Source organism: Schistocerca gregaria, chromosome 2 (assembly GCF_023897955.1).
Source record: "Schistocerca gregaria isolate iqSchGreg1 chromosome 2, iqSchGreg1.2, whole genome shotgun sequence".
NCBI classification, from domain to species: domain Eukaryota; kingdom Metazoa; phylum Arthropoda; class Insecta; order Orthoptera; family Acrididae; genus Schistocerca; species Schistocerca gregaria.
This window is the reverse complement of record NC_064921.1, coordinates 217630870-217702958: the sequence shown is the minus strand read 5'-3', so window position 1 is coordinate 217702958 and position 72089 is coordinate 217630870. Positions and strand designations below refer to the sequence as shown.

At 40.1% G+C, this 72089-nt stretch overlaps 1 protein-coding gene across 1 annotated transcript; it reads right to left on the bottom strand.

Moving 5' to 3' along the window:
- Nucleotides 1-15064: 15064 nt before the first annotated feature.
- On the bottom strand, nt 15065-41226 carry LOC126336713 (glutathione S-transferase 1-like). Its single transcript, XM_050000687.1, has 6 exons — nt 41142-41226; nt 30909-31071; nt 25029-25087; nt 22711-22849; nt 20185-20349; nt 15065-15336 (listed from the first exon to the last, which is right to left on the bottom strand). The coding sequence occupies exons 2-6, from the start codon at nt 31050-31052 to the stop codon at nt 15187-15189; spliced, it is 657 nt and encodes a 218-aa protein (XP_049856644.1). The 5' UTR covers nt 31053-31071; nt 41142-41226; the 3' UTR covers nt 15065-15186.
- Nucleotides 41227-72089: the final 30863 nt, after the last annotated feature.

Genomic DNA, 72089 nt, shown 5'->3' with positions numbered 1-72089 from the left:
AATGCTTATATGAAAGTACTTAAATAAAATATCCTCGTAGCTAATCCAAGTCAGTTTATCGTAGAAGGTGCTAACAAAGAACAACGTTTTGTGTTAGTAAAGTATTTTCAGGTCAGATAAGGTAAGTCACTTTGAGAACTTTGAGACGGCAGCTGCTAAATATTTTATTTACCTCCTTTGTGATAATGTGGTGTTGCGAGGTCGTTTCGACGGAATAAAGTAACTTTACATATAAATGCATAAATCTGAGTTTCTTCCCTACTAATCTGGAAGATACTAAATGATACATAATGTTATGTTTCGCTAATTAAGAATGGGAGTCTGTAGAAACACAACTGAGATAGAATTTTTGCACTTCATAAATTTTTATAGAAACTGTATGAATTTGGCTGTTCTGCCTACACTATGTCTGTGTGTATTAATGAGTAATAAAACTACTTAGGGAGGGGATGCCCAAGCACAAATGAAAGTATAAAACAGATACTTTTGGTAGCTCCACTCCCTCCACATCCATACCTGAATAAGAACTGCTGCGTGAGCTCAGACAGTTCTAAAACAGATCTCGGTGCAAAGCTATTTCATTAATTTGAGATAGGTAGAGTGGTAAAACATCGTACTATCGCTTTTATGATATGGGTGGTCACAAAGTGTGAGCACCACTATTCAGTAATTGAACTTGAGGATTTGTATGAGGCACTGTGAAATTCAGACTCTACTTACTCGGGCAGACAAGCAAGGTTTATAGCAACTACAGATCACTGGAATTTTTAATGACTGCAAAACTGACTCATGTTCATTTAACGAAATGGGCACTGTATCTTATAGAATTAAATTTCACGACTTCCTATATTCCCACTCAGAATACAGTTCTTACTGATGCGCTTTCAAGGTCTCCTCTAGGGCTGAATCATGGGACTGAGGAGGATCTCAGAGAAAACTATTTTAGTATCAAGTATCTGCAGAAAGTCACATTTAAGAATGTCTCTACAACCTCCTTTGAGAACACTGCCTACGAGCAATGTAAGGGTCCAACATGGAAGGAGATAACAACAACATTCCCATTCGACAATATTGTTCTTAGAAATATTGTTCGCGAAGAGAGGTGAAGATAATTTGCAGTAGTGATGGTAATTTCCAGAATTCTTGATGAATGGGTCAACAAAATGATGTGGTACACTCATTTAAGCCATGCGCACTTTGGTGACAGGGATTGTTTTCACACTCTATGTGAAACATGCTACTTTTCGAATATGGAGAAATGCGTTTCTAATGGTTTGCTTTCGTCGAAACCTGGTCAAAAGATGATACCATTGACAGGTTTCATCATCCATCATCGTTTCTGATAATTCCATCGAGATTAAAAGTTCTTGCAGCAGCAGACGTGTTCAGTTCCCTTCGAAGAACTAATGAAAGGCATTCCTGTATTGTCGCTGCTATCGTATAATTTCAAAATTTGTGTAACTAACGCCATTAAGGGGAGCTATTAGTCAGTCTGTTGTAAGCACACTCTTTAATCAATTTTTGCATAAAGTTGTACAGCTGGAGACAATGGTCCAAAATTCAGATCAGTAATCTGGAAGTGTGCTTTACATTGTCACAAAAAACTTTACGTCTTACTACATCATCCCGTTTTAACATGTAATGGAATAACTAGGAAAACGTTACAGAATTTACTATGAAACATGCCATAACTCATGGGATTCGTATATTCGAGGGATTCTTTAATGAAATACCAAATCATTCGAACTCCCTACGAAGAATTCAGATGCACATAGTATCAGCTCCAATGGGATAAAATTCATGAGGTCGTATCGTTTTGGACATTCATCAAGTTAAGACATATCGATGTTGTCCAACTAATATTAAGGAGTGTCCGAAGGGCTGGTGAGCTACAGTAGAGAAATCCTAAGTGCAGGAGAGTAGCAAAATCAATAGTCATAAGGCAAACGGTGTTGAAAACCACATAAATTATCTAGTAAATGACATTCATTGAGGCCGGCCGAGGTGGCCGAGCGGTTCTAGGCGTTGCAGTCTGGAACCGCGCGACCACTACGGTCGCAGGTTCGAATCCTGCCTTGGGCATGGATGTGTATGATGTCCTTAGGTTAGTTAGGTATTAGTAGTTCTAAGTTCTAGTGGACTGATGACCTCAGAAGTTAAGTCCCATAATGCTCAGAGCCATTTGAACCATTTTGAACATTCATTGATATACATGTGTTTCCCTGTATATTTAGAACACTTCCAACTGCAAATGCCAAATGATTCGACCTCCCTACGACCAATTCATGTGCCCATACATTCATCTCCATTGGGTTAAAATTCGAGTATCAGTGTTGTTATGGACATTCATCAAGTTGAGATATAGCGATGTTGTCCAACCAAACTTATGGAGTTCACTATAATAATAATTAAAGTAATTATACACGAACTGCTGAAGGAACAACTGTAGACACGAAAGGAATAATTAAAGAATGGTCAGGAGATAGGTAATTCAATAATTTTATTTTATTTATTCAATAATTTTATTCATGAATAAAATGTTAATACTTTTATTTTCCATCACTGTATCGTGCAAAATAAACATAACCTATTTAACCTAAGGTATAATACTATGGTAAACCATTGGTGAGAATTAACTTGAAGAGTTTTGGATGACTTTTTTTTGTTTCCACAAGTATCCATCTTTTCGGCATATGAACCAGCACGTAAGTCTCTGTGTGTATGTGATTTTGGAATGACTTGAAGGTGCTTATTCTTCTTGTATCCTTGGAATCATGTTTGCATTATAACGTTTCTTGTTTGAAGTCTTGAGTTTCGCAGTCATCTTATCGTTATGCATATTGCTGTTTTTTACGAGGTTCCACTTTTCAGTGCAGATGATTTCCAGTTGCGATAATAAGTTGTTACTTATAATACAGATCGCCATGTGTCTGTGCTTTTCTACTGTTATATACATAGGGATCTCTTTATAAACATTTAAGGAACGATATGTTCTTAAGAACTACTTATTTCCAGATATGTTTGTAATGGGCTTTTGTTAATGAATCGTTTATTCTTGTAGACTGCAGATTTTTGGAAACAGACCTTGTCGTGTCCGTTGTCTATCGTTTACTAAATTTTATTTTGTTTGTTGTTACTGTCGTTTTCCACGCGAAGAAAGCGTGTTATCAGGTGGTTCGACCCTGACTGGATAAATGATTTTACTCCTTAAATTTTCTAGTCTTATCTGCCTTGTACTTACTAGTGGTACATTTTCCTATATACTGTTCTGACGAAGGGAGCAGGGTACCTAAAACCAGTAAGGAAATAAAATTTCGTTTGCAGCACTGGTTGCTGATTTTTTTCATCGAATATACTTACAGTCGCTGATAACTGATAACGTTCTAAATAATGACGCTCGCTAAAAATGCGGTAATTCTAAGAATGTATCATCTCTTTGTTTTTAAATTTTTTAACTTTTGCTTCTTACATTTTCTAATATTCTTATTTTGAATATGGAAATGTCTGTATATGATAGTTACGAGCTGTTGATAGTTCAGTGCTCCTATAATTAAACTGAGGATGAGCGGAGATTTTTTAAAAAAAGCGGAGTAGAGAAATGGTAATTGGTTCCGGTTAATTGCTGTAGTCAGTGTAGTGGGAGATAGACTGGTGTGGTAGATTTGCCAAACGTTTAAAAGACAGGATGGCAATCGTAGTCATCCTCATAGGAAGAGTGCACTCAGTGAGTCTTACATATGATATCTGGGTAAATACATGAAATGAAAATATAACTTTGTGTAATTTAGTTCAGATGGAGGGTCTTGACACTGTGCATGGCAAGACCAGAGGCATAATTTAAATTATTTACTTTTTTTCAGCATTTCGGTTTCATAACTTTATCTACCTTTGTGCATGGCATGTACTGTGCTGTAACAACATGGCCATAGTGAGGCCATTTTGTAAGATTATGTGTAATGGTCTTCTATTTGTGAAGAACCTCCTATCAAATGAATCTATCAAGTACAATTTTCTTTAATTTATTTATCGTCAGACCATACCACGGTTTCAACTCCAAGGTGTATGTCTCTTTTCACTATAGCCGTACGGATACATTGTTCCAAAATAATGAGTTATGTACATGTTTCATTTTACTGTGAGATATTCAGGGCATGTCAAGTCATTTATCACTTACAGTTATCTAAAGGGAATTAATGTACTAATGGGTTGTCATTTATCTGAGCTCTGTATCCTAAAGTGTCTGTTATACTTAATGAATTTTGATATAGTTTAGATCTTATTCATTTTCTTGATGAGAGAAATGTTGATCAACTCTGAATGTGTTGTGCTGATGACCCTGCAGAAAACATTCCAAGCCAACTCTCCTACTCCAGGGGAATCTGATGAAAGACGTCTGGTTTAGTGATCTTTGTCTTCTTTCATATGTTATATTTAATTACATATCGAATGATGGGACGCACTTACGGTTTTGTATCCGTAACCCACCGATGGATTTACGCATTTTTTTCTCCTGCATTGCGTCCAATCAGGTCCTCCGACCGAGTTTTAACTGAGCCAATGAGTAGCAAGGTCGTGGTAGCCTCACTTGGGCAAGCTAGTAATCTAAACAAGGAAGATGCAGTTGGAGGAAACTGGCCACTCTAAGTTGCACGTGATGGGCGCTGGTCTGTTGTATCCTGTTTTGGCAGTGCTGTGGATAGAAGGCGTGACATTGGTATGACGTGGTAATGAAGGTCGGTAAAATACGACCTACTGAAACGCAGAGATCCAGAGAGCTATGCATGAGCTCGTGTTGAGGACTTGAGAAGAATAGAGATGTACCCTTCCTCTCAATTTGTCTGCTCAGCAACATAATATTATATGCACTTTTTCTTTAAGAGTTGGACTCGGTCTTTGTATGACTATGATGAGAGCAACAGGTGTTTATACACCAGTCGGTTGAACTGGGTAATTATTTTTTCAAAGTCTGAAGTGTAGTAGTAATTATAATGTTTGAGAAAATCTCATACCCTTATTTCAGATTTGTACCTTCCATTAATTTTGTAAACAGAAGCATCAATTTTATCAGATTGTAAAAGAGAGCACGTTCGAGGTGTAGCCCATTGCCTACGTAGAAGTACTCAAATTAAATATTATAGTACCTAATCCAAGTCAGTTCATCAGTTAAAAATCATTTCTGCTCTTGGAAGGTGCTCACAAAGATCGACTTCTTGCATCAGTCAGTTATTTTCAGGTCCGATGAGGAAAATCACTTCGAGAGCTGCGAGACTGTGACTACCTGTTTTGTGGTGTTGTGGCGTTGCGAAGTCATGCCGAGGAAAGCGAAAATTTGAGTTTCTGTCTTGCTAATGTAGGAGATATTATATAGAACTAAACGTTACGTTGCGCTGTATAATTATGAGTATCTTCAGTAGCGACGGTAGTGAGACTGCATTTTGTTAATTTGGACATTATTCATTTTTGGAAGAAGTTTAATATATACATCCTTACAATGTAAGAGACGCCATAATACGTCCTTCCAGTTTCTCACAGACCAACAAAGTGACACCGATCAACTGGTTTGTGCTGTTCAACAGGAGAACGTACTCATCATCTGGGCATGATTGTACCCTAGAATGAATGTTACAAACACTGTTCAACTCTAATCTCAGCCAAGTTTCTACCTGCAGAATCAAAATAGTGAGCGCACAAACAGACCATCAGAGCGCCATCTATCACGAATACCTGTGACAAATGAATCAGTAACACTACAGTCCCTCAGCGTGTTCTGATACCAGTGAACACATTCCTTTAGGTTGCTGCATTTTTTTTCCGGCGGTGTACATAGAACAGTAGATGGTAATTCGCCGAAATATTAACATTAGAGATTGATTACAAATGGTTAGTGGAATTTATACAAAACATTCGGATATTCCGGTTACGAACGTCTAGGACTTGTAGAGGGGAGTGAGTACATAATATCTTCGATATTACCGTTTCCGTTCTACGACGGCTTCAGTTGAGATGTTCAACTCATCCACTTCCATTTGAGGAACTGAACTAGGCGTGACGTAGTTCAACTGCCAGGTAACAGTTCTAAATGGTAAATATACCTAGAAAGGCGTAGCGTTCCAAAGGATTGGAAAAGGGCACAGGTCATCCCCGTTTTCAAGAAGGGATGTTTGACAGATGTGCAGAACTAGAGACCTATATCATATCTCTAACGTCTATCAGTTGTAGAATTTTGGAACACGTATTATGTTCGAGTATAATGACTTTTCTGGAGACTAGAAATCTACACTGCAGGAATCAGCATGGGTTTCGAAAAAGATCGTGTGAAACCCAGCTCGCGCTATTCGTCCACGAGACTCAGAGGGCCATAGGCACGGTTTCCCAGGTAGATGCCGTGTTGCTTGACTTCCACAAGGTTCCCTACAGTCGTTTAAAGAACAAAGTAAGAGCATATGGACTATCAGACCAATTGTGTGATTGGATTGAAGAGTTCCTAGATAACAGAACGCAGCATACCATTCTCAATGGAGTGAAGTCTTCCGAAGTAAGAGTGATTTCAGGTGTGCCCCAGGGGAGTGTCGTAGGACCGTTGCTATTCACAATATACATAAATGACCTTGTGGATGACATCGGAAGTTCACTGAGGCTTTTTGCGGATGATGCTGTGGTATATCGAGAGGTTGTAACAATGGAAAATTGTACCGAAATGCAGGAGGATCTGCAGCAAATTGACGCATGGTGCAGGGAATGGCAAGTGAATCTCAATGCAGACAAGTGTAATGTGCTGCGAATACTTAGAAAGACCCTTACCATTTAGCTACAATACAGCAGGTCAGCAACTGGAAGCAGTTAATTCCATAAATTATTTGGGAGTACGCATTAGGAGGGATTTAAAATGGAATGATCATATAGAGTTGATAGTCGGTAAAGCAGATGCCATACTGAGAGTCATTGGAAGAATCTTAAGGAAATGCAATCCGAAAACAGAGGAATTAGGTTACAGTACGTTTGTTCGCCCACTGCTTGAATTCTGCTCAGCAGTGTGGGATCCGTATCAGGTAGGGTTGATAGAAGAGATAAAGAAGATCCAACGGAGGGCAGCGCGCTTCGTTACAAGATCATTTAGTAATCCCGAAGGCGTTACGGAGATGGTAGATAAACTCCAGTGAAAGAGTCTGCAGGAGAGACGCTCAGTACGCCGGTACGGGCTATTGTTGAAGTTTCGAGAACATACCTTTACCAACGAGACAAGCAGTATATTCCTCCCTCCTACTTATATCTCGTGAAGAGACCATGAGGAAAAATTCGAGAGATTAGAGCCCACACAGAGGCATACCGACAATCCTTCTTTCCACCAACAATACGAGATTGGAATAGAAAGGAGAACCGATAGAGGTACTCAAGGTACCCACCGCCACACACCGCCAGGTGGCTTGCGGAGTATGGATGTAGATGTAGATGTAAAGGAAACAGAACGAAACAGCCGTTTATCACTTAAGCACATTTGTTTGTATTAGCACCTGAATATTACGTCATTTACGTACAGTTGTTGGGTTCTTTATGGGTTTGGAATAATGTAATAAACGTTGTGTTTACGGGTTATACAAATATATGCTTAAATGATAAATGGATTTTTCTTTATCTCTCCTTTCGAAATGTTGCCTAGTAATTATACTGTGTCATGCCTCATTCTTTTCCTCAAGCAGATGTGGATGAGTGATCTGATTTGAAACCGTAGCACAACGGAAACCGGACATATCCAAACATGGGTTGCTACTCAAAATATTATGTACAAGTCTTAGAAGTTTGTAACGGTAATTTGCGAATATCCTCTATGAAAAAGTTTTCAAGTTAATGATCTTCTTTCAGTAGGATAAATGATCAGTTATCTATTGAAATGTGAAATTTAAAGCTGGCCGGTGTGGCCGTACGGTTCTAAGCGCTTGAATCTAGAACAGCGTGACCGCTACGGTCGGAGGTTCGAATCCTGCCTCGGGCATGGACGTGTGTGATGTCCTTAGGTTAGTTAGGTTTAAGTAGTTCTAAGTTGGGGACTGATGACCACAGATGTTAAGTCCCATAGTGCTCAGAGCCATTTGAACCATTTTTTGAGAAATTTAAAACTAGCATTCGATTGAAATTCTCTTAACACAAGAAAAAATGATTACATTAGTTTAAGTTATAATATATTTCCTTCAGAAACTGTGACAGAATGCTGAAGTGCTTCCGAACATACAGCTTCAAACTACGAGTTGTTATGGCAGAATGTAGGCAAAGTGTACGGAAAGGAACCTCACTTATATCTTGCATCAGTATTAATTGCATCTAACACAGCTAAAAACCAAGCAAAGATTGCTAAAATTTGTCCTCTGTTTATCTTCTTCTTCCAAAGTGCTCCTCTGCAGATATAATGACACATAACGATTTGCCGAAATTTTGCAATCTGATATCTGTTTAATATCAGTGTATATTGTCCTTCACAACTGTTACGATTTTTAGTGGAGGTTACTCCTGACAGTTATCGCCTGCATTATGTACAGGGCTGCCTCCCGCACTCTCTAACTAAAGGTAACTCGGTATATGTCGTACAACGTATCCAGTCTCTACTAAAGAAAGTGTTAGGTTCCTTCTTCTGTCTGTTAGGCAACAACTGTGGAAGACTTCCTGCTTCTCCCAGCAACGAGGCTAATCCATCTGCACTTCAGTGGTCGTTTCTGAGCTATTCCTGAGAACATAACGCTGTACAAAAGTTTGTCGCTAATATCACGTATGTAAAATGGGTTTACCCTCTTGTTTAGAGCCAACTACTAGTTCTCATATCACTGTAGGACATTAATCGGTTAAAATTCTTAATTTCAAGTGGTACCTTGCACGGTGATTTAACGGCACGTGGCGCAGTCATAGCGTCACCCCACTCGGAAGTGGGCTCCAAGGCGGGTGATGTATTACTGCTGCAGCAGGGAGTGAGCGAAGCATTAGTGAGATGACCTCAGCGGTACCGTGAGTCGGACTAACCAGCTAGAGCGATGACAGGAAGCGGGCCAGTGTTCTCTTCGTCCCGGAGCGGTTTGTCCCACGAGTGTGGTAGCGGATGGCAGAACCACCTGGTCTTGAAGAGTGCGCGTAGCGCCTGGCAAGTGTGCAATCACATATGCAAAAAGCGTGGGCCGGACGGTGTTATCTTGTGGTCCAGCAGTGTGTGAAGGAGCAGCCTAATTGTTGAGCCTCGGAGCACGCAGGTTGGGTGCTGGCAACATGTGGTAGTGGCGCCGTGTGCATTGAAGGAAGAGGCAGCCGCCATTGTCTTAGTGTCTGACGATAGCCAGTTGCGGAGGAACATAGCAACAAGGCCTTGAAGACGTACTTGAGGTGCCAAGTAGTGGCTGGCGGCTGACCACATGAACGAGGAGTCGTACATGCTAGAAGTACGGGCTCGCCGGTGCTGCCATGGCGTACGGGAGTACATTCCTTGCTGTTACAGGAGAGCACGAACTTGAGCGGCCAGACGGGCTGTGTATGTGTGTGTGTGTGTGGCTTGAATTCAGTGCTTCCCGGAGTGAGTTATGTGCTTACAGGGAACAGAACCGGCACCAGTGCTACATAGTGTGCATAGACAGAGATTTTGTCCAAAGCCTGACCATGTTCTTATACTGCCTTTAAATGATTTTGACTATGGTTGGTAACTCTTTGATATTATTCTTCTGGCTTACATCATTTACTGCACTTCTTACAGTAGAACAGGGTGTCAGAAACAGTTTGGAAAGTTCGTAAGGGTGCTGCGGTACAGGCTGTTCTGAGAAACAATTCCCTATGTTGCGCCCTTTACGATTTAATCAGCATAGAAGTTAGCCAGTCATATCTTTACCTGCGCCATCTCATGCATCATGCCAGAGACAGTGCAACCAAACGTGTTCCTCGTTTGGTTTCCTCAAACTGAACAAACCTGCTTAAATTTATCAAGTCAAAGAAAGCCGCGTTTTATCTGATAACGAGCATTTGAACAAGTGGTAGCTCATAGCCCACAGATGGCTGTGCATTACCGCACTTTATAGCATGCACGTGCTTGAATTTGAGTGTGACAACTTGACTGACTAACGTCAGCGCATATTGATTCGGAAACGACACAACGAATAGAATTTTTTTTCTTAACAGTTATTTCGCAGTACAACCTATCCTGCAACGCCCTTATAACCTTTTCAGAATGTTTATAACCACCGTGTGTAACGTGAAGCAATTTGTATTCTGACTGTATGATGCACTTGCGTCTGGAAGGAAAAGATAACGATAGTCATGGTTATCATTGTGTACTCGAGATTCTAGTGTAATTTTTTGTACCTTTTCCTCGTATCGTTAATACTGGTTTTTCCTAAGAAGCGCGCCGGTCGGAGTGGCCGAGCAGTTCTGGGCGCTACAGTCTGGAACCGCGTGACCGCTACGGTCGCAGGTTCGAATCCTGCCTCGGGCATGGCTGTGTGTGATGTCCTTAGGTTAGTTAGGTTTAAGTAGTTCTAAGTTCTAGGGGACTGACGACCTCAGAAGTTAAGTCCCATTGTGCTCAGAGCCTTTTGAACCATTCTTTGAACCCTAACAAGCTTTTGTTTTGTTCATTGTGGAGTAATTAAGAAAACTTAATTACTGTTGAGGTATTATACATATTCACTGCCACACATTACATGTGTGATATTCATTAAAAAAGTTTTAATTAATGTTATGGATTACGTTTTTGTTTGTGAACCTTTTATTTTTCTTTGAAACTTAGGAGAAATTTTCTATCATAAAAGGTTACGTTCCTGATTGTGAAATCATTTGAAAGATTGTCTGTAAGGTTCTGTGATCAGTGTGTTTATTATTAATACATTTGCTTGTTTAAAATTATGTGTATTGTTTATATTATCAATAAATTGTGTATTTGGTAAGAATTTTATATAAGTACATCTCACCCAATGGCGTGTGGCAAAGGGTGCTTTTGGTATCAGTAGTTGATCCTCCCATGCTGTTCCACTCGTGAATGGAGCAGGGGAAGAATTATGTCGGTAAGTCTCTGTATGGCAGTAATTTCTCGAATTTTCTGGTCGTGGTCACTGCGCGAGATGTATGTGGGAGGAAGAAACAAGTTGTCAGGCTCTTTTTGAAAGTGATCTCTCAAAACTTCAATAGTAAACCCCTCTTGAAAGGTCCGCCTTAACTAGAACAGTCTCGTGACGGAAGTGGCCGCTTTTTGGCGGATCTTCTCTATCTCTTCTATTAGTCCTACCTGATATGGATCCCCTGTTGATAATACTCAAGGATCGGTCGAACAAAAGCCTTATAATTCACTTCTTTCGTGGTTGAGTTACATTTTCTTATGATTCTATCTATGAATTTCAGTCTGGCATCTGCTTTTCCTACTACTTGTGCAATGGGGTCATTCCGCTTTAGGACGCTCTAGGTAGCTATTCCTAAGTATTTTACAGTAGATATTGTTTAAGAATCATGAAAGAAGGTTGTATACGTGGAAGAACCCTGGAGATACTAAAAGGTATCAGATAGATTATATAATGGTAAGACAGAGATTTAGGAATCAGGTTTTAAGTTGTAAGACATTTCCAGGGGCAGATGTGGACTCTGACCACAATCTATTGGTTATGACCTGTAGATTAAAACTGAAGAAACTGCAAAAATGTGGGAAATTAAGGAGATGGGACCTGGATAAACTGAAAGAACCAGAGGTCGTACAGAGTTTCAGGGAGAGCATAAGGGAACAATTGACAGGAATAGGGGAAAGAAATACAGTAGAAGAAGAATGGGTGGCTCTGAGGGATGTAGTAGTGAAGGCAGCAGAGGATAAAGTAGGTACAAAGAAGAGGGCTGCTAGAAATCCTTGGGTAACAGAAGAAATATTGAATTTAATTGATGAAAGGAGAAAATATAAAAATGCAGTAAATGAAGCAGGCAAAAAGGAATACAAACGTCTCAAAAATGAGATCGACAGGAAGTGCAAAATGGCTAAACAGGGATGGCTAGAGGACAAATGTAAGGATGTAGAAGCTTATCTCACTAGGGGAAAGATAGATACTGCCTACAGGAAAATTAAAGAGACCTTTGGAGAGAAGAGAACCACGTGTATGAATATCAAGAGCTCAGATGGCAGCCCAGTTCTAAGCAAAGAAGGGAAGGCAGAAAGGTGGAAGGAGTATATAGAAGGTTTATACAAGGGCGATGTACTTGAGGACAATATTATGGAAATGGAAGTGGATGTAGATGAAGACGAAATGGGAGATACGATACTACGTGAAGAGTTTGACAGAGCACTGAAAGACCTGAGTCGAAACAAGGCACCCGGAGTAGACAACATTCCATTAGAACTACTGACGGCCTTGGGACAACCAGTCCTGACAAAACTCTACCAGCTGGTGAGCAAGATGTATGAGACAGGCGAAATACCCTCAGACTTCAAGAAGAATATAATAATTCCAATCCCGAAGAAAGCAGGTGCTGACAGATGTGAAAATTACCGAACTATCAGTTTAATAAGCCACGGCTGCAAAATACTAACGCGAATTCTTTACAGACGAATGGAAAAACTGGTAGATGCAGACCTCGGGGAGGATCAGTTTGGATTCCGACGAAATGTTGGAACACGTGAGGCAATACTGACCTTACGACTTATCTTAGAAGAAAGATTAAGAAAAGGCAAACCTACGTTTCTAGCATTTGTAGACTTAGAGAAAGCTTTTGACAATGTTGACTGGAATACTCTTTTTCAAATTCTAAAGGTGGCAGGGGTAAAATACAGGGAGCGAAAGGCTATTTATAATCTGTACAGAAACCAGATGGCAGTCATAAGAGTCGAGGGGCATGAAAGGGAAGCAGTGGTTGGGAAAGGAGTGAGACAGGGTTGTAGCCTCTCCCCGATGTTATTCAATCTGTATATTGAGCAAGCAGTAAAGGAAACAAATGAAAAATTTGGAGTAGGTATTAAAATTCATGGAGACGAAGTAAAAACTTTGAGGTTCGCCGATGACATTGTAATTCTGTCAGAGACGGCAAAGGACTTGGAAGAGCAGTTGAATGGAATGGACAGTGTCTTGAAAGGAGGATATAAGATGAACATTAACAAAAGCAAAACGAGGATAATGGAATGTAGTCAAATTAAATCGGGTGATGCTGAGGGAATTAGATTAGGAAATGAGACACTTAAAGTAGTAAAGGAGTTTTGCTATTTAGGAAGTAAAATAACTGATGATGGTCGAAGTAGAGAGGATATAAAATGTAGACTGGCAATGGCCAGGAAAGCGTTTCTGAAGAAGAGAAATTTGTTAACATCGAATATAGATTTATGCATCAGGAAGTCGTTTCTGAAAGTATTTGTTTGGAGTGTAGCCATGTATGGAAGTGAAACATGGACGATAACTAGTTTGGACAAGAAGAGAATAGAAGCTTTCGAAATGTGGTGCTACAGAAGAATACTGAAGATAAGGTGGATAGATCACGTAACTAATGAGGAGGTATTGAATAGGATTGGGGAGAAGAGAAGTTTGTGGCACAACTTGACTAGAAGAAGGGATCGGTTGGTAGGACATGTTTTGAGGCATCAAGGGATCACAAATTTAGCATTGGAGGGCAGCGTGGAGGGTAAAAATCGTAGAGGGAGACCGAGAGATGAGTACACTAAGCAGATTCAGAAGGATGTAGGTTGCAGTAGGTACTGGGAGATGAAGCAGCTTGCAGAGGATAGAGTAGCATGGAGAGCTGCATCAAACCAGTCTCAGGACTGAAGACAACAACAACAACATTGTTTCCATAAGTTTCTCATCGATAGTGAAGAAATACAGTAGTGGGATTCTTTTCCTGTGTGTGAGCAATATGTTACATTTATTTATATTCTGAGTCAACTGCCAGAACCTGCACCATTCATCGATCCTCCACGAGACATTCTGCATAGCGATACTGTCTTCTGCCATTGCTACCTTGTTATTGACAAACGTATCACCTGAAAACTCTATTAATGAGCATCTGACTGTAGATAGTAAGAGTCTTATCTTTACACTGACTTATCATATGTCATGGGACAGGCACCTAAGATTTCGTGGGGCCCACTCTGGCCCTGCGCATTGCAGTGAGACGCCGTGGAAGTGAGTCTACAAGTCCATATTACCCCTCTGGAAGCAGATGACACCAAATCGTTTGCAAAGTAGCGGTCAATTCTGATATGTTCGTGGGTGCAGCAGGATCTGTGGCATGGAGCTTGCGTTTCATGACATCCCAGATATGGTCGATTAGCTTCAAATCTGGGCTCTGGAGTGGCCATCTCAGTCTTTGGACCTCCCGTGCATGTTACCAAAAAATTGTCAGGGCGCTGAAAGGCCAAAAATGGGTGGATATGGTCCCCGAGCAGCTCAACATACCGCCACCATCGCCTTGCATCACATCTTTTTGGCAGGCAGTATCCATCGATTCATGAGGTCTGTATCATACACGGTGCCTCCCAAAGGCATGGAAGTGTGATTCGTCGACCATATCTCATTATGCCTTTGTTACAGTGTCCATCCCTGATGACTGGCGACAAATGAAATCCGTTTCGCTAGGTGGATTAACAGTCGCATCCATGTGCGGCGCCGGTTCCCATACCCCATGCAGCTCAGGTTCCGACGGATTATCCACTGGGAGACGTGTCTAGCTCAGTTCTGTGTTGAACAGAGCCGTCATCTGTTGCACTGATGCCCTTCATCGAGAGTGGCTGGACGGCCGTTAGTTCATCTTTTGTGGACTGTGACACCGTCATCCAACCCTTAACGATACACTATGTACGCGGTTGAAAGTGCGAAGCCAAATTGTTGCACCATAGCCGTAATCGAAATTCCCATCATAAAGTGTTCGAACGGCATCAGCTCACGACGACGTTGCATGTAACCACAAGTCGCTTACACAGCTACTTCTCAAAAGGTCTCCCATACAGCCTGTGCGCCCAGTCACTTACACTCCTCAGCGCATGCTGCTGCTAATTCGACCATACAAACACGAAAGATGATTCTCACACTATCATGAGAGGAAAAATTGGAAGACCTACAATCATTCTTTAGAAATGGAAACATCAAGGTATTTACTATTTTATTTGGTCTCCTCTTTAGTTACAGTATTGCTCACACTTTTAGCACAACAATACAGTATTTCCACAGATACAGTATTTACTCATTAAGGAAAACATATGTATATTTAATACTTTCCATCCTGTAAAAATACTTTCAGCGAATTCTCAGCGATCTCGTCATACTTCGTAAACAAGGGACTAGTCTTATGGAGTAGGTCCATCCACCTCTGGATATTTTTGTACTTTGTGAGGTCTATTCTACCCTTTTGTGGAACCTGAAAAAGAAAAGAAACAAAAAAAGAAGATATTCTACAGGCTCATTAAATCCCCAGCGTCAAAGCAACAACAAGAGAATTAAGTTTGTGTTTCCGTGTTAAGGTCTTAGACTTTGAGAATTGATGAGGAATTTAAAGACTAACGAATAAAATGAAGAGCTCACTCTGCAGATGCCACAAGAAAAGTGTAAACGGCCGAAAAATTACTGAATGTCCATGGTACCATTTTTTTAAGTACCAGGGTGTGGTAAGAGGTATGTTTCATGTTGATAAAAGTAAAGGAGAATTGGCGTTAAAAAAGAACTGCATTCTAGCAAAGTGTCATATCTTTCAGTTCCACTGCACTTTTAGCGAGTAATCTGAAGCATCACGTGCAGATTTGCTGAAGGCTCTAAGCGTCGCCGAACAACAATATTCCTCCCGCTATACAGTGATTTGGCGTAGAAGAATATTATGCTTCACTTAGTAGTTATATATTACATCCTCTGACATGTTCACTGGAAATTTTGTAGGCCTCTTCGCACAAATTTGATATGGGTATTTAAGCGAGTCCATACATGACTGAAGCATTACTAACGAAACAGGCTTAATCAGAAGAAAGTATCCAGATTTAAAACTGATTTTGCTTCACGAACAGCTGTAGTAATGTTCGACTAAACATAACACGAAGTCTGAAACAAACTCCGGGTTCATGTAGTTATAGCTCTCTTGTTCAAGCAGTAACTTTCGAATAGTGCTACTCACACCTACCAATTCACTTGTAATTTGGCGAGTACTTACTGGCTGTTATTCAGTCTTGAAATGCACGAAGACATTGGGTTTACTTATCATTTTTATAAGAACTGAGAATGATATTTTCCCTCATAGCTGATTAAATTTTTTACATTTACCATGTTGTTCGAGGACCATAAAGGATTTGAATGCATAGGTTATCAGTCAGTGCTCACCTACACTAATGTGATCAAAAGTATCCGGACACCTGTCTGAAAATGACTGACAAGTTCGTGGCGCCCTCCATTGGTACTGCTGGAATTCAATATGGGGTAGGACCACCCTTAGCCTTGATGTCACTCTCGCAGGCATATGGTCATTCAGGTGCTGGTAGGTTTCTTGGGAATGGCAGACCATTCTTCACGGAGTGCTGAACGGGAGAAATCAATGTCGGCCCGTGAGGCCTCGCACGAAGTCGGCGTTCCAAAACATTCCAAAGGTGTTTTATAGGATTCAGGTCAGGCCTCTGTGGCGGCCAGTTCATTACAGGGATGTTATGTGGGGTAACCACTCCGCCACAGGCCGTGCATTATGAACAGGTGCTCGATCGGTTGAAAGATGCAGTCACCATCCCCTAATTGCTCTTCAACAGTGGAAAGCAAAAAGGTGCTTAAAACATCAATGTAGGCCTTTGCTGTGATAGTGTCGCGCAGAACATCAAGGGGTGCAAGCCCCCTCCATGAAAAACACGACCACTTCCGAATTTTCCTGTGGCACTACACATGCTGGCAGATGACGTCCACCGGGCATTCGCCTTAGCTACACCCTGACATCGGACCACCATATTGTTGACCGTAATTCGTCGCTTCACACATCTTCTTACTGTTCAATCGTCCAGTGTTTGCGCTCCTTACATCAAGCGAGGCGTCGTTTGGCATTTACCGGCGTGATGTGTAGCTTATGAGCAGCCGCTCCAATTTTTCTCACCTCCTACCTAACTGTCATAGTACTTGGAGTGGATGCTGAAGCAGTATGGAATTCCTGTGTGATGGTCTGGATAGATGTCTACCTATTACACATTACGAACCTCTTCAACTGTCGGCGGTCTCTGTCAGTCAACAGACGACGTCGGTCGATACGCTTTTGGGCTGTACGTGCCCCTTCACGTTTCCACTTCACTGTCACATCGGAAACAGTGGACCTAGGGATGTTTAGGAGTGTGGAAATCTCGCGTACAGACGTATGACACAAGTGGCACCCAATCACCACGGTCGGTGAGTTCCGCGGAGCATCCCATCCTGCTCTCTCACGATGTCCAATGACAACTGAGGTCGCTGATACGTACCATCTGGCAGTAGGTGGCACAACAATGCACCTAATATAAAAAACGTATGTTTTTGAGCATGTCCGGACACTTTTGATCACATAGTGTATGTTGCCTATTGGGTAAATCAGTTTCAAGAGTTACGTCCTCCTTCTTAGACTAAGGTTGCGTCAGTATATAGCAGTAACGTCCATCCATTCAGGTCTCTTACTAGAGGCTATGGGAAGGACATAACTGTCGCAACCGCTTTAGCCAATAAACAGTATACATCAACATTGACTGATAACCTCTTTACTCATAGTTATTTAAGTCTAGAAAAAATCAAGTAGTTTAATGTAGTCTACGTCTAAACTTGTTTCCACGGAAACTTTTTTACCTGTGGCTTCTGTTATGGCATTACTAAAGAAACATATCAGTGATTCCTGCCTACTGTGCCACATTTGATAGCACACTGTAATCCTCCCATCACGTACAAAATAGCTACTAAACGCACTTTGTCTTACTCATCTTCATCCACTTCACTCCCACTCCATATTACTAGATTTGCATTCTCTCCAAATCGTTGCTTAACGTTTTTTAGGTGTCGGTACCTTTTCCAATCATCAACCAACAATAAGCGTTGTTTAAATCGTTTCCGGATTAACTTTCCGAATCCCTTTTGCGATTCTTCATCATTTTCGTGCTTCTCCCCACAAACATGGTTACTTACAAACTGCTGAATAAAAATAAAATGCTGAAGTGGTACGCGCCAGAATTATCAAATGTATTGTCAATGCTTCTGAGTTAGGCTAGTGAGAAAGCAACGGAAGAGAAAACTCTGTGCCGTACGAACGAGATCATCTACAAACGTAGGCACAGCTGATACCGTTTTTTGGAAGACTTTTTAGATTAATGTGAAAAAATTAGAGTTGTTATTTCAACATCTGCTTGTGCAAAGCATAATATCGTATTGATCTGCTGATACCGGGCAAGTGGCTTTCAGGTACAGCGTCTGGCCTGTACGGGAATGTACATAATAGATGTACGACGACAGAACGTAGACGAATGGTTGCGCCATATGCAAGTTTATGTCTGGCAGTAAGTCGTGCTCGGATAGCCAAATGGTAAGGCGTCCTCTCGTGATAAGTAGGAGATCCGGGTTCGAGTTCCAGTCTGGTACAAATCTTGTCGTCATTCCAGTCTACAGGTGAATTTTGTACTTATTCGCAATTGCGAATTCATTTGATGTACTTAATAACGGCTGTAGTGGCTGGAGTGCCTATTGCTTGGAATATACACGCTGTCTTCGTGTCGACTGCGAGGCCAGTGTGCTAACCACAGCGCCGCCTCGCTTGGTGTGTAATATCTCTTGCTGATAATATTTGGTCAGCCGCTCGTTCCAGTATATCTACTTACAGTCAGCAGCTACGCCTATAAAGTTCAATACGTCCATTTTAGTTTCCCTGAATGCTTTCTACATATTCAAGTGGTGAATATGGAAACCATAATTAGTAAAACGATCTATCGGAACTCAGAAAGATGTCAACATGTACAAAAAATATGACGTTCGTCATAATTATTTTTAACAAAGTACAGAAAACATACACTCTAAGAATTTATTGTATAAACTAGATGAACTCTTGCATTCGTCGCTACACTGAATATCACGGCTGTGTAGAATCTATGAAACTTAGTGAACTAACACTGTAACGTAAAAGCCATGTTTCTGACTGTCGAGAATATAGTCTTCTTGTAAGAAAACCATAATTAAATTTGGATGACATATTTAAGTCATAGGCCTGATGAGTGATCAGTCCGCAATGTAGCCGAATTATTGCAAATGGTTATTTTTAAACACTAAGCAATTTCAAGTATTATGCAACTGTTAAAGTAAATCGTGATTTTATATCGCTGTTAGAAAAAAATCGTTCTGTACTGAAATAACTAATGTTTACACCTACAATTAATAGTCACACACGTTCTCATGCTGACAAACGTGGCTAAGTCCTTAAATATAAAATAGGTTTTTTAGTCCAATAAAATATTCGCATCGTGTAAATCACTTTGTGTTTACCGAAACAACCTGAAAAACTAAGGCGTAAATCGGACAGTATTGTATCTGAAGATGAAAATACAGGAACTGAAAAGCTTTTGCGATTAATAATTAAGATTGCTGAATAAATAATATTGTTATAGATATGTGATAAAACATAAAATGAAGGTAAATCTTTTAACTACGCAAAGACGTTGAGGAAGACAAATGAGAATGTCGAGCTGACGTGGTTTAGAGCTGAATGTGAAACCTTACCGTAGGTATCTACATCATTGTTTATGCAACTTCCCCGTCAGATACGTACTGCATGTCTCAGACAGGACACAATTATAAAGGACGAGGAGATGATGCAAAAGAAAATAAATAAATAGAAATATATTACAAGTTATTTGACTGCTCCGAGTATTATTAAAAATAAAAGTACACGAGAGATCATAATGGCATAGCTGTAAGATGTAAAAAGCAAACTATACTGCCTCCCCACTGTAATTCCTAAGTTTCAAAATATGGCACTCTAGTAGGGTACCCAGCGAGGTGGCGCAGGGGTTAGCACATTGGACTCGCATTCGGGAGGATGACGGTTCAATCCCGTCTCCGTGATTTCCCTAAATCGTTTCAGGCAAATGCCGGGATAGTTCGTTTGAAAGGGCACGGCCGATTTCCTTCCCAATCCTTCCCTAACCCGAGCTTGCGCTCCGTCTCTAATGACCTCGTTGTTGACGGGACGTTAAACACTAACCACCACCACGACCACCACTAGTAGCGTACGAAATGTACTTACGTCAATAAATGTGATGCTGCAGTAGCAGCAGTAGTCAGCAATGGTTAAGCTGTCCCCGGCAATAAATTTGCTGATGTCCAGGAACCGCTCCACCGTCTCCAGACTGTCTATCAGACTGTCCCTCGATTCGTCACTCGGCTCCTTTTTGAAAAGCAGAGGTGCTACCTGCGGGAAACATCACGTCAGAATTAGAGAGAGTCACGTGATATATTCATTAAAAATTTATGTAGCTATAGTCTCTGGTGAGGCTGACTGAGATGTTAAACAATCAGCATTATGGTTGTAGCAAGTTGCTAATTGAACTATTCTCAGATTATTTTCTTCTAACCTTTGCAAACGATGTACAAGACGTCTGCTTGATACTGAACAGGGCTTCCAATGAGCAGCAATGCTCCGATATTATCATTGGGCGAAAGATAAATTGGAGAAAAGGAGTGTGTAACATCTCTGCGACAGGAAGTCATTCTAAACTGAACATCATCTTAAATGTAGCCTTATGAGAGAAGTAATCGCCGTTCGAGATCTCGACGAAATGATCTCGGCATTGTTACTTAAAAACCGTCTTCATTGCAATTTTTTTTTCATATGACCAGTTTCGGTTCATTCAGAACCATCTTCAGATCTGTAAAAATAGTGATACTAATTTACTATTTCACGGATGCAAATCTTTTTCATCCCATCTAATCAACATCAAATGTACCAGAGCGTACCTGATATTTCAGTTACAGGAGTAACCCGTCCAAATCCAGCAATTTTCACATGCTACGTCACATAAAATTGGTTGGCAGAGTGCACGTCATTTATATTAATTATAACACTATTACCGACAGGTGGCGTCTGGTACATTTGTTACATTCCATTTGCACATACTGTATTCAGTAGATCTTTTTTTTTCAGTTAAAAATACTTAATTAAAATATGTAAATGTCAAGGTTAAAAACTGTACTTGTCAGCATTAAAAAGCAGTAAAATTATCATTTTTATACGATCTAAAAAACATAGGGTGATTTATATATCTATGGTGATGGTGTGAACACCAAATTTAACATTTGGTTGCTTATTTTCGTTCGAGAATAATTTGTCAATAGAATGTTCCATCCATTTTTTAAGAAGGACTGGTCATGATGAGTCACAGAGCTGATGCCTCCACGCCAGCTCTTCCTGCAGTTGTGTGAACTTCAACAGTCTGTAAGACTTCTTTGCTTTTTTTTAATTGTTTTTCAACATACGTTCGTAAACATTTGAGATGTATAGCCGTATTATGTTTCTATATGTCTTTGTGGCCAGTAAGAATGGTTCAAGCGACTGCAGGTCTTAGTACTCATATTTCGTATGCAGAAATGCTTCTGCCCATCATGGTTTCAGCATTTTCAGTACTTTGAACTTGAAGGCAGGTATGGTTTCCACTGGCAAACTGGCTTCCCTCAGCAATTTCGATTGATAAAATATATAATTTCATGTTTACCGGTATAATGTGATACGGGCAGTTTACTAATATGTAACTATGAGTTAGTTTTGAGCCATGAATCGTCCCTCTAAGTCCTTATCACTCGGTTACCGTAGTCAATTGAGCACTTTTACTTCGTTTTAATGAAAATGTTTCATGGACTGGTTTATGCTACACTGTCGATGGCTATGAGGAAACTGACTTTTCTCACAAATAATACCGTGTTTACCAGTGTCCTTCGGTATTAAATAACGTGAATGTAAGTATTACAGGCCGCAGCACATTGTGAAATAAAATCACAAGTCTTCCCAAAAGACTGTTCCCAGAAGACTTCCCAAAAGACTGTTTCCCCTATTTTTGAAAACATGTTTATTCATCATGTAGTAACACACTCGTATTATCGCAGCAGCATGAGCAGCATTGTTTGAACTTAAATATTTAACTGACCTGTGAAATTCGAACTGCATAACTGGATTTCCTGTATATCTTTCATCGTTTCCATCATCTCTGTTTCAAGCAATCCATTCCCTTCGACTAAATTGTAATTCAAACTTAAATTTTGCGTGGGTAACATTCCGTGTACTACAATTTTCTGCGTGTACTTACAGTAAATCAAACCTCCATCATTTCGCTCAAGCTGCCTTTAACGTCACAAAGTCAGTTCTAGGCGCAGTTACTTCATTTCCTATTTTCTTCACATTTATCTCAACTAACCCTGTTTCTACTTAATAGTTTCTATCAGTATCGTTAGTGATTTACCCTATTTGCTTCTTAGCAATATCTCGTTAAACAATAGCAATAAAAGTACTTAAAAACAATTTTACTTGTAATTCCCTTACTTGAACACATTTTAACTGTATACTGCAGGTTCAGCTGAAGATAAGTGACTACCATTGCTTCAACACGGCGATTTTTCAACAGTGCTTACCTTACAATAGTCTCCAAACTATTTCAGTGAGTAAATATAGAAGACACCACACATTACCAAATCATTACATGTCAAATTATGATATAAGTCTGTTTTTCATTTACTTGCAAAAGTAATTGTCTTGCTTGTAAAATGAGACACAAATACTTACCGCAAAATTTAAAACTTTGGTATACAATGCGACGTCGAAAAACAGCCTCTCATGAACTATAGAGCGTTTCAGGATGTCCTTCGGGTACAGGCTATCATTCTTTGCATATTTGTCCACTATATAGGTCACTATTGCATGACTGAAACATGAAATAAACTGAAATCAAATCCTTCTGATAAAATAAATCTGAAATATTATAAATTAGCATAATAAACGTTCTTTCGCGCAACCGAAATCACTTTATAATTTCTAAGAGGAACTATTTTTTTCATCTGATGCTTGACGTTTATAGAAAATAATAACCAAAAATGTAAGGAATCATTTTCTCTGCAAATTGCACTGCTTTATAGAATATTTAATTTTGCTCTTAAATCCCAATGAAGGTTATACCACACATATCTATGATACATCAATGAAAATCAAAGGTACATTCTAAATAAATTTCCAGTCATAAGCAGATTTGGTCGTCTTGCATATTACTTTTGCATAAAAATATTTAGGCTGGACCATGGAACTTGCAAATAATTTTTACTAAGGATAGTTACTCTTTACTCTGTACTCACTGTCTGCTAAGCGAAATTATGTTCCTGCGGTTGATGTAAACACATTATTTACTGTGGGAGTAAATTACTTTAAAAAAATTACCAAATACAGATCTACCTCAACGGTCTGAACATTGTGCAGTGTGCGATGAAAAAATTCGTTGACTAAAGGAAATATAAATTATTAAAAATAAGATGAATAATAACTGTTCTGGAAATGTTTCATGTTTTCAACAACACTGTAGAGTGTACAAAAACTAAATCACTTTGAACTATTGTATGTAAGACAGATTATAAGTTGAATGTAATGAAGACACCACAACTTTTACCGTCATTGTTAAGAAGGTAAGTCTTATGTAATAAGTGGACAAGGAATAATATATTTTTGGAAAATGATTCCCTCGTTTACAGTGCCAATGATACTCAACACATACACTAACTGTAGGTAAAATTGCTTTCTATCTTTACATAATTGCAACAGTTTTCAAAGAGTCTGCTAGTAGACCGCCTGGAATCGGAGGTGCATCAAAGGGGTTACCTGTCTACAAGCGCTTAGGGCTTCGGCAGAGACACTTTATATATATTTATAAGTGTTCAACAAAGGCAGGTAGTTGGCACTGAGGGTGCTGCCGAACAGCGGGGACTTAGGAACCTCCGACGTTTATTCAAGCAAGAGCCAATGTCGCACCGCTCTGATCACACCTCATGAGAGCGCTAAGCGGGAGGGTTGTAAAAGCACAAAAACCCTTTGCAGCACGTCCATATTTCGTTGAATGGATTTGAACGGTCCTTGGTGGTTCCGTCCTGTACGCCAGAGTAGAACTTGCGTTCGCACTGCACTGTAAAAGGGTGTGACCACTTCCAGCAGGGTTGTTGGTCCACGATGTCTTTGGAGAAGGCTTGAATCGGCCGGGAGGTGTCAACAGTACCAAGGGAGTGCAGAACGTCGTCCTGCTACTCATCCAATGCTATCTGTCGTTTCAGACCGCAAAGTATATGGAAATTAGCGCCCTTTATGTCACTCTCCCAAGGCCTTTCCTTGCCGATTCCGAGTGGCGGTGTGTCTGAAGTGTTTCCCTCGGCCACTCGAAAGAAGAAAATCGGTGATTTCAATGCGGCGTGTTACAGTACTGGTCTACATTGCACAGACGTTAACGTATGGAGTGAAGTGTGGTTAATGGTGGCGTGATGGGCTTCTCATCGTGCGACACATCCGCAGAGTGTTAGGCATAATTGTGGTGAAATTTGATGCCAGTGTGACATCATGAACTTCAGAGCTCTGGCTTTTCCTTCGCATGTTTCGACACGTCGCTGTGTGAAGCGTCGCAGAGCCCGAGACTGAGGCTGCAAGTCGCCACGCTTTTGCGCCATTACAAAGGAAGGTTGTAGGGTCCCTTGACCAAAATTTCAGACTTATGTGCCACAGCGGGATACAGTTACGGGGTTTCGAAAAGGTGATCCTCTAATTATGTCACTTAGTGTTGTTATTAAAATCTTATATAAGTATTAAAAATCAGTCGTCCTAGCAAATAGGCCCGTTAAGACGACATAACTGCTGTCCATATCACAAGTAAATTACAAAATATTGCTCACGCTAAGTAATTTCATTAAAGCTGACTGGAGTATTTAACCATATCAAGCACTACTTCAGCTCATCCCTAATCAACGTCTAAATTCGATTCCAAAGTTACAAGTGCATTCAACACAAAGTACAAACAACCAGTTAGACTTTGTAATGAATCCAGTATGGAATGAATAACATTTTAGTACACGTACCTGTCAGACAAAAGGTATCCTCCATCATCAATGGTTGGAATCTGGTGCATTGGGTTCATCTGTAAATGAAATACACATGAGAATGGGTATTTAGCTCCATAAAGTAGAAATAACAGAAATTACTAGAATGGAACAGAAATTGCACAGTTGTAGTATTATCAGAAACTTGGTATCAGCACAGTCCGTTTAGATCACATCGAAGAGGAATGTCAATTCCTTAAACCGCAGCATATTAGACAATTACTCATCACTGATTTTTGCGTATCGATTTCACATGTCTAAGTTATTTTAATATATATTTACCAGTAACAAGGCGTATGTGAAAGACTGAAATTCTTATGCCTCAGATGTCAACCGCATGTCAAAATGTGGAAGACTGACACTTTTGGCTCCCGACAGAATAACTGAGGCTGAACCGTAAAGAAGAACTAAATGTCAACTAAAAGTGCTATGTGTGAGATATAGTTAATTAGAGGATCGCTGGAGGGTAAAGTCTTCCAACTTGACTAAGCTTCTTACATCTGTCAGATACAGTACCGCATAGGATTTGTCGACCGGGAAAAGGCGTCCCACGACGTAAAATTGTGCAAGATGGTCGAAATTCTGAGAAAAATAGGGGTAAGTTATACGGAGAGAATGTAACATATATTACGTATAAGAACCAAGAGGGAAGAAAGAGTGTAAGACAGGGATGCAGTCTTCCGTCCCTACTCTTCAGTCTGTACATCGAAGAAGCATGACGGAAGTAGAAGAAAGTTTCAGGAGTGTATCAAAATTCAAGGTGAAAGTATATCAATGATACGATTCGATGATATGCTATCTTGATATTGCTATCTGGATTGAAAGTGAAGAAAAATTGCATGATCTGCTGAATGGTAGAACAGTCTAATGAGTATAGATTATGGACTGAGAAAGACATAAGCAATAAGAAGTAGCAGAAATGAGAACAGCCAGAAACATAACATCAGAATTGATGATCGGTAAGTAGATGAAATTAAGGAATTTTACTACCTAGGCAGCAAAATAACCAATGACGGACGTAGCAAGGAGGTCATAAAAAGCACACTAGCACTTGCAAAGAGGGCGTTCGTTGCCAAGAGAACTCTACCAGTATCAAACATAGACCTTAATTTGAGGAAGAAATTTCTGAGAACATATGTTTGAAGCAAAGCATTGTACAGGAGTGAAACATGGACAGTGGGTAAACAAGAACAGAAGAGAATCGAAGCATCTGACATATGGTGCTACAGGCGAATGAGGAAAATAAGGTGGACTGATAAAATAAGAAATGAGGATCTCCTGCGCAGAATCTGAAGGAAATATGTGGAAAACATTGACAAGAAGAAAGGACAGGATGGTAAGACAACTGCTAAGACATCGAGGAATGAGTTCCATAGTACTAGAGAGAGCTCTATGGGGCCAAAGCTGTAGAGGAAGACCTCTATTGGAATGCATCAGTAAATAATAGAGGTAGTAGGTTGCAAGTGATACTCTGAGATGAGGAGGTTGGAGCATAAGAGGCATTCATGGCTGCCGAATCAAACCAGCCCAGAACATTGGTGACTAAAAAAAAAAAACCACATAGTTATGGAAATGCATGTTTATTGTAAAGTTAACTCTTTGCTGCTCGCAGCAAGCTATTGCGTTGTGACCATAGTTCCTAGAAATTTATGAGCTTTAGAGTATCCAAAATACTTGTGTTTTTCAATCACTTTAGACCCTGTAGTCGGTAGAAATTCCCAACTCTTGCTTTTTATGCATTTAAAAATTGCTTATGCGCTTTTGCGTCACTGTGCAATTTGTTGCTTGATTATATTTACTGATAAAGTACTTCATTATTTTATGCAGCTTCACTTAAGACAAGCTTTTTTTTGTCCTGCACGAAGCACATCGTCTTCGTTTGGACCTGTGGGGTTGGTGCATCGACACGATCGTCGGTTCCTATGGCTTGACAACTGTTGTGATTGTCGCTGACTGCTGTAATTAAGTGGTTACCAAACAAACACTTTCATTTACATGTATTTGGTTTCACGTATCCCAAAAATTAAATTAGTTTTCGTAGTAAGAATAATTTAAGGTTGCTTTCCCCAGACAGTAAAGTGATGCATAGTAAGGTAAATTTTAAATTCTTCTCGAAACACAGCCTACGTGACAGTAATTTCACAAAATACGAACCCTATTACAAAACACCTAAACATAAAACAACAGTCCAATAGTAAAGAATGTGGCACTTATAGGCCAAATTCATATTATACGTTAAACAGTAACTCAGTCACAAGTGTAGCCCTTGAAGTTCTGTGCACAGTGTTGAAACTGACTTTCACATCATTTTGTCTAAGCACTTTATATATGTGAATATAGTTGATGATTACACTTAATAAAATACTCCGGGGTATTACACCGAGGTCGAATGGATTTCTCATTAAAACCTAACGTTTCGTCCTCATCTGCATAGGATGTTGTTGATGTATGATCTTCTCTGAAAAGATTCTGCGTTGTTGTTCTTTCATTATAGTTTATTGAACAGAATAAACTTAGGTAGCCTGTTATCTAAAAATTAAGATGTTAACAAATGCAGACGATAGTTTGACGACGTAGCTTTACTAGCTGTCTACGTGTGTTGTGGACTTCAGTCCAGAGACTGGTTTGATGCAGTCCCCATGCTACTCTATGCTGCGCAAGCTTCCTTATCTCCAAGTAACTACTGCAAGTTACACCCTTCTGAATCTGCTTAGTGTACTCGTCTCTTGGTTCCCTCCACCATTTTTACCCTCCACAATTTTTACCTCCACTCTGCCCTCCAATACTAAATTGGTGATCCCTTGATGCCTTAGAACCTGTCCTACCAATCGATCCGTTCTTCTGCGTCAAGTTGTGCCACAAATTACACTTCTACTCAGTTCTCTTCAGTACCTCCGCATTAGATACGTGATCAACTCATCTAATCTTCAGCATTCTTCTGTAACACCACTTTTCAAAAGCTTCTAGTTACCATCCATGATTCACTTCCATACATGGCTACACTCCATACAAATACTTTCAGAAATGACTTCCTGACACTTAAATCTACACTCGATGTTAACAAATTTCTCTTCTTCAAAAACGCTTTCCTTGCCATTGCCAGTCTACATTATAGATCCTCTCCGACCATCATCAGTTACTTTGCTCCCCAAACAGCAAAAGTCATAGACAACTTTAAGTGTCTCTTTTGTAATATAATTCCCTCAGCATCACCTGATTTAATTAGACTAGATTCCATTATCCTCGTTTTGCTCTTGATGTCGTTCATCTTATATCCTCCTTTCAAGATACTGTCCATTCCGTTAAACTGCTCTTCCCAGTCCTTTGCTATCTCTGACAGAATTACAATATCATCGGCAAAACCTCAAAGATAATTTCTTCTCCCTGGAGTTTCTACTCCAAATTTTGCTTTTGTTTCCTTTACTGCTTGCTCAATATACAGATTGAATAACATCGGGGACAGGCTACAACGCTCTCTCACTCCCTTCCCAACCACTGCTTCCCTTCCATTACTCTGGACTCACATAACTGCCATCTGATTTCTGTACGATTTGTAAATAGCTTCGCTCCCTGTTTTTGATTCCTGCCACTTTCAGAATTTGATGGAGAGTATTCCAGTCAACAGTGTCAAAAGCATTCTCTAAGTCTATAAATGCTAGAAACGTAGGTTTGTCTTTCCTTAGTCTATCTTCTAAAATACGTCGTAGAGCCAGTATTGCCTCACGTGTTCCAACTTTTCTACGGAATCTAACCTGATCCTCCCATTACTGTTAATATTTTGCAGCTGTGACTTATTAAACTCATATTTCCTTAATTTTCACACCTGTCAACACCTGGTTTCTTTGGAATTGGAATTTTTAAATTCTTCTTGAAATCTGAGGATATAGCACCAGGGGGTACGGTGCAAAAATAAGTTGCCAACACCAGTACATAGCTATGCAAGGAATTGGGATCAAATGTAATGGAATGGAAACAGTGCAGTTCGATCATTTAATATTTTCATGGGGTCCTTAGCAAATAAAGTAAATACTTTCAGATGAATCTTGATGAGACTGCTCCACCAGCTCAGTATTTCAGACACTATATTTTTCCTAACAAAGTTAAATTTAATATCCAGAGCGACCCTGCGCATTTCCCAGTGTAATGCGATCATTTAGGAACCGCCGGGTATGTGGCTAATGTACTCACCACTATTTTGCCGACGGAGTGCAAAATTAAAAGCTTCACACGATTTTACTTATCTAGATTAGCTTCATCACACGAATTTTCCCACGTAAACATACAGCGTGGGTGGTTGCCCGAGTTGTACCCAATACGTGTCATTCCATAAAAATTTTAAAGACTGAATTAATAGAAAAATTTGAAAAATGAATTGTTCCCATATATATATATATATATATATATATATATATATATATATATATATATATATCAGACGCAATCCTGAAATTAAGAATAGTTCAAAGACTTCTGGTCTGTTTTCTCCATAGCCATAGAGCTCATTGTGACAAAGGCTCTACATACATTTTTCTCACCCTTGAGGACGTACTTCACCCAATCAAAAATCTTCACACAGCTTTCTTAATTAAACTCATCTTAAAACCTCAAACACTGTGGTATTTCAATGCGCACCGAACACAGGCAGTTACATTATTTCTTTATCGCGTCCAACAAAGATTAACCGTTGGTCTGAAACAAAGAATCCCAACATTCCCAGGTTTACATATCTAAAAATGCATCAAAATTCCTCCCCACATGTGTTTGTCACAGTTGTTGTCCTGGACTGCTGGGTTGGCTATTTTAAGCTCACTATTAAGTACTTCATATCAGTCTCTAGAAAAATACTTGGAGCACAAGACAAAGTTAAGCGTTTAGATTGGGTCCCCTTTAGGTGAGCAAGAGACTGGTCAAAGAATACCAGTGACTACCCAGACATTATATAGCGTCTCCTGCACCTGTTTCCACATACAAAAGCGCGCGCGCGCGCGCACACACACACACGCACACACACACAGCATCAAAACAGAAATTAATTATAAAACAATACAAATGAGGGCTTAAGAATCAAATGAGATAGAATGTGCGCATGCAAATCCAAAAGTATTAAATAAATATGCCGAAGTCGTATTCAGACAAGAACAACGATACTGATAAATAGGTGAGGAAAGAAAATGTGAATTGTCTCCATTTGCGTGGAGAAGTTTGTTAAAGTGCTGATTTGCAACAAAACTTAAAGGGAACTCGAAGTAAAATTAAGAGCTCTAAACAAATTCATCTATGGATCGGTCATTAGGAAAACGTCTAGAATCAGTAATTATAAGGATGGATTATTAATTACTGGCATTCCCTCTGTTAGAAGCCTTACGTGCGTTCACTGGTGGTGAGACTGGGGAGAGAGATTGTGTTACCATTTCGATTCTAGCCTTCTTGTTTGAAGAAGAGGAAGAGGAAATTATGGTAATGTGAACTACAAGTAATTTTAGTAGTGAATTCCACACTTTTCCACAGATATTTGCAAGCAGTTTCTGAAATCGTTATCCTTGTGGTCATTTACAACAGGACGACTATAAACGTACATTGCCAGTCGCTCATAGTCATTGTCATCAAAACTGATCTTTGACGGTTTAAATGAAATAAGATATGGCGCGCACAGTGTTTACCGACAGTTTTAATGCCAGGCTGGTAGCTTCAGTTGCGAGAGCCAACCGCTGACGTCACGACGGCTGGATGGCGAGCAGCACCAGTGATCACCGGTCCGTAACGGTCTGACAACAGTACCCATCTGCTAGCTATCGGTGGCAGCCACTGTCGCTGGCAGTTTCAACTAATGGTACTTCAGCCGTCCACCAAGTGAGTTACCTTGAGATATTCGGGTTTCTTGCACTCCCCTCGCAAGGGGTAGGTCCTCTTGAGGTCTACGTCCACTCCCACTGCCTCGGCTACCATCCTTGCTGCTCGCGCCGGTGGGCTAAAGTCGTTGCCATATACTGTGATGGTCGGCATGGTGCCTCACAGGATTCCTCTGCAAAAATTAAACAAAATCATCATGACATGATCTGTTTATGCATTAAGGTAACATAGTGCGCGGTTACAGCTTTGTTGTAACGGTATGACGAAAAATTACTTACAAACAGCAATGGTTACTCACAAAGGAGCAATAATGAACAAAAGGTTAATTATACAAATGCTGATTAAATTGTTGCTACAGTAAGACTATTCCAAAAAATGGTTGTTTTCAGTCCAACGACTGGTCTGATGCAGCTTTCCGCTCTAGCCTATCCCAAGCACACCACTTTACTTCTGTAGGTCTGTAACTACTGCATTCTGAGCCTTCAAAACTATCTTATTGCAATCAAGCCTGTTTCATTGAATAATTTTTATCCCTCTCCCCGCCCGCCTTCATTACCAAATTCCTTCACCCTCATATTCGATTAAGTACCTTTTCATTTGTTATTCGATCACGTTTCCTAATCTTTTATTTCCTTGAGACCTCTTATTCTTCGCCTACATTTCGCTTCCATATTAGGTTACTCTACAGTAAATATCTCGATAGTTAAAGTTATATCTGATGTCAAGATACAGTACTTCTAGTTTTCAGGAACACTTCTTACTGTTGCATACAGCAGTTCGCTCACCTGTACTTCGTCTGTCGTCAGTTACGTCCCTGTCCAAATAGCAAAACTCTTATGTCTGGAGCCCAGTGTCCTAACCACTGCGCCACCTGGCTCTGTACGTGGATGAACAAACATATTATGACCACCTGCTTAATAGCTTGTTTGTCCGTCTTCGGAACGAAAAACAGAACTTATTCTGCGTATCCAGGATCCTACAGTTTATTGGTAGGTTTGTGTAGATGTGTTTGTGGAGGTATGTGGCATCAGATGTCTACGCACAGGCCATGTAATTCGTGTAAATAGCAGGTCACTGATTTGCTTCGCGGTGTTGGCGCCCGACAGCAACCCAAATAGGTTCTGTAGGATTTACATCAGGCAAATCTGTTCGCTGATACATCAACCTCAGTCCACTATGCTTCTCCTCAAACCACTGAAAAATGATTTTAGATCCGAGACACGGACGATTACACTGCTAAAACATAACATCGCACATCGGGGTACAAGTCAAGCATAAAGGGATGGAGGTGCTTCGCAGCTGTCAGCGTGTCTTCCATTACTACAGATCCCATTCAAGGGCAGGGGAATGCCTCCCATACCACAATATTGCTTCCAACAGCCTGCCTCTGTGGCGCGTTGCACGTACCGAGCCGCCGTTCACCTCGAAGACGGCGTCTGTCGTGACGACGACGGACCTAGTGCAGCAAAAATGTGATTCGCGCGAAGAGCCGACACGTTTACATTGATCGTCTGTCGAATCCCGATGGTCCTGTGGCCACCGCAATCGTAATTGACGATGTCGTTGGGTCAACAGGTGAACAACTAGGGTGATCTGCTGTGGAGTTCAATGTTCAACAATGTACGATGAACAATGTATGCACCACCATCGTGCTCTTTCGACAGAGTTGCCGCAAATCACAATCTATTCTACTTTAAATAACAGACTGAACCCCTCTGTGAAGAGTCGACGACGTCCAACCATCTAGCATCTAGCGGTCGTTTAACCGTCCATCCACCTCTTTCCGTAGATACTCACGACAGTAGCAAGTGAACATTCGATCAGCTACGTCGTTCTCGAGAGACTCCTTCACAGGCTATGCGTAATAATTACCTGCAGTTTTTTGAAGTTACTTATGTCAATGAATTCCCCCATTTGCTCCCCATATCTTCACTACGGTGATCCCCCGTCCATGGCTTCCTCGCTTAGATACTTTTGTTGCCGCGTCACGTTCCCGGAAAACCACTAGGCGGCATCCAACGTCACCGTGGGCATTGGTCATAATGTTTTTGCTTATCAGAGTAATATATGTCCCACATACATGGACAGTGTCCTGGGTAATCTGTTCAACATAACCGAGCGAGGTAGCGGAGTGGTTAGCACACTGGACTCGCATTCGGGAGGACGACGGTTCAATCCCGTCTCCGGCCATCCTGATTTAGGTTTTCCGTGATTTCCCTAAATCCTTTCAGGCAAATGCCGGGCTGGTTCCTTTGAAAGGGCACGGCCGATTTCCTTCCCCGTCCTTCCCTCACCCGAGCTTGCGCTCCGTCTCTAATGACCTCGTTGTCGACGGGACGTTAAACACTAATCTCCTCCTCCTCCTCCTCGTTCAACATATCTTCCAAGCCCTTAGTCGTCTTTGAGAGAATTACAGTGTGACCGGCAATGTTTACGTTTTTATTTCTCCTCCCTGAAATTTAATTACCTCTCAAAATTATCTTTCTTCTTATTTACCATTTGCTCAATGTTTACAGTAAATAATATTGGGGATGGGCCACAACATTGTGTCACTTCTAACTCATTAACAGCATCCCATTCCCATTAATAGATTCTTATATCTGCAGTCTTGTTCATGTGCCTTTTGGGCCATGAATTTTATTCCTGTGGTACTTGAGAATATCAAAAATGGTTCAAATGGCTCTGAGCACTATGGGACATAACTTCTGAGGTCATGAGTCCCCTAGAACTTAGAACTACTTAAACCTAACTAACCGAAGGACATCACACACATCCATGCCCGAGGCAAGAGTCGTACCTGCGACCGTAGCAGCAGCGCTGTTCCGGACTGAAGCGCCTGGAACCGCTCGGCCACAGTGACCGGCTCTGAATATCAAACAGCGTATTCCAGTCAACACTAACACCAAACAACAGATTGCAAATGAGCGGCTTACAGTCCCCTTGCGACTTCAAGAAATCAGTTGTAAGCATTAGAGATGGTTTGTGGTCTGAGGCCAACAGAACACTAGTTGATTAGCCTCCTCACTTCAATGGCGCAGAGACTGTATTTATCGAATGACCTACACGTAACATTGGCAGCTGGCGCCCATCAGAGGTAAAGAGAACTGTCGCCATGCGCGTGTTAATCGTTCATTATCCTCAGGGAATGATTTCTAACCACGGGTTCCTTTTTCGATTTTATTCACTCTTAAGTAGATGGTCCTCGACTTGACTGGAGCAGGAGGACGAGGTAGAGATTAGCTACGGAGCACAAGCTTGGATTAGGCAAGTCTGGAGAAGGAAAACACTCATGTACTTTCGAAGAAACCATCCCGGTATTTGCATAAAAGAGTTAGGGAAATCATTTAAAATCTAAATCAGCATGGCAGGACACGGGTTTGGATCGTCGTCCTCCCGAGTGCTAGTCCAGTGTGAGTTAACTGTAATTACGAGCCATCCTAAGTTACTACACCGCTGAATAATGCGCGGACGTCGTCACGAAGGAGATATTTATTCAAGGCGATTAGCCACATGAGTACCGAACGGCCATTGCCACGGGAAGAAACGTTTCCGTAACTACAATAACTGACGTACCATGCTGACGACCAAGAGTAGCCTGTTCTCTTGCAGGATGGCATGCCTTATCTGCCGCAGTGACAGAGTTCACATTATATTTAGCAACAAGTCCGTCAGTATTATCAGCCAACGAATATCATCGAGAGCCCTGCCGTCGGACGAGACTGGCTTTGTGCAGGGCGATGTGGCTTTAAATGTACGCGCGCTATTTTCGTTCTCACGCCGTATCAAAGTTATGAACTTGTCCCAATGGAGAGGAACACAAGCGTCATTCATAACATGATTTTACAGGCCCAAAGCGATGACGTATTTGACATTACTTTTCGTTCTCATGTTGTGCCAAGGTAATGAAGTCCCATTGGAGAGGAACACGGGCCTCATTCAGAACATTGATGCCATAACAATTGGAACATGCACCATAACATCATTTTAAATCTGATGTTGAACCCACGACGAAGACGGAGGCTCTTAACTGTCACGTTTATTCAATATATGTAACGGTTTAATATGTGAAACAAACGTATGACATATTCATGACCGTAAAATGGAGACAACTAACGTAGAAACGCGGCATTGCCTAGGTATTTGTTTATAGGTGTGCGTCCACGCCCGTAACAAGCAGCGACTAGCCATGTGCTTAATGTTAATGATGTCGTTACTGCTGAACTATGTGTAACACAATGGTATAATTTTGTAGGAATATTCAGCGGCGTATTTGAATACTATCTGAAAAACGTGTCGGGATGGAGTTACTAGCAATAAATCCATAACTTAAGTCATGCACTATGAGGCAGTTTAAGCATCTCACTGTTTATAACGCCATATCTCCTGAACTGTGTGTCGAATAATATAATTTTGCAGTTACATTCAGTAGTAAATGTGCATACTATCTGCAAAATTTGTCGCGAGAGCAGTGAACAGTAAAGAAATAATAAATTATAACGTTTTGCCTTTTGCCGTACTTTCACTGCGTGACAGAAGAAGAATAGTAAGTGATAAATATTTTTCTTTCATAGTTTCGTAGGGGTTGCCAACGAGAAAAAATTTCATAAAGGTTTCAAATTATACCTAATGTTTGTTAAAAGTCGTCAAGTGCTCCGATTCTCACAAGAAATCTGGGAATTCACGCGTCTTTCTCACACTCGCCCCCACCCCTTTCATAGCTAAGTCATCCACCAAAGTAATCTTCGTCTGACAGTAAGATAAATGTGTACCAAGACTGGTTGAAATCGGTCCAGTGGTGTAGGAAGACATACGAAAATTACACCCATACACACACACACACATATCTTTATAATATGTGACGATTTGTAAACATTACAAACAGGAATCCAGAACGGTTAACTACTTTCGTATTCTGACAAATCATATGAAGTTAGTTATAGTGGTAGCCGTACACCACAACTCAGCGGTCGTACTTCATAGTACGGGTTGAGAGCATCGCCGTCACCACGGGAAGACCGTCAAAGTCGCCATAATTGAAATAATTAATGACGAGGTACATTTTTTGTAAAATAAACTGACGTGGATAGGAAACGTAAATAGGAATAAATTTAAATTTTTAAACTTCGAAGGCGAGAATCAGTTGACATAAAATTTCTCGGTATGGTACCGTGTTGTATTATAAAAAAAGTATTACTGGTGAACGTTTCGGCCACACGGAGGAAGCCTCTGAAAAGGTTGCCGAAATTCTGGTTGCAACAACAATAGCTGTTTATAATAACACACTGTATCAAATCCAGTATACTTTTATGAATAAATGTTACGGCAGTTTTTCCCTTGCCGAGTCAGTTCTTATTGTATTTCAGTGTTCTTGGATTTCAATGGTGGACATGTGACGTGTCATTAAATTACCGTTTCAGTTTTATACCTGTGTCGAGATTATTCGCTATTGGTTCTTAATGCGATGGGGTAAGTGTTTCATATTAGTGTTTAAAAGTCATGTCTGTGTTTTTGTTAAAACTATCAATTAATTTTGCAACAACAAAAACAAAATTCAGCTAAGTGATATGCTGAGTATGCAGTTTTGCAACATCTTCCTTTTCAATCCGATCACACTTATCCATTAGCCAGTGTTATAATTAATTCACCCTCGTTTCTTCATTTCGGTTAATCTGTTTGAGAGTATTACACTATTTACTAAACACAGCAACAATATTCATAAATAAATTGAACAATTTGGGGAGGATCAGTTTGGATTTCGTAGAAATGTTGGAACACGTAAGGCAATACTGACCTTACGACTTATCTTAGAAGAAAGATTAAGAAAAGGCAAACCTACGTTTCTAGCATTTGTAGACTTAGAGAAAGCTTTTGACAATGTTGACTGGAATACTCTTTTTCAGATTCTAAAGGTGGCAGGGGTAAAATACAGGGAGCGAAAGACTATTTACAATTTGTACAGAAACCAGATGGCAGTCATAAGAGTCGAGGGGCATGAAAGGGAAGCAGTGGTTGGGAAAGGAGTGAGACAGGGTTGTAGCCTCTCCTCGATGTTATTCAATCTGTATATTGAGCAAGCTGTAAAGGAAACGAAAGAAAAATCTGGAGTAGGTATTAAAATTCATGGAGAACAAGTAAAAACTTTGAGGTTCGCCGATGACATTGTAATTCTGTCAGAGACGGCAAAGGACTTGGAAGAGCAGTTGAACGGAATGGACAGTGTCTGGAAAGGAGGATATAAGATGAACATCAACAAAAGCAAAACGAGGATAATGGAATGTAGTCCAATTAAATCGGGTGATGCTGAGGGAATTAGATTAGGAAATGAGACACTTAAAGTAGTAAAGGAGTTTTGCTATTTAGGAAGTAAAATAAATGATGATGGTCGAAGTAGAGAGGATATAAAATGTAGACTGGCAATGGCAAGGAAAGCGTTTCTGAAGAAGAGAAATTTGTTAATATCGAATATAGATTTATGTATCAGGAAGTCGTTTCTGAAAGTATTTGTTTGGAGTGTAGCCATGTATGGAAGTGAAACATGGACGATAACTAGTTTGGACAAGAAGAGAATAGAAGCTTTCGAAATGTGGTGCTACAGAAGAATACTGAAGATAAGGTGGATAGATCACGTAACTAATGAGGAGGTATTGAATAGGATTGGGGAGAAGAGAAGTTTGTGGCACAACTTGACTAGAAGAAGGGATCGGTTGGTAGGACATGTTTTGAGGCATCAAGTGATCACAAATTTAGCATTGGAGGGCAGCGTGGAGGGTAAAAATCGTAGAGGGAGACCGAGAGATGAGTACACTAAGCAGATTCAGAAGGATGTAGGTTGCAGTAGGTACTGGGAGATGAAGCAGCTTGCACAGGATAGAGTAGCATGGAGAGCTGCATCAAACCAGTCTCAGGACTGAAGACAACAACAACAACAAATTGAACAAAGTTGGGTTTAAGAACTTTTGCCATGTAACTGATTAACTTGAAAACTTATGGATTTTGCCCAGTAAAATATCATCGCATCGTTACCTCTACTCACTTTCTTTTTCCTGCCACGTTCCATGGTAAATAAATGCAAGTGAAATTAAACAGTTTATTTAAAAAATGTTGACACTGTATTCGAGAATAACAGTTTGGACGCCAAGTATGAGATACATCGAATAAATAATGTCTGTATCGGTGTTTCTTGCACACAGATAAGGAGGCAGCCTGGTGATGTAACATGACGTGTCACGAAATTTTGCTTACTTCATTAGTCATCTTCAATTAAACTAACTCCAGATATAAATTTGTAAATGAAGATAACGAAAAAATTTAAATACAGGAACTTATAAAGTTCTTGTGACGTAGAAATGTGCTAAATGATCTTAAATGGATAGTCAGTAAGAGGACCGAAATGTGTGCTACTGCCTAAAATAAACTGTCCCACGTAGGACAATAAACATTTTAGAAAATATTCTTAGCCATCGGATGTAGACATATCTAATATTTTGGACAGGATCTCGCTTTCGAAAAAGGCATTAGTTCAGATACGAGGTTTCTATTCAGCAGCCTTCCTGGTTCAAGCTTTCCGTGGTATCTTTAGACATCACTTCAGGCGCATGCCTGACTGGTTCCATCAACAGTAACTCGATTCGCAATCTTCCACATCCTTTTCTCTCACCATATTCTGCAACTCTTAAATATTAATAGATGCGCAATCTCTATTTCCGCTTTGTACTTCTGAGCAATTAGGCGTTATTACTAGGGTACTAACAACAGGTATTTATCAATTCGTGCAGCTGGAAGCAAAGCTTAAACAATATTTTCATACGTGTGCATGTGTATTTCACGAATCCACAGTGGGATGATTTGTATTCTGAGCTTCTAATTTCTCTTGAGAGTTACGAAACCCATTTCACTACTTTTGAGTTTTGCCAAAAAAGCTTTTCGCACGTGCTACTCATTACATATAAGTGCAACTAACTGCAAATGTTATGAAAATCGAGAATAAATGTAGAGAAGACATCGGTTCTACGGACCACCGATGCCAATGTTAGATCTAGTTAAATTACTATCGTTTTAGCATTCATAAATTATTATTTTATCAATTGCCTCTATCGATCACCCAGTTTTACTTGTCATCGGAGATTGTTGCTCTTCATTGTTAATATAATCACAACGTTGGTGCATAACTTTCAAAAATTTCTGAAATGACAAGTATTTGCCACTGGTATGATTTGTAAAACTTACGGCTAAGTTTCCTGACGGTCATGGAAAGTGTTACACCATGAACACTTTGATCGAACGGAGAAAGAAACTGGTACTTCAGAAGTTCGACGGGGTATGTTGATCGCAGTTTCATCGTCAAACAAGTTTATTTTCAGTATTTATTTTACAGAAAAAGCCATTCTTACTGGTAAAGAATGGTGTGAGTACATGATGCCTATGACTGGTGTCTAATGTTGCTGAACGTCTTCAGTGGTGAACTTCAGAAAGCATGCCCAGATTACGCGCACCTACAACTCATTGTCAGCTTTCGCACTTTGAATAAGGTCGTGGAACATGAAAGCACCGCACCGATAAATCGCACATACAGTTGCCTGTAGTGCTGTGACTGCAGAACAAATGCTGACAAAACTGTCCCCGAAAGCGCTATAGCAAGAAAGGCAGGCACAGGTGCATCAAGGACTACACGAGAAGATCGTAGGATTGTGTCGACTCGCCCTGATGAACAGATGGATGGCAGCAGGTGATATTTGGACTTAGTTTGCGGGCAGAGTGTCCCGACGAAACGTTGTACGTCTTTGGTATTGAAAAAGAATGACGAAAATGACTCTTCATGAGGACAAATATTGTAGTTTCGTGTAATCAATGAGTTTGAGAAGAAATTCGAAAGTGTTAAATATCAACTTGGTGCTTGTGTCCTTTACGGTGAAATGCCCGATTAAGACTTATCTGTAACTATCCCCTAGACGCTGAAGTTGAATGAAGGTAAGTGCTAATATAACACCTTCTCTTGAAAGATTAAATAGAAAATGCAATAATTGTGATACTCACTAACAGTGCTTGCATGAAGTTTTCGTAAAGAGACGGTGGTTATAAGCAGTAGAAAGTGTCGGAAACTTCTGATGGCGGTCTCTAGTGCGCTTTCCTTCATGTAATTCTAAATTCGATCATTAGACTGAAATATCAACCAGGAAACATAATTTGTTCCTAGGTACACTATCCTTCACGTACAATATTCTCCCCTCTGTGACAATAATAATAACCCTGTTGTGTCATTCATGACGTGGGCACTGCAAGATCCCACTCTTCAGTTCACATTACAAACACTTGAAAACTGTATGGATCCTTCACTTGCCTATCCAGTCCTCTGACTTGTCATCCACAGAACAAATCTGCGATGGCATGGGGAGAAGTATGCATCGTATCATTCTCCAGCCAGCAATTTCCACGAACTGACACAACATATGTTTCAGGTGTAGCAAGAAATGCTGCAAGATCAGTCCCTGATTCTATCAGTGTATTATTCACTATTACTAAGGCTCCTGAAATCACTCATGGGTAGAATACGTGTAGAGAGTATAAAACTTTTTCTCAGGCCTGCTTTAGACATTGAGAGTAGGGAATACATTGAAAACATGGAAACGTACTGACAAGATCATAGTTTAGATGGTTCGTTGTTGCCTTCCCTCGACCTGTTACCGTAGGATCACTCAAGCCTTTACAGATGTATGGACTTTGAAAATGTCTTTAATGGTCATCACCTCAATGTAGTGTTTTCAAGACTGATGATGCTATTATAAGGAGGGAGTGGAACGCGCTGCTCTCCGACAGTTTATTACTCTGGAGTTGTACCAAGATGGTCAACTAGATTTAAGCCCCCGCCGGACAGATTACTTCAATACCACACGACTGTGTTTCGTAAGACACTGCAGAGAGACCGAAGATTTAGTCGCATATATTGGAGTGCAGTTGTCACAAATTAATCTCCACTATCTCCCTTTACCTCGCCAAACAAATGCAAAAATTTCTGTTACCTTCGTGAACTGAACTGATTGCATAGTGATTAAAGGTCGTAGCACTCTTGGAGGACGCGGTTTATCGTAGTTTTCCAGAGAAGTAATTGAACTTATGAGCCTTACCGGTAGTTGCTGAACACTGTCAGATAAAAGTCAAAAGGCATAAATTTCAAATTTTCACAAGTGATGTATACTATTTGTAACAGTTAAAAAATTGTTTAGACTGTAAAGAAGCTGAACTTACGTGTGACCTAATGTAAGGAGTCCTCCAGAATACTGTACGCAGATGGATTCTCCTGTGTTTATATAACTGAACAACTCTAAAAAGTCACTGATAAGATAGCTGCTATCAGCATGAAACAGCGAAATGGACAGACGTTGTGCCTATGACTTGGAATTAATCTGTAGCGTGGTGTAACGCCTTTTATCGCTATAACTACCTGACGATGACCAAACATGCGTAATCAAATTTTCTCCGCCTGCTGAAACCTCTGAGAATAAAATAAATCTGTGACCCAATAAGCAACCACGTAGGTGAGTTTCACTAGTGCAGGAACTAGTAACATCCAATATTCGCGGTCCCAGTAGTTTTCTTATGTACGAGAATCAATGAAAGAATGACTGTTTCTCTGCGACTTCTCGCTGGGATATAGTGCGAAAAAGTAGTAGATTCATTTTCCATAAAACCTCTCTTCTTCTCAAACCATACGCAGCATTTGTTTTAAATAGCTCGTGTTTCAGCAGGTAAGTTCCTTTGTCCGATGCTTGGCCGCTCTTGTTCCGATTCTTAGCACTATAACTGTCAATCGAACTTTTATCCTTTATAGTAATCCTCAGGTGGAAAAAACAGTCCATGTCTCAATCTTTTAAAAGACTCGCAACGCTATCAAAACATCAGAAAGTGTTGTGCTGTTCAAGAGTGCAATCTCTGAGAACTGTCCACTACTGTATTTCTGTTATAGTAACTCCTGTTTCTATTTAGTCATGTAATGTTCAACATTCGCAATTTTGTGACCCCATATACGCTTTAATAGTGTGGAAACACCTTGGTCACTACTCTTTTAAGACAGTGTTACTGTGACTACAAAAAGAACTGACATTTAGAACAAGAAGTTCCGAAAATTTTCACTCGGAGCAGAACATAGTAGAGATGTGAATTATGAAGGTTTTACATGCGACTGGTAAGAGAAAAATATGTCAAAAACTTTTGTCAGCAAAAGAGAAACATTTATGAAGAAAGAGGCCGAAATGCTGACAACAAAACAAACGTATCAGTGTCACGATAGTTACCATAGACTCAGTCTATCAGAAGTAGACATGTACGAATATTTTTAGGCTTGTTATGTACAATGAAGAAAATGAATATTTCCCTTCTTAAATTAACAACGGCAATCATAAGTCATTTCTGGCAATATAACACGCGTAATGTTACCGGATCGTAATTCTCGGTTTGGACACGTCGTAGACGATGTCTGACGCCCATCATAACGATGCGTTTCCGTCAAGGAAACATCCCTAGCACTTACTGTTAGCAGGAAGGGCATCAGAAATACTCCAAATTTTTCGTGTGGTGAACATCAAAAATGGTTTCAGTTACACATTCCTTTCGAGTGAGTCACTGCGTGCAAGAGGCTAAGAATACTGAAGAACCTGTTTCGCGCTAGTATCTCTTCTAACCTAGGATCAGAAAACGCAATAAATTATAAATAAACTGCACCATATTGTGGACAATTATTAAGTGCCACTGTTGCTTTATATTTACCTTTGAAAGCCATCGCGTGACCTGACGATAATCTCGAAATACAGCATCACTACAGAGCAGATCAGTACATTTTTACTGCTCTTTACTCTTTTTTCATTAATAATATCAAAGGTACCTCTTGCGCGTTACCTTGATGTGTTATCTGTTATCAATTTCTGTGTATTCTATGTGTTATGCACCTGTTCAGATTAATTTTTTTAGTCCTCGTGTATCCGAATCTATGGTATACGACGCAATTGGCTTCATTTGTTACGTAGACCAAATTGCGTATACAACTATTAAAAGGCGCGAGCGATCACTTTAACCGTTTGGCTATCCGTGTACATCTCACGGCCAGACCCAAATTTCCATATTTCTTTCTTCATGCTTCACAGCCTGCGCTGCTACACATTGTGTAATTCCGGTACACAGGGGAGAACATTAATTGAAAGTCATTGTCAGGGTATCGGCAGAAGAATACGATACTGCAGTGCCTGTGTTATTAAGAAGAACGATACAAAGTCAGAGAATTGCCTCTTACTTGTTAAGAACACAGGCATTGCTGCATCGTATCTTTCGTAATGGCATTGCAGTGCCCTACCTAGTTACCTGAATTAATTTTGGTGCGCGACATATTCGTTGAACGACTTCTGTTGAACAGGTACCATGTCGTTCATATATCATCTCATGTTGACCTTTCGTCAGTCTTTGAACATTTACCTTGGTATATTTCAAGACAGGGTTTAACATCACATTTTGTGAGGTTACAGTCGAGCAATCAACATACTCCTGCGGATGTCAGAATGACCTGTACTTCGTGACCTCAGTGATACACAGATCACGCCCCACAGGATCACTTGAATTTAGTTACAGGTGACGCAAAAAGTATAAGTTAGTAGACTGAATTATTTAAACAGCGGTGGCCCTAATATAAATGATTTTTTAGTCATCGTGTATCCGATTCTATGGTATATGACGCAATTGGCTTCATTTGTTACGTAGACCAAATTGCGTATACAACGATTAAAATACAAAATACAAAATACAGGTAATATTGATAAGTATCAACAAGTATTACAATTGAAATAAAGTATCAACACCTTTGCAAAGGTCAAATAGTGGACCTGGACTGAACAAGTTAATCAGAAAACATTTGGGTAAGCAACTAAGTTAACAGAAGCCACACAGTGACTGCCGATTGTTAATCAAGATGGAAGGAACGAACTACAAAAAGAATCATGCATGCACATACTGCCTGGTTTGAGCGAATGTCAAGCCTGCAGTTACTAATAAGCGTCTTGAAATTAAATGCAGAAGTCCTGACATTAATCTGAACTATTCATGTATACCAATACCTTGGCCACCACGCAGCCGAAACTTAACCCCACTGGACTTTTTCTTCTGGGGCCACAATGAATAGATCAGAGACATCAGTCACTTACGGGAAAGAATTGTCGCGGCGGTTGGGACAGTTACACCTGAAATGTTGATGACTAGTGTGCAGGGCAACAAATGGATCCCACTTTGACGTCCCGTAACATTAAACAGAACTTGAAGGAATTCTCTTTCATGTTATGCAATCATTGATGTAATTTTTCATTAATTTCCCCATTACATTCATACTTAAAACTAGGGAGTTCTTTATCAAACACCCTGTATATAAATCGAAATATCTTTAAGAAATAAAACACAGCATTCAATAAAATTATTAGGTGCAATTTTACAGCTCCAGCATTGAGCAATTGGCAGACCAACATGCGATCCCTTAGCCGTTTCATACTCAGGAACCTCGGCCATCAAGGTCGCTCAGCTAGAATTGTGGCTAAACAGGACAGCGATAACCTGAGGGAAACGCTTGACCGTTAGCTTGGGGGGAGGGGATGGGGGGGGGGGGGGTACTGGGAAGGACACAGGCCGACAAATTGGACTGAACTACAATAGATTAAGATTCTAAATCAACAATTTGTTCATTACAAGCCTCAACAATTTTTCAGGCCAAAGGAAATCACAATTACTTTCCTTTATTAGTTCATGCGAGCAGCCCCTTTACAAATTAGCAATCTTTAAAATTAGAGCTACAAGAGGTGAAAAAATTCAAACCACAAACCAGTCAATAAATTCGCACCGAACGTTTACCAAGGCAACAAAATTCAGTAGAGGAATAGTAGGCTTCTGCAGGCACTGGAATCAGCCTAACGGTCGCAATCGTATAATTTTTTCGCTACATATATAGCACTGTCTCGGAACATTGCTTGTCTCAAGCGCTGGCTTATTTCGCCACTATTAAATTCTTGACTTGCTCGTCCCAAATCTCTATTATAGCTTTAAAGAGTACAGGACGCTCTCCTTTACACATAAACGTGCTCTCATCAGACAATTGCCTCACCAAGTTCAGAAACTGGCATTGGTCGTAGGTGATCCCGAGAAGTGCTGGATGGAAAAGCAGGAAAGAAGACTTTCACTCCTCCCAGCGCCAACTCGAAGGCCGCAACCAATTGACTATCGCTTGGTGTCTTCCCTCGGTTCGGCGCTCGCAACCCACCACATCGTCGACAACGTGGAGCGGGCCTCCTTTCACAGCGTAGAGCTCCATCTCCCGCGGCCTTACTAGACTCGACACCCCTCATACCTCGTAGCTCTCGCCCCGCAAATCAGAGCTAGCCCAACTCTTATGCAAAGATCGCGAACCGGCACGCGAACGGTATATCGAATCGAGCGCTACGGCTCAAGGGCTCATTTAAGTTATCCTCCAGAAGAAAAACGATGAGCATGGAATTTTACCATTTAGATATTGCGCTCACTGACAAAAACCTCAACAATATTATTATTTTCATTTCTGGCCGGAAATTAACTTACATTGCCGAGTGGGGTTGCCACGCGATCTAAGGCGTCTTGTCACGGTCCGGGCGGCTTACCCCGTCGCAGGTTGGAGTCCTCTCTCGGGTGTGATTGTGTGTGTTGTCCATAGCGTAAGTTAGTTTAACTTAGATTAAGTAGTTTGTAAGCTTAGGGACCTTTGACCGAAGCAGTTTGGTCCCAAGAGATCTTACCACAAATTTACAAATTTTAACTTACATTAGCTGGCTCTCCCTTCTGTGGAACTTTTGATAAAAATCGTCACCTATTACTCTCGTTTGTGTGCTTCAAGATCCAATAGTGAAGTCGTGAAGCTCATTTGATTTGTAAGCCAGAGAGAGTTTGTAAACGCACAAGAAAGCCGTCATATGTCGATACGATTCATCTAAACAAGGGCAATTTTAAAATGCCGTTGCAAACAGCACAATTCTGTACTGATATTGCAAATGATGCACTCTTGTAACATCATGTCTGCAAAGCTTTCTTTAAATTTATTGACTGATATGCTATTAAACCACTAAATTTTTCTCAGAACAATGCGTAAGTACGTTTAATTCAATTAAAGCCAAGTGAAGAACTCTCAGGCGGTATTGAACGTTATTATTTTTGTCGGGAGAAAATGGAACCTAAATTTCTCCGTCTTTAGTTATGCAACCTTATCTAACTAGCAGATTCTAACCCTGGAATGTGATTCCGAAAGCTCTGAAAAATACTTGTCTATGGCTTCAATAGATTATAATCATCATCCAAACATATTTCTCACTTACCGGAAATCACTCTCTTATCCCAATGCGAACGCACTTTTATTCGAAGAGGTGGCATTCCTAATGAATAAAAACTTCCTTTCGTATGCAATTGTACTTTCCATGTATTTTATATCCTTCACGAAGTAAGTAATAAGAAGAAATCCTACTTCAGCCCAAGAATATCTCGTGATAACCTTCACGGCGGATAAAATAAACTTCGCCTTCTTTGATGCAGTGGTGCATATTTCCACCCTCTGACTTCAACCGTAGTAACAAATGGATGAACAAAATCAGTCACGTACTATTTTAATAAGACCAGGCGAATGTCGGAAAATTAGTTTTTGTATTTGCTTTTCACCAAATTTAAATAAATCCACACCCGTGTTGCGCAACCTTTCTCGTAATTAATTCTTCGTGTATAATTGTAAGTAGGCTGTTTAGGTTTTTTTATTGGTAACGCCACATAGCGCTCTGTATAAAAAATCACAGGCTGTGCTGTGTGCAGACTGTGGCTGGTTTGCATTGTTGTCTGCATTTGTAGTGCTGGGCAGCTGGATGTGAACAGCGCGTAGTGTTGCGCAGTTGGAGGTTAGACACAATGGAACAAAATCTTCAAAAGTTAGACACAATGGAACAACACCAGAGACAAACACAGCAGCAGTTAGACACAATGGAACAAAAGCTTCAAAAGTTAGACTCAGTGGAACATACGCTTGAACAAACACGTGAAGATTTAACTACTGAGTTACATAAAATCGAATTGTAAAAAAGTCTGTAATGACGTAAAAACACATATTTGTGAGCATTTTCAACCTATCTTTTCGCGGCATGAAAATGCATTGCAGAATCACGAATCAGCCATAAATGAACTGCAAACTATTGTTCATGAAAATCATGAGACCTTGCAAGCCAAAATTGACTGAGTTGCATCTACCGATTCGGTTACGCACTCGCAAAAACTCAGCAAAACTTAAAGGACACAGCAGATACGATTTCAACACAAATGGACTCTCTGAAATTTGGTTCAGAAAAACACACTGAGGAAATGAGTACACTACCGGAGAAAGTAGCCAAAAATTGGATCAGTTCACTAACTTATCTGCAAAGGTATATGATGATCTGAATGACACAGAAGAGTGCGACAAATTAGGAAATTCAAACAAAATCAGAATCAAATTAATACGCAACACCAAAGAGAAAACCGGGAAGTACAAGATCAGCTGACACAGGTAATACAAGAATTACATATTTCAGAGGACACTCGCGCTCCAACACGGGAAGAAGGACTTAGAAATACGCAAAGGCCACAAAATAATAACACAGAGCATTTCGGAAATTATGAAAGAAATTGGCAAGGTGCACCGAATTTTTGCGATGGAACCGCCGACACGACGTAACAATGACCGATATGCTACCCACCGACACGATGATTTTGACCTTGAGCTGTTCATTACTAGACGTAAATTCAAAACATTTAAGAATTCTGGCAACGACATTCACCCACGAGCATGGCTTCATCAATTCTCTCATTGTTTTCCTCCCAACTGGTCACTGCAGCACAGATTAGAATTTATGTGTGGCTACTTGGAGAATGAACCAGCTGTAAGAATGCGATCGGTCGTTCACGATTGTCACAGTGAAGGAGAATTTTATCATGCCTTCCTCTCAGCACATTGGTCTCAAGCTACACAAGACCGAGTAAAACATAGCATCATGATGATGAAACACTTTGAACAATCTAAATTTTCCAGTCTTGTCAAATATTTTGAAGACATGTTGCATAAGAATCAATGTCTTTCAAACCCATACAGACCTTCAGAACTCATCCGCATTTGCTTAATGAAATTGCCGGAACATTTAAGGAATATTATTTTGGCATGGCGTTGCAAAGACGACATTGAAGCTATTCAGGGACTCCTACAAGAATTAGAAATTGACACAGACAGTCGCGGGATGCGAAAACAGGAAAACAATCACTACAGGTCACATCTGTCGCAATTCCGCGATGAAAGAAACAATAACTGGACACAGCAAGGCTATTCTCACAAACACAAATCGTGACCAAAACAGACACCACCCATATGACAACCGTTGGCAGAGTAGTAATAGAGAAAGATCGCACTTCCGTAGTAATGAATATGACAGAGATAACCATAGAATCAGAAAATATGGGAACCAAAACAATTATTATCTCGGGAGACAGAATAATTTCAGACGCAAGGGTCCACCGCGCAGTGATAATTCAGGGGCAAATTCTCCACCACTTAACCGACAAGAAAGAAGCTACAGGAACTACCGACATGACGACAGACGATATAATTATCAGGACAGACCGGAATTTCATCAGAACTGGAGGGATTCAAACAGGGCTGGGCCCTCTCGGCAAGGTGAATTTGTAGAAGTTACGTCTCCTAATCCCAATAACGACAAACGCCAACAAAGAGATAGCAGACAATGACTCGCACCGCAGGCAGCTACGTGCGCCGGCTGGCTCAGAGAAAAATAACATAGGCGCTAACCTTGAGAAAAACTCCAGTATTCTTATCCGACGTATACCACATGATAATTGCGTTGAGGTTGAAACTCTGCGTACTAGGAAGAGTAAAGGTTTACACCACATTTCACATGTAAAACCGTTTATTGAAAGATAATCTGCTTTTTAACTTTGTCTTTGCCATAAAACTTTTCACTTCACATTTCTAGTATGCTTTGTCAGACTTAAGAAATTGTTAACATGCAACAATGTTTGCAGTTAAATATCCAGTCTAGAACCTAGGGAACATTTATAAACATAAATTACGAATGCATTGTTATAGTGAACAGACGACACAGTGTTGTATTTGTACATTCTTGCTTGTTAGTTGCACGATTACGTAACGACTATAAGGCTTACATACTTAGAACATGTACTGCCAAAGAGATTTTAATGCAACATTTTGGTTTACTGGAAAAAAATACTCTTTATTTGAAGTACATTCGGTGAGATTAAAGATGACTTAGCATTTGGTTTCTTTGATAGCTAAACGATTATATCACGACGCTACTAATGTGTGACACAATTTACATTGTGCTTTTGCGGTGTATCTGTTTTATATCTGCACAGTTTTTCTGAATTCTTCTAGAAAGGAAAACATGTTTTAGTAGTAACTTTGTGGTATAGCTACAATGAGACAGCCTTTTCTGTAGCATAACAATACGTTACAGTACAGTACATACTTCATCATGGCAGTAAGCGTAGTAACTACGATATCTATACGCAAAGCATTTGACCTTTGTTTATCATGAGGTAAGTACATTGACTTCTGCAGAACTTAGCTTTCGGAGGACGATAACTACGACACTTCCACAGAGATTATCTTACAACAAGACGCACAGTTTAGCGCTACAGTACACGTATTTGAGTGATTAATTTTGTACTTAAAACATTTATTTTTAAAGATATTCGAAGTACAATGATACAAAGGTTTTCCGTGATACATTTCATTCCATTGCTGTAATCTGTAACACCTGAGGATATAAATACATTAATCCTCAGGGGGGTACACGCTTACTTTGTGTACTATGTGTATGGCAAGCACAAGGAGCCCTAGCTAATATGGTATTTGCTTATACAACTTTACACATCGGTACCATATTTCTCTAACACATTAATTACACAGCTATATGATCATTTAACTGGGAGACACAAACATTCATTTTACTACATCAGTGACAGATGTTTACGTAATTACACAGTTGGATAACTTCACACTTACGAAATTGTATTTTGTCTGTACTTTGTGAACTGTTCATACTTTTTCGGAACCATTGTGATACTATGAGAGCTTTGAATGACATATTTGGTATGAGATCATGATTTTTAAAGTACGTTTGAGGTAGCTGACACTTTTGACATGAGCTGAGAATTTTTTTTGGTTTTGAAATTATTGGAGGAAGCTACGACGTTTTTGAGAGTTGACTGAGGTGTTATGATGCTATTATTACGATGACTATGTGTATTATGCTGTTGCGGTATGTTTATGATCAATAAGCTGATGCTATATGGGTTATTTGATTATGCTACGTATCTGTTATAACGAAATATTGAAGAAGTGTCGACGAATAAGGTAAGGAATAATGAGTAGTGGTTAGGGACTCTGGTTTGTGAAAAAGTTTGTTGGAAACCAAGAATCGTACTTTAAGAGTTATGAAATGTATGTAAATGCGTGTATGTATTACAATGCCGACGAAAATTTTTTGGACACTGTTATATCAATAGGATTTTGTTTCTACAGATGAATAACGCAAATTCTTGACCTGTGAAATTGTTTATATGAGACTGCTACTGTAGTGGAAACTGGTGTCGTAAATATTTCGGTAAGAAAGTTAAGTGACCACCTGCACGTAATGCGTCGTGGGCACCCAACTGGGCGACAGCCACCTGGAAACAAGCCATTAGTGTGTACCTTTCTGAGGCACAAGAAAAAAAAGGGCCATTGTCCTCGCTATTGACATTTCTTTGTTGAAAGCGTCACAAATACGACACGCTCATTAGTTAGAAACATTCTTACAGCTGCACACCTGATTATGACAAGTGTCTTTCTACGAGAGTTGACAGAACTTCTACTGACTTATGAATTGCCACATAGCTATTGAATGATGTTTTTATTCTTTGCTTTGCATAATTGCTTATTTCATTTGATATCTGTTTTCCAGCTGTGTTACAGCATTGGTTTTATAAAATAAAATTAAATGCATTTGCTAATGTGAAAACCTTCTGTCAACAGATCTGTTAAATAATAGTTTTATGATCCACATTCTTCAAAAAAAAAAGGAGCACTTGGAAAGGAAAGAACAATAAGAAGGGACTAGGAACAGTAACTGCATACATAATTTTCTTTTCAAGTACTTGGTAATTTATTTCATAGAATAAGTTTTTGTGGTGCACCACTTTAATTATATAGACATTAAGATGTGAATATACATTTCCCTTATCTGCATTGTTGTCTTTAGTGTACTATTTTTTCTGCTTGGTCATTGTCATGTTTAGGTATAAGTTATATTGCCTTATATTAGTTGTAATATTGCTGCCTGCTTTGACAACTTCCATTTTTTCATTGCTGTTTGTATTAATTGTTTTGTGCTGCTGCATTGCCTCGTCCCTTAGTTTAGCATCTGAGCTCAGTAGATTTTAAGTTAGGTTAAGAGGGGGGAGACTATATAAGAAACTAACTATGAGGAATTGGAAGAAATGCATTGAGAAGTTATAGGAAAATGATTTGGCCAAAAAGGTAGTGTACAGAGGAGAAAAACTATTTTTTAAAAGAGGATGTGAACAAAATACAGAAAACATGCTTCGATAGGATATTTTTGGTGCAAACAAATGTTGAGATACAACGAAAGATCTACAGAATGAAGTTTTGGGTTGGACTGCAGTACCAAATGTTACCCTGAAAACAAACCCTGTCCTTTCCTTTTGTGATATCCCACTATGTATTTGTGTATCCTTGTGTATTTGTTTTCTTCCTGTCTCTGTGTCCTGTTTCATAGAATTTTTTCTCTTCTAATACTAAGCTACATTCACTATGATGAGGAATAAATTTATCCCCAAATATAATTTGCATTTAATAACATATTATTTACTTCGTAAAGATGTTTACACATTATTTATTCTGTTTTGTTCTAATGCTCATGTGTGAAGTTGACGTTTCAAAAGTTATTCTGATCTTTTATGTATGTACTTATGTCGTAATTTTTGTAACACTGATGTATTTGTAATTTCGATTCTTTTGTAAAGCCTGTATTACTGCAAATGTCATCTGTACTATGATGTTCTTTAGTGATATATTTTGTACCTTTGTTATTGTATTCTCATGTTATAAAATTGTAATTGACACCAGTTCATCAAATTAAGTAACTTGTAAGTTACATTTCACTGCACACATTTCTGTTGGTCATAGTATATGGACAATATGTGAGAAGTAGGGACTGATAGTGTTTGCACGTGTGTTAATAATTCAGTAAGGGACTGGTTAACAGCATTGCTCATTCTAAAGACATTTCCAAAAAAATTGTGAGTGCACAAGTGGTGGTATATGGACTTGCTATATTGTCCACAAGACTCTTCGATGGTGATTGTTCACCTGCATTTTGTACCTTTGTTATTGTATTCTCATGTTATAAAATTGTAATTGACACCAGTTCATCAAATTAAGTAACTTGTAAGTTACATTTCACTGCACACATTTCTGTTGGTCATAGTATATGGACAATATGTGAGGAGTAGGGACTGATAGTGTTTGCACGTGTGTTAATAATTCAGCAAGGGACTGGTTAACAGCATTTCTCATTCTAAAGACATTTCCAAAAAAAATTGTGAGTGCACAAGTGGTGGTTTATGGACTTGCTATATTCTCCACAAGACTCTTCGATGGTGATTGTGCACCTGCACAGTCGAAACAGATAGCTGCTGGTCATCTCTACAAGGACTGAAGTGGGTATGCACCTTCGATGGCCCAACAATACCATTGTTTCTACAAGCACTGCAGTGGGTCTGCACCTCTGGTGGCCCACCAATATCATAATCTCTACTAGGACTACAGTGGGTGTGCTCTGTGATGACCAACCTTCCAATATTCTTCAAAACTTCGACTGACTCTGCTGTGGGTTTGCTCTGTTGTGGCCCATTACCTGTCAGCATGTCTTTCCGTTGGAAGGACAACACTACTTCTTCAAGACTGCAAGGAAATCCACTACTTCCGAGTGCATTTTCTTTTACTGCTCAGACATTGAGCAAAAACACTGCTATTTTACTGTGATGAACGATCAGGACTGTCTTTATGGACTGTGAGAAAATTTTAGCTTTTGACCAACATTGTATCGATAAGTGTGTGCATTTCATTTCTTTGTTATTGTAATTATGAAAAATTTTTTCTAATCTGTATTGGCCACTGCCCAAAACAATTTGGAAAAATTTTTATGGGGAGCATGGGGGCTATGTAAGTAGGATGTTTAGGTTTTTTTATCGGTAACGCCACATAGCGCTCTGTATGAAAAATCACTGGCTGTGCTGTGTGCAGTCTGTAGCTGGTTTGCATTGTTGTCTGCCATTGTAGTGTTGGGCAGCTGGATGTGAACAGCAAGTAGTGTAGCGTAGTTGGAGGTGAGCCGCCAGCAGTGGTGGATGTGGGGAGAGAGATGGCGGAGTTTTGAAATTTGTAGGAATGGATGTCATGAATTGTGTTGGCGGAGTTTTGAAATTTGTAAGAATGGATGTCATGAACTGCTATGTATATTATGACTATTAAGGTAAACACATTGTTTGTTCTCTATTAAAATCTTTCATTAGCTAACTATGCCTATCGGTACTTAGTGCCTTCAGTAGTTTTAATCTTTTATTTAACTGGCAGTAGTGGCGCTCGCTGTATTGCAGTAGTTCGAGTAACCAAGATTCTTGTGAGGTAAGTGATTTGTGAAACGTATAGGTTAATGTTAGTCAGGGCCATTCTTTCGTAGGGATTTTTCGAAGTCAGATTGCGTTGCGCTAAAAATAATAATTGTCAGTTTAAGCACAGTCATGTATAATTTTTCCAAGTGGACGTTTCATAATGTAACTTACGATAAGATACAGGTTATTTTACACATCTTTAATAGCCAATCGGGCAATACCATATTCTGCACATTTTCATGTTATCATTTGTGGTAACACTTTAGGGTAGTCCTTCACCAGCATCATCGTCAAGAGAAGTGCGAGAATGTTGGAAACGAACCATCCGTTTCTTAACTGTTGAAAATGAAGGTGCAGCTCCAGTTCTTAACTGTTGAAAATGAAGGTGCAGACTGCTTCTAAACCTTCGCCAGTTACTATTTTTTTTTCATGTGTCACCACATAATTTCATGACGAGATAGTATTCTTGTTTATCTTTGGCCCTCATGTTAGGAAAAGGGCAGGTTACCTTCAACATTCTATTTATATTTGTAGTCCTTAAACACAGTTCCTCGTTTCATGTTGGTGTTATATAACCATGGCAGACAAAACCAGCTAAAACAGCTTAACAGTGTACCTGGGGTAGAAATAAATGTAATCAATCCTTATTGTAGAAGGACTGATTAAATAACTCGCTGATGCAAACCAAGCAACGTGGCGTAGTGGTTAGCACACTGCAATCGCATTCGGGAGGACGATTTTCAAACCCTCGTCCGGCCATCCTGATTTAGGTTTCCCGTGATTTTCCTAAATCTCTTCAGGCACATGCTGAGATGGTTCCTTTGAAAGGGCAGGTTAATTTTGTTCCCCATCTTCCCTAATCCGAGCTTCTACTCTGTCTCTAATGACCTCGATGTCCTGCTCCTCCTCTACGTTGCAATGCTACTTCTTACTTTTTCAAGTATATATTAGGTACTGATTTCGCTGTCCTTTGATTTAAGGGGCAACCGGTAATAAATGAAGCCTTTTGCTGGAAAGTTATTCTACGCAAAGGTGTCAGTGTAATAGTACATGTCGTAGGTATCAGTGTTATTGTTTTCTTTGGTACAAAAAAGGAAAAGAACTACTTCAATTCTGCCTTATTGTAAGGAGTAAGTTTCTCGAATATTGTATCTGCAAGAGATGAAAAAGGTATTTCCAACATCATACGTATACACACACACACTACCAGTCTGCCGCGTCGAGCTCCTATAAACTATATTTTGGCCTTTCCGACACTTTCATTTCTCTAAGTAGCATCACAATATTTGTTCTCTTGCTTTTGTTTTTGTGTTACGCAACAGCGCTGTTGTAGAAGTGTGGAATCCCGCTGGATGTTACTGAGTGAAAGCATAGGGAGATAACGCCCGCGAGGGCAAAAGTTATCTCCTCCTTGAACTATACCCAGACCTTACAGGAAACTGTTTACATGCAGCACCGATCCTGACTGTTTCTTCTTCATCATCGTTATGATGTACAATAAATCGAAGAGTATAACCGATTTTTCCCGTTTGCTTCTTGTTCTGCTCTCAAAATTCCATCGTTGTTGATATTAGGAAGAATTACACTAGCAGCTGGTAAAATTGTTTTTGTTAAAACCAAACTGGTTTCGCAGCAAGATGTAACCTACAAGGTAAAAAGATACGGTGTCGACCCAAACTGTGGATATTAAAATTAATAAGCGAATGTCTAAGATACACTCACAATGTCAGAAGATCATAGGCATACTCGCCACCCCTTGCCCAAACTTACTAGTCGGTGAATGTTGTCAATACTGCGGCGAGCGAAAGGTAACGAAGATGTGCCCCATTCTTCAAAATCTGCCGGCGTCTAAAAAGAAAAAAGAAAAATATTTTATAGTGAGCGGATGTTAGAAGTTTTTAAAAGTGGGCCGCATGGCGATAAAAAACTTTAACTGAGGACATGATTAATCGCGACACTATGTAAGTTACTGCTTGGAATGTATCAGGTGACAGTGTTTTACCGGTATGACGGCACGGCCACTCGCTGCACGGAAAAGTAGAAGAGGCCTCACGAACGACAGAGAGAGAGAGAGAAAGAGAGAGGGAGAGAGAGACTAACTGGCTGGCGAAAAGGAAACTCTCCAAGTGGACAGTGTGACGTCATGTACGACTAGAACCGCAGGCTCGCTATCTTTACAAGTTGGACTAATACAGAATGTCACTACATACTAATTAGGTAATCGTATAAACAATCAAAATTAGCCAAATTCCTATGGTGCTTCAGTTCTAATTCGTTGCCTTCGTACTTCTTTCTTTCAGGGACCCCTTGTAATTTTCGAACACCGTTCAGAGTACCTACTTATTTCAGATTTCCTTTGAATCAGTCCCAAATTATTTCAGATTTATTGTTTTTTTTTTATTTTCACGACTCATTTTGTGAGTTCTTTTAAGTTACAAACTGAAAGTTTTCTTCGTTAATCATCCCTGAATCATTCTTAAAATACACTACTGACCATGAGAATTGCTACACCAAGAAGAAATGCAGATGATAAACGGGCATCCATTGGACAAATATATTATACTAGAACTGACATGTGATTACATTTTCACGCAGTTTGGGTCCATAGATCCTGAGACGTCAGTACCCACAACAACCACCTCTGGCCGTAATAACGGCCTTGAAACGCCTGGGCATTGAGTCAAACAGAACTTGAATGGCGTGTACAGGTACAGCTCCCCATGCAGCTTCAACACGATACCAGAGTTCATCAAGAGTAGTTACTGGCGTATTATGACGAACCAGTTGCTCGGCCACCATTGACCAGTCGTTTTCACTTGGTGAGAGATCTGGAGAATGTGCCGGCCAGGGCATCAGTCAAACATTTTCTGTATTCAGAAAGGCCCGTACAGGACCTGAAACATGCGGTCATGCATATTCCAGCTCAAATGTAGGGTTCACAGGGATCGAATGAAGGGTAGAGCCGCTGGTCGTAACACATCTGAAATGTAACGTCCACTTTTCAAAGTGCCGTCGATGCGAACAAGAAGTGACCCAGACTTGTAACCAATGGCACCTCATACCATAACGCCGGGTGATACACCAGTATGGCGAAGAGGAATACACGCTTCCGATGTGCGTTCACCGCGATGTCGCCACGTTTTACGATTCGTGCACCCACGTTCGTCGTTCAGTACACCATCGCAGGCGCTCCTGTCTGTGATGCAGCATCAAGGGTAACCGCAGACATGGTCTCCGAGACGATAGTCCATGCTGCTGCAAACGTCGTCGAACTGTTCGTGCACATGGTTGTTGTCTTGCAAACGTCCCCATATGTAAACTCAGGCATCGAGACGTGGCTGCACGATCCGTTAGAGCCATGCGGATAAGATGCCTGTCATCTCGACTGTTAGTGATACGAGGCAGTTGAGATCTAGCACGGCGTTCCGTATTACCGTCCTAAACCCACCGATTCCATATTCTGCTAAAAGTCATTGAATCTCGACCAACGCGAGCAGCAATGTCGTGATACGATAAACCACAATCGTGGTCGGCTACAATACGACCTCTATCAAAGTCGGAAACGTGATGGTACGCATTTCTCCTCCTTACACGAGGCATCACAACAACGTTTCAGCAGGTGACGCCGTTCAACTGCTGTTTGTGTACGAGAAGTTGGTTGGAAAATTTCCTCATGTGAGCGCGTTGTAGGTGTCGCCACCGGCGCCAACCTTCTGTGAATGCTCTGAAAAGCTAATCATTTTCATATCGCAGCATCTTCTTCCTGTCGGTTAAATTTCGCGTCTGTAGCACGTCATCTTCATGGTGTAGCAATTTTAATGGCCAGTAGTGTATGTTTACAGCACATCGATCTTCTCTTGTGTGTCATGTCTTCTTTTCTCAATTTGTATGAACATCATCATTCACCATTAACCATCTTTCCCTCAAATTGTTCCTTTTTCTTTCTTCCTTCTATATTTCATACAGTTTCGTTTCTTATTCGGCGTGAACTATAGAGTGAATCAGTCTTTACGTACTTACATTATTTACCTTTGAAGGAAATCACATTCTTGTACTAGGTTTGGGTTAGCTTATTTACATCCATTCCTGCTGTTCCAGTGCTTCTTATTTACGAAGCCCAGTTGGCTTCGTCCATTCCCAAATATATTTAAATTTTTCTGCTCTCTTGATATGTTTCAGTATCAGTTCGTAGGCTTTTCTTTTTCAGGTCTGATCGAAATGTTATCTTGTAACGTAGCTTTAGTACTATCCCTTCTGCTTCCACATCCAGTTTTTTCTACCATTTCTTGAAAGTCTTGCCTGCTTGCTGTTTTATCCTAAACCGATATTTTGAGACTGTGGATGTGTACAAAATAAATGTTGAGTGTTGCAAAGGAGGAAACAGCTACCATAACTGTTAATAACGCTATTTATGTACACAAATAGCGCCATTAATGATTTCGAACCAATAGATTTATCTTCAGACGGCTGTTCACATTTACATACGTTGACCCTTGTGAACGAATGAAGAATAACTACCAACATCAGTAACTTAAAAGTAAATATACTCACTGTAGCAAAGCTACTTCACTCAATAAAGGCAAGTGTTCCGGCCCAGATAGTATACCAACTAGGTTCCTTTCAGAGTATGCGGACAGAATAGCCCCATACGTAGCTATCACACACAGCCGCTCGTTTGACGCAATATCCGTACCGGAAGATTGGAAAGTTGTACAGGACACACCAACTCTCAAGAAGGTACACAGGAGTAATCCGAAGAAGTACGTTTGCAGTAGGATTTTTGAACGTATACTGTGTTCAATGATTATGAATTACCTCGACGGTAACAGGATACTGACACAAAGCACTGATTAAGATTACATCGTTCTTATGAAAAACAACAAATTTTTTATTATCACGAAGTAAACAGTACTATCGACAGCCTATCTCATTTTCATTCCATATTTCTACAAGGCTTTTCACACGGTTCTTCACAAATCTAATCAAATTGCACTGCTATGGAATATCGCTTCGTCCGTGCGATTGGATGCGAGATTTTGTGTCACAAAGGTCGCAGTGCTAACAATCGACGAAAATTCATCGATTAAGACTGAAGTGATATCCGGCGTTCTTCAAGGAAGTGTTATAGGCCCTCTGTTGCTCTTAATCTATACAAATGGTTTAGGATAATATCTGAGCAGCCTTCTTAGGCTGTTAGCAGGTGTTGCTGTTATTTACCATCAAGTAAAGTCATGAGAAGATCAAAAGCAATTGCAAAATGTTTAAGGCACTTCATCTGTACAGTGCGAAATGTGGTAATTGTCTCTGAATAATGTGTGAGGTCATCCACATGAGTACAAAAGGAAATGAGTTAGATTGTTTCGGTTATGCGATAAATCATATTAATTTGAAGGTTCCATTTCAACTGGAATACCCGGTAATTACAATTACGAACAAAGTAAATTTGAACAATCACTTAGATGATTTTGTGGGGGAGGCAAACAGAAGACTGCGTTTTATTGACAGAACAGAAGATGCAACTTGTCTACTAAAGAGACTACACTCATCCATCCTCTGCTAGATTATCGCTGTATTGGAGAATCCTTAGCAGGTGGATTTGACGGCGGACATCCAAAAAGTTCAAGGATTGGCAGCTCGTTTTGAATTATCGGTAAGTAGGGGAGAGGGTGTCACGGATATAATAAGGGAGTTCAGGTGACAGTCATTAGAATAAAGGTGTTTTTCGTTTGGATGAGATCTTTTCACGAAATTTTGGTCATAAAATTTTTCCTCGGCCCGCGAATGTATTGTTGCCATCCTACATACAGGTTGGGAGAAGTGATCATCGTAATGAAATAAAAGAAATCAGAACTCTTACTGGAAGAGTGAAGTGTTTATTTTTTCTACCCACTGTCAGAGATCGGAACGGCAGAGAAACAGTCTGAAGATTATTCGAAGAACCATCTGCCAGGCAATTGAGCGTAAACTGCAGAGTAGTCATGTAGATGTAGGCGTACAAACGTGAAGAGCGTCTAAAGATGAACCTGCCGGTTTGAAACCGGTAGCGGCCCTATGACTGTAAACAGGTAGCGTCATTAACGCTATCTTTTTGTTGTTTTCTTCTTTGCAAGAATCAGCCAGTATCTTCTTTATTTTGTGATTTTAATTCCAGATCAGCCGGGAAAACTAGGCTGTTTACCTTCAGACCTCAACATTTTCAGCTTGAAAGATACATTCTGTCCCGTCCTCGTTAACTGTTCTTCTTTGCTATCTCATTAATTTTTATAACGCGAGGCTAAATGCGGCAAAACAGCATTCTCAATAACTTCCTTCTGTATGTCCAATCGCTGTACAATGTCTGGAAGAAACGTAATTTGGAGTTACTTCTCATTAGTATCAGATTTTTTTGTGAATAATCTATTCCATACTTTTTTCAAAATATTCTGACGTGTGTAACAGTTGAGTAATGAGCACATTTTTGTGAAAAAAATCAATGAACACAACTGCCATGTTCGTGTCTCGGACTGTGCTTTCTCGTTAATGGGACTGTATTTCACAGGGTTCCGCAAATCCCTCTGGAAGTGCCGGCCAGGGTGGCAGAGCGTTTCTAGACGCTACAGTCTGGAACCGCACGACCACTACGGTCCTGCTCGGGCATGGATGTATGTGATGTCCTTAGATTATTTAGATTTAAATAGTTCTAAGTTCTAGGGGACTGATGATCTCAGAAGTTAAGTCCCATAGCGCTCAGAGCCATTTGAACCATTTTTGAACCCTCTGGAAGTAGCTCGTAAAGATCCTGAATGCTTATACATAACGCTCTTTCCAAGAACGATAAGGAAACGTTTCGAGGTTAATAAATATCAGTAAATATCAATTGAAAAAACAGACGTATTTCCCCACCAATACAGCTACTGCTCCTCCTGATACATACTGTATTCCAACATGCGGAGAGACTGTAAGTATTATGGCGTCTCAAAACCGACAGGCGTCGACGCAAAAAGAGATCTGAGCAAAGATCCGAGTCAGTATCCTGAATATTGACACATAATCAACGAGAATCAGTCCATATTCTCCTAGCACATAAACAGAAACCTGCTGATAACTAAGGAAGGAACGCGTTAAATACGCGTTTGAGGGCGTCAGTAACCGAGAGGGGTCTGATGCAATTAGTAACATTATCATATATTTATCACAGAAAATAGTTTACTCTCTTTCACAACTTGTTAACAAAAGTACGCAAGTTCTTCCACACCGCCGTTAGAGTATTCGTAGCTAAAAGTAAGCGCAAAGACTCTACGGAGACTGAGTACAGGTATCCACAGCTTTCTCTCATCGTCCTCAGTTATTTTCTGGCTGTAGTCCACCCTCTATCTTCCTTTATAATTTTTACTCTCTTCTTCTCCTTGTAGTACTATGGAAGTTATCTTCTGGTGTCTTAATAGATGTCCTGTCTTTATGTCCCACTTTTTTGTCCGTATTCTCCATTTATTGCTTTTCTCGCCGATTTTGCGGGGAACATCCTCATTTTTTCCCTTATTAGTCGACCTTATTTTCAACATTCTTCTGCAGCGCCACGTCTCAAACGCTTTTATTTTCTTCTGTTCCAGTTTCCCACAGCCCATGTTTCACTACTTCACAATGCTCTGCTCCAAAAGTACATTCTCAGCAATTTCTTCCTCAAATTATGGCTATGTTTTATAGTATTAGTCTTCTCTTGGTCAGGAACGCCCTCTTTACTATTGCTAGCGTGCTTTCTATGTCCTCCATCATCGGTTATTTTGCTGCCTAGGTATCAGAATTCCTTAAGTTCGCTTACTTCATCGTTCTTCAATAACGACGCAAAGTTTCTCGCTGTTCTCATTTCTGGTACTTTTCATTACTTTCGTCTTTCATCGATTTACTTTCAATCCAAATTCTGTACTCATCAGACTTTTCATTCCATTCAGCACGTCCCGTAATTCATTCTCACTTTAACTGCGGATAGCAATGTCATCGGTGATTCTTATCATTGACAGTTACAAGACTTTTTTTAAAAAAAATTGTGGTAAACTCTTATAAAAAATTGAAGAGTCTAGTTATAGCAGCTACAAGGGGACTCAACAATCTTTAGAACATTTTACCAAGAAGACTTATATGATGACTGATATCTTTTCATCTTGAAATTCAGTCCCATTCTTGAACCTTTCTCCTTCTCATTTTTATCAGTCTTTCTTTGAGTTACAGATCGAGTAGTAGGGGCGAAAGAATACATTCCTGTATTACATCGTTTTTAATCCGAGCACTTCGTTCTTGGCCCCTCTTGTTTCTTGTACATATTTATTACTCGTCTCTCCCTATAGTTCACCGCTTCTTTTCTCAGTATTGGACACATCGCACCTTTTGCATTCTCGAACGCGTTTTCCAGGTCGACAAATTCTAAGAACATGTCTTGATTTTTCTTCATTCTTGCTTCCATTTTCAATTGGAGTGTCAGAATGGCCTCACCGATGCCTTTACGTCTCCTAAAACTAGACTGATCGTCATCTAACAGCTCCTCAGTTTTCTTTTCCATTATTCTGTGCATCACTCTTGTAAGCAACTTGGATGTATGAGAAGTTAAGTTGATTGTGCGATAATTCTCGCACTTGACAGCTCTTGCTGTCATCGAAATTGTGTGGATGATGTTTTCTTCCGATAGTTTGTGATACATCACCAGTTTCCTACTTTCTACACACCAGTGGGAATATTCGTTCTGTTGTCACTTTCTCCACTGATTTTACAAGTTCTGCTTTAATTGAACTTACTGTCCCTGCTTTGAATTTCGCCAAATGTTGTTTTGACATTTCTATATGCTGAGTCAGTGCTTCCGATAATCAATCTCTTTCCTTAATTTTAAATTTAATAATGAGCATCCTCAGTTGCACCGTTCACTTAGGATTTACCTAAGTTTCAGTCGGGATAACCCAACCTTCTTCAGAATAACAATATCTATTGTCTGTCCATAGTGGACATCGTCAAGCTAAAACTACAAAACCATAAATTATCGTCAGATGAGTTCCAGTAGAGCACTTGTGGCTGCCGCATCGCGGTCGCGAAATGGGGCCGAGGCAGTTTCAGGTAAGTTTTACAGTCTGACTCTAATTTATCGATTTGTAGTTTGAGCTTGACAATGTCCACTATGGACAAACAATAGATACTGTTATTCTAAAGAGTGTCATAGGACCGTTGCTATTCACAATATACATAAATGACCTGGTGGATGACATCGGAAGTTCACTGAGGCTTTTTGCAGATGATGCTGTGGTGTATCGAGAGGTTGCAACAATGGAAAATTGTACTGAAATGCAGGAGGATCTGCAGCGAATTGACGCATGGTGCACGGAATAGCAATTGAATCTCAATGTAGACAAGTGTAATGTGATGCGAATACATAGAAAGATAGGTCCCTTATCATTTAGCTACAAAATAGCAGGTCAGCAACTGGAAGCAGTTAATTCCATAAATTATCTGGGAGTACTCATTAGGAGTGATTTAAAATGGAATGATCATATCAAGTTGATCGTCGGTAAAGCAGATGCCAGACTGAGATTCATTGGAAGAATCCTAAGGAAATGCAATCCGACAACAAAGGAAGTAGGTTACAGAACGCTTGTTCGCCCAATGCTTGAATACTGCTCAGCAGTGTGGGATCCGCACCAGGTAGGGTTGATAGAAGAGATAGAGAAGATCCAACGGAGAGCAGCGCGCTTCGTTACAGGATCATTTAGTAATCCCGAAGGCATTACGGAGATGGTAGATAAACTCCAGTGAAAGAGTCTGCAGGAGAGACACTCAGTACGCCGGTACAGGCTATTGTTGAAGTTTCGAGAACATACCTTTACCGAAGAGTCAAGCAGTATATTGCTCCCTCCTACTTATATCTCGTGAAGAGACCATGAGGATAAAATCAGAGAGATTAGAGCCCACACAGAAGCATACCGACAGTCCTTCTTTCCACGTACAATACGAGACTGGAATAGAAGGGAGAACCGATAAAGGTACTCAGGGTACCCTCCGCCACACACCGTCAGGTGGCTTGCGGAGTATGGATGTAGATGTAGATGTAGATGTAGAAGGTTGTGTAAGGTGTCAGGCAAATCCAACACCTTACATGAAAACCCTGACATGATAAGCAAATCCAGTAGTATATCACATAGCTCGGAATAAATCGTGACATTAAATTAACCAAAGTAACGAGTGAGCAAATGGAATACCACAGACTAACACAAGAATGCCTAAATGCATGTTGTACCTTCCCACCGTGAGGCAGACGCAGTTCCGAGGGGAGAAACGAGGACAGAAGCCGAGAGCAGAACCGTGTTAAGCAGATAAGGGAGGGGCCTGGCACCCACGTCGCGAGCCTACCTGTACGACTATACAACCCGCACGTTTTAGCGTGAGGCTTTTTCGCGTCTCAGGTACGTCAAGGATCACCTCCAGCCCATGTTAAAAGCTAGAGCCCTCCAGAAAAGCAGTATAGATCTTACGATAACACAAAAAGGGCCACTACCACCCGCAAGTTTTAGCGTGAGCGTTTTCGCGTGTCTGTTACATTAGGATCACTCCCCAGCCCATGTTAAAAGATAGAGCCCTCCAGAAGAGCAGTATAGATCTTACGATAACGCTAAAAGGACCACACCAGCTGCAGGTTTTAGCGTGAGACTTTTTATCGTCTCTGTTACGTTGCAAACTTTAAAAAACATTGCCCCACCACGAAAAGTATAACGTTTCTCATTGGATAGACAGAATTTTTGTAGGCGGAGCTTAAGGTTAACATTGAGACCCTGATTGGTCAGATGAAAACATAGCCAGATAGTTTTTTAAACTAACTTCGGTAAATTGTAGTAAGGAGAAGTTAGAGCAGAGTTGGTTCCGAGACGGCGAGCTGGATGGCTGCTGCGCCGGCCGCTGCCGCCCTGACGCTGCCTTGACACCGACAAGGTAATGAACGCACGCGATGCCGCATTTTTGAGCGTATAAGGCTTCACTCAGAACTGCAGAAGTCTCATCTGTTACACCCCTTTTTTCCGTAAAACTAATGGTGATCGTTAATTAAAACTCATGGTGTTCACATTTGCCACTTGAAGAACAGATCTGAAACGCGATGATTTTTCTTTTATATAGTTATTGAGAAGCCACATCAGCCACTGTAATATACGACAAGTTAGGTAAGTAATTAAAGATAATTGAGGGTCACTGTAGACCATTTTGAAAGTTTTCTCTTTTGTGAAACTTAAATTAAACCTAGATTATAGATGTGATATGGCATAGGTCATCCTTCGATCGATTGTAGAACTTGGAAACCCACTCAGGGAATATTCGTTCACATTTTTGTTGAACGCAGTTGGTTTTTACCATCCTGTATTAAAACATTTCCTTTTATCAATAGTGCAATTTATAAACGATGTTTTGTGATTAGAATAAATTTCCAATGGTAAACTTAACTGCTTTTTCGACGTTATTTTACCAGCTAACTAAAAATAGGAAAGCCTTGAACCCTTTCCACTATATTTAGTTAGAATTAAGATTCTTTTACAGGGAGTGCAGTGGAGCTGACGCTGAGATCATTTAGTATTTGGTTATATCATCGCTAGTCTCACTGAACTCTTCTGAATTCTACATGTCATGTGTGGTCTGGCGTCTCCTTACCAGCAACAGGTCCCAGGTTCAAACTAGTTCCCTAAAAAACACGCTCAGAGCGTCGTTGCGCGAAAGTGGTTGGGAGACACGATATAGTACAATCAGACACCACCATGAATGTTTAGAGTTGGGTTATCCCCACTGAAACCTATGTAAATTCTAGGTAAACGGTGCAACAGAGGCTGTTCATCATTAAAATTGAAACTAATATTTATGCAGTTGCTGACAGGGCCGCGAAATGTTGAAGATATTTACATTCCGTTTGCTGTTTGTTTTCAATAAAAACGCTTTCTCTTGTTGAACTGTGTTTTGTTTTCCCAGATGCTCTCGACTTTTTTCGGTTCAAGGCAACATCAGGGGGATCTGTAATGATACACATAGGATACATTTTTGTTTTGAAATGTATTACTGGTAGATGATATTATCTATTAGCGTAAACAATGACTTGTTTGGTATATGTACTAGATCACTGAACAGGGATTTCTTTTCTGCTTTGTTTTTCTACATGTGGTAATTTCCTTGCAGGGTTAGGAGGTGCTTTTTATTGTTGATTCTAATTATTTTCATGTCTTCTTCTCTAGTGGTTTGCTTGTGATTGTGTTTTCTTAGGTGTTCTGCAAATATGGAGCGGTTTGTCCCATACTTCCAGGCTCTCATGTGTTCTTTGAATCTGAAATCAAATGTTCTGCCTGTTTGTACTGTATATCTACCATCACAAGCGTTACACTGTAATTGATATACAGGGTGTAAATTTTAAGTTGACAAACCAGAATAACTCGAAAAATTAGTGTCACATGAAAAAATGCGTAGAATCAAAAGTTGATTATTTTCGAGGAGGACATTTGCTGGTGCTAAAATTAGTCCGAAACCCCAGCCCCTGGGGGTGGGGCATGAGACAACTTTAAAATTTCATATGGGAACTCCCATTTTTTATTGCAGAATCAGATTCTACATAAAAAAACTACGTACATTTTGTCTTAAACATTTGTTTTGATTCTTGGTTGTGTGGTCTGTAATGCAAAAAATCCATGTTCTCATTTTTGGGTTGAAAATGGTTACGTAATAAATAAAAAATATTTACTTCGTGAATTTTGGTTCGCTATAACTAAAACTCCCCCTCTCTCCCCATAGAGTGGAGTTTGAGAGAGAGAAATTAGAGTTTTACAAATGTTGAACCAAATATTAATTTTTTCCGCAGATTCGGATTAGTTTTGTTTGTTTCACGGTAATGAGGCCACACAACTTTTAATTATCAGACAAATCATCTGACTAGCTAACTAACTAACCAAAAATTTACGAAGTAAATAAGTGCTAATTTTAGGACCAGCAGATGTCCCCCTCGAAAGTAATCAACTTTGGATTCTACACATTTTTTCGTGTCAAGCTTATTTTTCGAGTTATTCTGGTTTGTCAAATTAAAATTTACACCCTGTATACCTACTTTCTGGTATGTATCTCCGTTTTTCGTCCGTTTTGGAATGTTTTTTTGGATAGAATTGTCTGCTGTGCATGCTATGTTCATTCCCTGTCATCTTAAAATGTTGGTGATTTTATGTGTTAGTTTGTGCTTGTGTGTCATTGTGTATCGTCTTGTGTTTTCTCTTATGTTTTTCCGATTATTTTGTGCAGTTGTTATGATACTGAGTGTGTTCTGTTGTGATGACGTCAATTGTTTTGTGCTTTTTGCTTCTATTTACGAAATAAATATTTCTGTCCTTGCTATGGAGGATGGCCACGCAAAGCAATTCGTTGTTCCCTTTTGTGTTTCTTCACATTTTTCTTCCAAACTTGTCGCCTTAGCTTTTCTGCACTTCCTATGCATTTCGTTCCAAAGTGACTTGTATTTCTGTATTCCTGAATTTTTCTAAACGTTTTTGTACTTCCTTCTTTCGTCGATCAACGTATTTCCTCTGTTACCCATGGTTTCTTCTTAGTTACATTTCTGGTATCTATGTTTTTGTTTGCAAATTTTTGATTTTCTTTTTTTTTTAGAGATGTCAATTCCGGTTCAACTGAAATGGCTACTGAACTACTTCATCTTATCGCATTATCTACGGCCTCAGAAGGTTTCAAGCGTGTCCCTTCCTTCATTAGTACTTCCGTATCCTGCTTCTGTATACATTGATTCTTTATGGCTGTGTGATCTTAGTCTATATCAACTTACGGGTACGCCTTACAGTCCTATGTATGATTTCTGAAGCTCTGCCAGAACATGATGTAATCTGACAGGAATATCTCGGCATTTTCCAAGTTTATCTCCTCCTCTTGTGATTCTTGAACAGAGTATTCGCTATTAATAGCTGAAATTTATTGCACAACTTACTCTTTCGCCTCTCTCATTTCTGCTACCATCCGATTCTCCCGGAACACCTATTTCCACTTCTTCCCCCACAAAATTATTCCACTCCCCAATGAGTATTTGATTTTCATCTCCCTTTACGTACTGATTTTAGCGTTGAATATCCTCATACACTTATCTTCACCTTGCTATGCCTCTTTTATACCTGATATATAGTTGTTGGCGCTGGTTTTCTGTCGATGATGATGAGAAAAACTGAACTGTTCGCAGTAAGACACTCACTGCCGTGTCTCACTATTCATAACGAAATGTACTACCGTCATACCATTTTCAGCTGCCTTTGGTATTACCCTATACTCAGCTGACCAAAAATTCTTGTCTTCTTTCCATTTCACTGCCGACCCCCATTATCCAAGAGAGAGCCTTAGAATTTCCATATGCAGATTTTTTAGCTTCCCTGCCACGTTAAAACCTCTGAAATTGCAGGCCCGACTTGCAGAACACTATCTTTTGGTTGGTTATTCAGTCTTTTTCTCATGTTCACCTCCTACTTAGTAATCCCCTCCCTGAGATCCGAAATCTTTCGCCAACGGAGAGATCATCATGATATTTTTCAGTAACAGACCACCTGTCCTGCGGATACACATTATGTCTTTAAAGCAGTGCTTTCCACTTCCTTCTGAATCCTCTTGCCATTGATCTCACGTATGAGATGGGTCAATCACTGCTTCAAGAAACTCAGTCATGGTACGGTTTCCAAAAAACTATTAGTCACGTACGAGACACGGTAAAATAGTGTTACGTACGTGACATGATAAACTGTTTATAACAATACTACAGTATTATGACGTTAAAAAATTAACGTAAGTTCCGCAAATAGAGTTCTAACGGAACTCACTCTTTTCGTTCATGAGATGCAGAGCACCATAGTCGACTGCATCCAGGATCGTCCCATGTACTGTGACTTCAAGGAAGCGTTAGATAGAGTTATGAACTGTCGTTTCGTTAACTAATACGAGGCCATCGACTATTCGGCCAGTTTTGTGACCGTATTCCTTGCTGATAGAACTCAATACGTCTTTCTTAAAGGATCAAAATTGTGTGGTGTAGGTAACGTCAGTGTGTGACAAGGCCAATCATGTTTAAGATACACACTGAAGAGCCAAAGAAACTGGTACAACTGCTTAATATCGTGTACGGCTCCCGAGAGCATGCGGGAGTGCCGCAATACGTTGTGACATAGACTTGACTAACGTCGAAACAGCGCTGGAGGGAACTGACACCATGACTCCTACAGGGCTGTCCATAAATCCGTAAGAGTAAGCAGCACGTTGCAAGGCATCCCAGATGTGGTCAATAATGTTCATATCTGCGGAGTTGGGTGGCCAGCGGCAGTGTTAAAACTCAGAAGAGTGTTCCTGGGGCCACTCAATAGTAATTATGGACTTGCGGTGTGTAGCATTGTCCTGCTGGAATTGCCCCAGTCCAGCGTAATGCACAATGGACATGAATGGATACATGTGATCAGACAAGATGCTTACGTACGTGTCAACTGTCAGAGTCGTATCTAGAAAGGTCAGGGTTCACATACCACTCCAACTGCACACTCCAACTCTAGCCCCCCCCCCCCCCCCACACACACACATACACACCATTACGAAGCCTCCACCTACATGACCATCCGATCGATACAATTTGTAACGAGACTCGTCGGACCAGGCAATATGTTTCCAGTCATTAACAGTTCAGTGGACGTGTGATGAGCCCTGGCGAGGCGTAAAGCTTTGTGTCGTACAGTCATTAATGGTAAACGAGTGGGCCTTCGGCTCCGAAAGCCGATATCGGTGATGTTTCGTTGAATGGCTCGGACGCTGACAATTGTTGATGGCCTAGCACAGAAATTTGCAGCAATTTGCAGAGGAGTTGCACTTCTGTCACGTTGAACGATTCTCTTCAGTCTTTGTTGGTCCAGTTTTGGAGTATCTTCTTCTGGTCGCAGCGATGTCGGAGACATAATTTTTTACCGAATTCCTGATATTCATGGTACAGTCGTTAACAGTTCAAATGTGTGTGAAATATTATGGGACTTAACTACTAAGGTCATCAGTCCCTAACCTTACACACTACTTAACCTAAATCATCATAAGGCCAAACACACACACCCATGCCCGAGGGAGGACTCGAACCTCCGCCGGGACCAGCCGCAGAGTCCATGACTGCAGCGCCTGAGACCGCTCGGCTAATCCCCCGCAGCAGTTAACAGGTCCTACGGGAAAATCCACACTGCATCGCTACGCCGGAGATGCTGTGTAACATCGCTAGTGAGCCGACTATAACACCACATTCCAACTCACTTAACTCTTGATAACCTGCCATTGTAGCAGCAGCAACCGATCTAACAACTCCACCAGACACTTGTCTTTGAAACGTCCCATTAGAAAAATTATACATGACTGTGCTTAATCTGACACACAATATTTTTAGCGCAACGCAATCTGACTTTCAGTAATCGCTACAAAGAATCGCCCTGACTAACATTAACCTATACGTTTCACAAATCACTTACCTCACAAGAATCTTGGTTACTCGAACTACTGCAATACAGCGAGCGCCACTACTGCCAGTTAAATAAAAGATTAAAACTACTGAAGGCACTAAGTACCGATAGGCATAGTTAGCTAATGAAAGATTTTAATAGAGAACAAACAATGTGTTTACCTTAATAGTCATAATATACATAGCAGTTCATGACACCCATTCTTACAAATTTCAAAACTCCGCCAACTCAATTCATGACATCCATTCCTACAAATTTCAAAACTCCGCCATTTCTCTCCCCACATCCATCACTGCTGGCGGCTCACCTCAAACTGCGCAACGCTACGCGCTGTTAACAGCCAACTGCCCAACACTACAATGGCCAACAACAATGCAAACCAGCCACAGACTGTACACAGCACAGCCAGTGATTTTCATACAGAGCGCTACGTGGCGTAACCAATATAAAAACCTGAACAGCCTACTTACATCTTATATAGGCGTTGTTGACCGCAGCGCCGCATTCTGCCTGTTTACATATCTCCTTTTTTAGATACGTATGCCTATACTAGTTTTTTTTCTCTCTCTCTTTGCGCTTCAGTGTGCACTAACTACTATTTACTACCCACGGCTGCGCTCGCGCGTCATTCGCTTTGTTACGACGGGCGATGGGAGAAAGTAAGCTGCTGCATGTGCAATAACGCTAATTGTTCTCACGTCTCTGCCTGTTCGCGAATGCATAGCTCGTGACGTGCGCCGCGCCCTCCCCCCTTCCAAGCTGTACCAATGCACTATGGGTCCGTACGCGCAGGGTCGTACGAGCAGTAGCATGCAGCTAGGCATGGTGCTATTGACGAAGCTATCCATTATACAACGTGTACATTATGCAACAAGTAGTGCGTATTAAAGGCATTTAAGATTTTATATGCATTGTTTTCATCACTTCTAAACGTATCGCTTAGCACATACCGATACAAGCATTTTCATGTAAATGATATTCAAAAGTCAGAGTGTAAATAGCTATTCGAAAGAGTAAATATTTTCGATAATTTGCGTGATATGCGTCAAATTGTTGAGTAAAGTAGCCGGAGCTCTTCCTCAGTATTCAAACTCTCCCCATGCCAAATTTCATAGAATTCGGTTCTGCGGGCTAACAGTAATAACGTAACAGACTGAGTGACAGTATTACTATGGATAAAACTTTCAATTACGATAATTTTTCCGTGATACGATTTTCACGAAATAAAGCCTTCAGGGTGCCTCGAGCTAGGCTCAATTTACGTGTGAAATGTCCATGAAATTTCGTGTAGTAGTTTCGGAGATTAGTGTGCCGAAGGAGAGAAACAGGCGCATAAGATACTGAAGCCTGGTACTGTATGGACAGAAACTGTGATCTTAATTTATTAATCAAAAATATTTATGTAAAATCGTTTTAAATGGCTGGACTGCAATATTAATTACATATTTAAGGCTTGCTGACTTGTTTCCTTATTTATTTCCTACGTCTTGCAGGATTATGGTTTTTACAACCTGGCTCGCTCTCTATGAAGCTTTTAACTACATACTGTCCAAGACTTGTTGTCCCACAGAACGAATGCATGTCACTGCAAGACTGTAGCTAATTATGCTGTTTTTCAATACATATTAAACTCATTTTTACGATTTTAATGACCTGAAGATGGTTGTAGAAATCAGCTGATACTCCTAATCAAGTTTTAAGTGTATAATGAAAACTGTGGTCTTGGCATTCAAAGTTTCATACATTGCAAATTTTTATTTAATAGATAAAATTTTTAAGTCATGATATCTTTCTTCTTTTGTTCGTGATCTGATTTTGATGAATTAAAGCCGATAAGTTGTGCACCAGTTATCTACTACATCCTCACGCAAATTCGTCCAGTAGTTTTGGAGAAGCGTGTTCAAACAGACAAGGCAGTTTTACAGAT

Coding starts and splice junctions, on each gene's coding strand:
- LOC126336713 (XM_050000687.1), bottom strand. CDS start 31,052: ATGCCGACCATCACAGTATATGGCAACGACTTTAGCCCACCGGCGCGA. Junction 22,850..25,028: donor GGATACCTTTTGTCTGACAG/GTACGTGTACTA, acceptor TTCATGTTTCAG/TCATGCAATAGTGACCTATA. Junction 20,350..22,710: donor CCAAAGTTTTAAATTTTGCG/GTAAGTATTTGT, acceptor TGTTTCCCGCAG/GTAGCACCTCTGCTTTTCAA.